General features: G+C 58.1%; 4 protein-coding genes across 6 annotated transcripts in view; 2 read left to right on the top strand and 2 right to left on the bottom strand.

Annotated features, from left to right (window-relative positions):
- Positions 1-828: 828 nt before the first annotated feature.
- On the top strand, positions 829-22,873 carry GTPBP1 (GTP binding protein 1). 2 transcript variants are annotated; one of them, XM_037160804.2, is made up of 12 exons: positions 829-1,148; positions 4,662-4,773; positions 10,229-10,409; positions 10,939-11,287; positions 13,475-13,598; positions 14,887-15,001; positions 16,366-16,510; positions 16,643-16,825; positions 17,569-17,704; positions 18,264-18,442; positions 19,294-19,494; positions 20,339-22,873. In XM_037160804.2, the coding sequence occupies exons 1-12, from the start codon at positions 957-959 to the stop codon at positions 20,429-20,431; spliced, it is 2,010 nt and encodes a 669-aa protein (XP_037016699.1). In that variant the 5' UTR covers positions 829-956; the 3' UTR covers positions 20,432-22,873. The 2 variants fall into 2 exon arrangements, with proteins under 2 accessions (XP_037016699.1, XP_037016700.1); XM_037160805.2 differs by lacking the exon at positions 4,662-4,773 and having other exon boundaries at positions 1,059-1,148.
- Positions 22,874-23,741: 868 nt separating this feature from the next.
- SUN2 (Sad1 and UNC84 domain containing 2) lies at positions 23,742-42,185 on the bottom strand. Its single transcript, XM_037160802.2, has 18 exons — positions 42,101-42,185; positions 39,070-39,216; positions 38,065-38,255; positions 37,562-37,699; positions 36,908-37,003; positions 36,482-36,575; positions 35,500-35,570; positions 33,023-33,150; positions 30,687-30,941; positions 30,189-30,266; positions 29,676-29,719; positions 28,814-28,979; positions 28,319-28,540; positions 27,963-28,047; positions 27,433-27,548; positions 27,124-27,291; positions 26,728-26,820; positions 23,742-25,361 (listed from the first exon to the last, which is right to left on the bottom strand). The coding sequence occupies exons 2-18, from the start codon at positions 39,189-39,191 to the stop codon at positions 25,248-25,250; spliced, it is 2,181 nt and encodes a 726-aa protein (XP_037016697.2). The 5' UTR covers positions 39,192-39,216; positions 42,101-42,185; the 3' UTR covers positions 23,742-25,247.
- Positions 41,813-44,990, top strand: LOC119060593 (uncharacterized). The gene is made up of 3 exons (XM_053661507.1): positions 41,813-42,339; positions 43,211-43,451; positions 44,014-44,990. Exons 1-2 carry the CDS (start codon positions 41,859-41,861, stop codon positions 43,432-43,434), a joined length of 705 nt encoding a protein of 234 aa, XP_053517482.1. The 5' UTR covers positions 41,813-41,858; the 3' UTR covers positions 43,435-43,451; positions 44,014-44,990.
- Positions 44,991-58,285: 13,295 nt separating this feature from the next.
- DNAL4 (dynein axonemal light chain 4) overlaps positions 58,286-61,424 on the bottom strand; it is a 10,982-nt gene continuing 7,843 nt past the window's right edge. For both annotated transcript variants that reach the window (XM_037160781.2, XM_037160782.2), the window contains 2 exons: positions 60,656-60,739; positions 58,286-59,320 (listed from right to left, as the gene is read on the bottom strand). In XM_037160781.2, coding sequence (XP_037016676.1) covers positions 59,156-59,320; positions 60,656-60,739 — 249 coding nt within the window. In that variant the 3' untranslated portion in view covers positions 58,286-59,155. The remainder of the gene's footprint in view (positions 59,321-60,655; positions 60,740-61,424) is intronic.

Raw genomic sequence — 61,424 nt, 5'->3', positions numbered from 1 at the left:
GCTGTCAGCCAGCCATGCTACTTTGGTTTAAGAGGAAAATATCCTAAGTCAGGGTAAACACATCTGGCAAGGAGACATATCTGCCCACGTGGTCAGAACAGATAGGAGACGCGCTTGGCAAGGAGATACACTTAGGATATTTGACCACGTGGGCAGATAAGTCACCTTGCCAGATGTGTTTACCCTGACTTAGGGTATTTTCCTCTTGAACCAAAGTAGCATGGCTGACTGACAGCCATTTTAGCTGGCAGAAATGACTCCACTTTATTTTGTATACTTCATGCTATCTTAATCGGACCGATGCCATTTTATTGGTCCTGCTTTCCACTGACTGCCCTGAGCCATTGAGTTGAGTGGCCTGAGGCTTGTGCTGTTTACTACCTCCGTGGGTGGTGGCCCCAGGCGCAGGACCTATCCAATAACTGGATTGGGCCTTGACCCTGTCCATCATCCGAAGGCTCTGGGCGACGCCAACGGTTTGGCAGTGAGATTCGGAAGCTAAGCACCTCCTCTGGAAAGCTACGACAGTATAGAAAGGTGAGGGCCAATTGTGCTTGTGCGTGCGTGTGTGTGCGTCTATTTTCCTCCTCATTGGATGGCTACCGTGTCAGTCATACTCTGCACTGCGCCCGTTGGCCGGAAGGCTCCAGCTGGTAGCGTGGACTTGGTGCTGCTCCCTCTGGAGCTGCAATCCAGGAGTGTGACGTCTCAGGTATTTGTTGTTGGGGTTTGGGCTCATTAATTATTCATTAGGTACTTCAAAGGGCTGCTGCGATTGGTAGCTGAGCACCCCGTCGATTGTTTCTTAGCTAGAAATACGTGTAGCCCTCTGCCGGAGGCTGGAAAAAGTTCGCATAAATTATTCCGATAAGGCTTGGGGCGGGACTACGCATAAATTAGACAAATGAGCCAAGGAGGGATGGGAGGCCGGTACGAATTAGCCTAAGTTATTAAAGATGGCGGCGGAGCGCAGTCGCTCCCCTATGGACTCGCCGGTCCCGGCCTCTATGTTCGCCCCGGAGCCTAGCTCCCCGGGGGCAGCCAGGGCCGCGGCGGCTGCCGCCCGGCTACACAGTGGTTTCGACTCAGACTGCAGCGAGGATGGCGAGGCGCTTAACGGCGAGTCGGAGCTGGACCTCACCAGCAAGGTAGGCCTAAAAGGAACCTGGAGCTGAGGGGAACAGGGCTGAGGCTGTCCGGGCAACGGCGGGGGCTGGAAGGGGTAAGCCCACCCACTTGCCAGTGTGGTCAGTGTGGGGGGGTCCCAGGCTCCCCTGCGGGCCATTCCCTCCTCCACCGCCTTGCCTGGGGGTGCAGCCGACCCGCCTCCCGCCGTCTGGCTGGGCGGGGGTGGGGGGCATCACAACCCCTCCGCTGCGCCACGTGGAACACGGGTGCCCGACGCTGGCAGCACCCCGCTTGGTGCTGCCTCCTCTGTGACCGCGGTTTGGGCAGGGGGAGCGGAGGCGCGGGAGGATCAGGTCGTCTGGGGGGGGGGGGGCTGGCGGGTGTGGGGAGGCATCCTTTCCTGGTGTTGGGAAAGGAAACAGAAAGTAGTCGTTGAGTCGGGCAGAAGAATGTCTCGGCTGTGTCTTCTTTGCGAATCCACCCAAAACAAAATTAAAAGGTGGACATAACCCATAATCTTGCCATCCTGGGAGTAGAACTACAACTTGTATGAACGGGATAATGAAGGAAGGACATTGCAAATCTTGTGTTCTGAACTCTTTACAAGGTGGGCAGGAGTTAAGGTCTCACCTGCTTGGCGTTGTGAGGGATAAAAAAGTAAGTATAAGATTAACTGGTGTTTTTAAGGTGCTGAACAATTGCTGAAGGAAGAATGCTATCTTGAGCATCAGACAGGGCTTGTTTCTGTTAAATAAAGAGACAAGCCCTAGGTGGGGTCACTTGCTCCCATGTCAGCAAAACAAGACTTAATTGCAGTTTCGGCCCTCCTAGGTGTGGAATATTTGACTGTAGTTTCCTCATAGACACCAGAGAGGTAATCTGCATAAGAGCCCCCTGCCCCCCTCCCCCACCAAAACTGGTGACCTGGCCTGAAACAGTCCTTTTTTTCCCTAATAACTTTCTTATCCTGACCAGTTTCCTCTAAGAATCACATTTTGCACTACTCGGATGCTACAATTCGTGAGTTGTTCAGTAAAGCAATTAGATCTTCAAATTTACTTGGTTGAATTTTGTTTTTTGTTCTTTTTTTTTTTTTTAACAGATTCCTGCCCTGCCACTTATAAGGCTCTGTGACCTTGGGAAAGTTTCTTAACCTCTCAGTTCTCCAGCTACATCATCTTTAGTATAGGTGGTTGTAAAGGCAAGAGGTGTGCATGAGACACCTAGAGTCGTATCTGATACATAGACTCAGTAAATGTTTGAAGAGAACTGATAGCTGGTCATTCCCTGTGTAGATTAATAGCAGCTGATGGAAGATAGAACACTGACACCCCTCCTACTTGTTGTTGGAAAACTGCAGGAGATGTGTGGGGCTTTTCATGGTCTTTGATGGTGAAATGGTGTAGAGCTTGGCCCCAACTAGAGACAGCTTGTCCTTGTAATCTAAGCAACCAGCTTTCAACTGCTCTTTCTCCCTTTAGTGGCAGCTGAGTTCTGAGAAGCCAGTGGTCCAGTCTGGTGCCTCTAATGCCACAGCGAGGATGGCCAAGCTGGGGGAAGGAAGGCCGGGGAGATGTGTGAGGTGGTATGCCAGGGCAGCACTCAGGTTATAAGTACAAGCTCTGACCATTCAACTCGGGAATTGTAAGAGATGTGCTTGACTCAAGCAGACGAACTGGATGTTAGTTCATGGTCAAGGTGCTGAAGACATCTGAAAACAGTGGGGAATTGCAGGGCACATTTGCAAAGAGAATAATACCCTCATTTCCTGACCAACTTATATACTGTTCCAGAACAGGAAAGTGTTCCTTCGTCACATAGCTGGTGAAGCCGCCTCACTATTTTAACGTTGAGAAGCTACTATATACCAGGCCTGTCCAGAAGGTATCCAGTCATGTAGTATGAGAAATAGAGACATTTACTGAAAAAGATACAAGAAGAAGTACATAGGACAGTGATACCTTAGTTCCCTTCAAAGTAGGCACCTTGGGACCTCACATAGTTCTCCCAGTCGGTCAGCTGCCTGGTCATATTTTCCTGAATCTCACTGATGGTCAGAAATCTCTTCCCTTTCAAAGGTGATTTTTAGTCTGAGGAAAAGCCAGAAGTCACAGGGTGCCAAATCGGGCCTGTAGCGGGGCTGAGTCCCCTGGGTGATTTGATGTTTTGCAATAAAACTGCACAGGATGTGATGTGTGAGTGGGGACGTTGTCATGATGAAGCTGCCATCACCAGTTGCCTATAGCTGCAGCCCTTCTGAATCTGAATAGTTTCTGTGGAGGAATGTTCAGGCTTAACGCAAAATTTGATGCAGATTCATTGCTCTGCTCACTCAGTCATTTTGAATGTGACGGCCACACAGTACACATGCTCACTTAAGGGCATCTACTGTCCCCACTGACTAGTACAGTGAAGTCATTGTTTACACATGTGCATTCCAGTCCGCTCTGCCTGGCTGCCAGGTTACATCGTTGTTGCTTAAACTATTTTTGTTATATTAACAGTGGCTGGACTTTTTCTGGACAGACCTTGTATATTGGTGATATTGAAAAGAAAAACTGACCATGTGGAGGGAGAGAAGGGATAGGTTGATAGATTGATTCCTGAGGAAGAGATCACAAGCTATAAGTTTATACGCTTAGTACAATTATATGTGGAGATCTACAGCTCTGAAAGTTTCCAAGGAGAGAAACAGTAATCTGGTGGATAGTTTCATCCGAGAAGGTTGTGTGGGGATAAGTGTGAAGACACTGTACCCAGCACTTAGGGCCTAGAGTGGACTGGATGCTTACATGTTATCTTACTGGTCTCTACAGTGGCCTTACGGTGCAGCTGGTATTATCCGCGTGTTGTAGGTTGAAAAAACGAGGGGTTAAGTTCTTTGTCCAAGGTCACACATGAATGGTTAGAGAATGGGACCTGACATGCCTGCTGGTAAATGGTCTCCCCAAATAAGTAGTTGATACTTTTTAATGTTACTGGCCCAGATTTTTAAAATGATGGCACTAATACCCATCTTAGTGGTAATGGTGTTTTGTGGGTGAAGATAAGTCTCGGCGGCAGTTCTTACCGTCGATTTTTAAAAATATCAAGATAGCCTAGGCAAGGTGGAACCGAATTCTTTTGTTGTTACTGCAACCATTGTCTTGGGCGGAGGGCGTGGCAGTGCCGGGGTTCTCTCTCCTGGAGTGGCAGGCGTGGGCGTGTAGGTGTGAGGCAGCGCTCATCAGTGTCTAACCACCTGGCAGGTTCTCAGTCATTGCGGGTCTTTCCCCTGCCTGTGGTGAGCAGCAGGAAGCGGGCAGCTGTTTCAGACACAGTCATTTCGGAACATTAGAAATCTCAGCTCACGGAAGGCCTCAGGCTCAAAGGCTGTTTAAGGAGTGGCAGAGAGGACGTATGGGGGCTTTGTAGCTAATTTAGATGAGGGTGCCGTGGGGTTCAGTCAGGGTCTGTGGTCAGGCTGTTGATCTGCTTTGGCTGTGGTGCCCTCCTAGAAAGTGTGGTCCTAAGGCTGTTGGTTTCTCTTCTAGCTGGTTCTAGTGAGCCCTACATCAGAGCAGTATGACAGCCTACTTCGGCAGATGTGGGAGAGGATGGACGAGGGATGCGGAGAGACCATATATGTCATTGGGCAGGGATCAGGTGAGCATAGTTTTCCTTTCACTTTATTTTTTAAAAATTATTTAGAGCACATTTTCCATCTTTTACCCACTCTTCTTGTTTGGTGTCTGTGGAACTGTCTGGGAGGACATAAACGTACAATGTGACCATGTTAAGTCCCACCTTCATGGTCCTAACATGCTTGACTCTAAAGACTTGCTTTCCGAGCGGCTTTACAGATGCTTCCTTTCTGCCTCCCACGCTCTCCATTTGTGCAAAGGTCTGGAATCCAGCCTCCCCCGGCAGCTCCAGGTGCCCCCCTCCGGCCCAGTGTACACATCCCATTGCTACTTATTGTCTGCCGAGCAGAAAAGTTCCATGATCCTTCTTGATGTCAGCAAGAAGTGGCCACCCCAGAATTCCCCTCTTCAGCAAGGCTTCCCTGCCCCAGACCACACTGGCCACTCTGAATAGCTGTGGTCACGAGCCCTCGCTTCCCCCTGCGAGATCCACAGATGTGTAGGCTCCTTACCTACTGGGAGGAACCGGTTACTGTGCTCAGCCCGCTTATTCCATTGTAATGGGACTGTTTGTAGAGGAAGGCAGCCTGCGTAACAGAATCCCAGATTGTATCTTAGGCATTTTTCCCCCCACTGGTCAGTCCTAGTTTAAACTTTTAAAACAAGGCCTCCTTAACACTCATCTTCCGTACCACATTATCTTTGCTGAAGTGGCAGCCAGGTATGTTAATGATTGTGATGAATTTAGCCTGAACCAGAACTTGTCTGTCATCTTTGCAGGAAGCCTCAGTGCATCATTAAAAGAACAGTTCTCTTTGTTGAATGCAGGCTTTGTAAAGGCAGATAATAATTCTTTTGTAGACTGTTTAAGATGGAGAAAAATCTCAGAATCATTCTTTATTTGACAAATAACTATTAAGTATCTTCTAAGAGCTTGATACTCTTGTGAAGCATGTTTGAATACTCAAGTCTGGTCTCTGTGCCAAGAAGGAGAAATGGCATATACACAGATAACCTCAGTGGAAAACAGTGTTTGGAAATGCTGTAAGAGTACCATGAGGAAGCAGGGCTTGATCGCCAAATACGGCTGTACCTTACTTTGAAATATGTTTCTTATCTTTCCTTTCCTTTCCATCTTTGCGGCCACCTCCCAAGTTTCAGGTCTTATCACCTTTAGAAGGACTTGGTCTGAGAGATTGCTTGTCAGGGAACGGAGGGAGTTGGTCAGTGTCCTCAAGTGCTTGGAGAGATAGGGCGAGTCGGGTTCTGGAAAAGCCGCTTTGTCTGCTGATGGGGCATCATTGGCAGGCCTCCTGGGCCTCCGAAAGCTCCTGTGCCAGGTGTGCGCCTGGCCTGCTGTACCAGGGTGAACCACTCAGGCCACTTTGCACTTGTAGAATTGAAGGAACCACATCTAGGTCTGTTTTGACACGTGTTGTGACTGTTCTTGGAAGACCCAGTTTCTTAAGACACCCCCCTTCGCCCGGTCTCTTAATGTGGACTCTCAGTGAATTTTATCACACCTTGGCAACTCACCACTAATTAACCCTCTCAGCAAAACACCAGATGTCAAGCATTCATTAACACACCGACACACCCAAGCATTATCGTCGCACCTGCCAGTTGGATGCTCTTAGGTTCACAGTGACTCCTTCCTGCTAGAATTCTTTAGAGGTCGTGACTGGTGGAACAAGTTGGACATCAGACAGGACTGCACCAGACGCGAGGCGCCCAGGGGGCAGCCTCATCACCTGCTTCCTGCGTGTGCCTTGAGCTTCACCTCCGTTTATCACTTCCTTTCCCTGTAAAATGAGGATAATGACATCCTTTCCCACCCGACTTCTGAGAAATTTTGTATGAATAAGTTAGACATTAAAAAGTTCTGGGCAGTACAGAGAACTGTGCTCTTTCAGGATACATGCCTAATTTAAGATTGGTCTTTCAAACGGAGGCAGTCCGGCCTGGTGGTCAGTTCAGGGTTGGAGTGGGCAGGGCTGAGTGTGCCTGCTGGCCCTTAAACTCATCTTAAAATGGGGGTGGTGGCATGTCACAGCGAAGGTTAACACTTAGCATACAGTAAGCATTATGTACATGTTAGCTAGTATTAGTAGGTGCAATAGTAATTTTTTAAGGATTCTGGGTTATAGTTGATTTACCGTGAGATTCCTTTCCAAAGAACCTCGTTAATTCATCAGATACTGTGTTACGACTTTCTGAGAGCCGGGTACCGTATTAAAGTTCAGGCAACAAAGGAGGGGTGTTAAGTCTTTGTGGGGAGTCAGGAAAGGCTTCAAAGAGGAATGCCCCTTGAATTAGGTCTACAGGGTGTAAATGGAGGTAAATGGAGGTGGTAGTGAGCGAGCAGAGGAGGCCACGCGCACAAAGGCACTGACGCACTGGCAGCTGTAGTGTTGGTGGACCAGCGGCGATTCAGAAAGTAGGAGTGTGGTGTGTGAGGTTGGGAGCGTCAGGAGGGCGGCTGGGCCGGTAGGCAGGGCCCGGGTCTCGAGGGTCTCCGAACGCCATGCCACAGAGTTTAGGCTGCTCAGAGAGTGGGACAGTGCACGTAGAACGGTTAGCCAGATGAGAGAGACTCGGGGCTGGGCACGGGGGAGCATGTGGCCTTTGGTGGTGCGATTCGAGGCTTTCCTCCTTGGCCTTTGTCTCCCCTCCTACTGAGCGAGGAGTGCAGTACATGCTGGGGAAGCCTAACAGGACTGGGGGCATTTTCTGGGAGCTCTGGATGGACCTGGTGACAGTGGTGACTGCCCCCTGGTGTGGAATGGGACCTGAAAGCATTGATTTTTTGTTGCGTCAGAATCAGGAAATTGGGGTGTGGCAAGAAGGGCTGGGCCAGCAGGCCTCCTGTGAGGACCACTTCCAGCAAGTTCTTTTCTAACTCTGATGTCCAGAGCTTGGTTGGCCGTGCATCTAGAAACTCCTCAGCCCGGCTGCTCCTTCTTCGTCCACTTGTGCATTTTACAAACACCTGGGACTTTATATGGGAAAGGCAGTCCAGGTGGGGCATCCAGGGAAGGTTCGAGTTTGACCCCTGTCCTGAAGCTGCTGATGCACAGTTGGGGAAAACATGCATTCACAACTGTCCTGCATGGTACGTGGTAGATGCCACGAGGGAGCAGAATGGGCAGGGTTTTGACAGGTAGAGGTGTCACAGCCAAGAGGCAGAGCTGGAGAAGCACAGGGAACATGGGGCGGGGCACGTGTTGGGGGTGGCCCAATGCAGAGCAGGGGGTGCAGAGTAAGTGGAGGGGGCCTTAAAGGAATTGCACCTGAGCTCTGCTGGGCCTGGGGAGCCACTCCCTACAAGGCTTTGACCTAGGACGGGGCAGCATGGAAGCTGTGCTTTGTTTGCGAACTTGGGCTTGTGTCTGTGCTTGCACAAGGGCTGGTGGGGACAGACAGGGTTTGCAGAGGCCACTTAGGGGTCTGTTGTGGTGACCAAGGTGGAACAAGGGCCTGAATCAGACTGGTGGCATTGGGTGGCAAAAAGAGGAGAGCGGGGACACAGAAAGAAGGGCAGGCGCAAAGCTAGAGTCAGTGATGAGTATCGAGCTCGGGCGACTGGATAGGTGTTGCCCGGAACAGGGAAGGCAGGAGGATGAGCTGGTCTGGCCATGAGAAGAGCCCTTGCCAGAGGGAAGAGCTCCAGGTTTGCAGGCAGATGATCCATGCTTTTGTGGCCCCTCTGCTCTCTACCAGCTCTCAGTCCTCTCTGGGTTCTGTTTACCCCACTGTTAGGTGGCAAGAGAAATGCTTACCTTTGCAGATTAGATACATATCGGGCTTCTAGGAGTCATCCAGCCATTTGGAAATTCAGTCTGGAGTTCTGGAGAGAAGACAGTGGTAGAAACTAATGTCTTTTGTAGTTTCTGGAATGACATTTGGAGATAGCCATAGTGTGAGATAGCCAAGGGGAATTTCAGAGGATAGAGAAGGGGCCCACTGGTCACCACTGGGGAAGATGAGCAGGAGGAGCCGGCAGAGCAGACGGAGAAAGAGGAGGACCCAGGCAGCAGGGGCAGACCATACGGGAGTTTCTGGTCACCGGAGTTCCTGCCAGAGGCAAGCAGGCAGGGCGTAAAGTGCTTCAAGGGGCCAGGGTAGGGTGGCTGGCGGTGTCAGATGCTGTTGGGGTTGAGAAAGGGACATCAGGTGAGTGGTTAGAAGGCCTTTGATGACTTGAAGACAAGTTTCTTCTAGAGCTGTAAGAAAGGTACAGAGAGTAGGTGCGTGATAGTCAACAAGTCTCAGTGACACCTTTTTGAGATGGTCGGTGGTAAGAGGAGGCCAGAGGGGACAGTAGCCCAGGGATCCTCTGGGGCAAGGGAAGAGGAGGTGGGTTTCCTTCTCCCAGTTTCGGAGTGACTTGACCTTGTTTGTCAGAGGGCGGGGTGGGCAGCTGAGGGAGAAGAGAGGGTGAGAGAAGGTGCTCCCATCTTTGGGAGGCAGTTAAAGGGAAGTGGTCTGGCCAGCCTGGAGGGAGTAGCCCAGGGACAGAGCGGGGGGTGCTTAGGAGTCATGAGCCACGTGACAGGTACCTGGTGGGAACTGTCACTCCATCTGCTCTCAGCAAGCGATTGGCTGCCTTGTTCCTCCCTTCCTCATCCTGAGCTCAGACTCGTTTTTCCATCTATTTGCTGGACATTTCACCTGAGCTACTTCAGCTAAAAATCTGTTCCGAAAATCATTCTTAAATTCTTTCCCCATTTTCCTTTGTCACCTGTCATTACTGCTTACCTGAACTATTAGAATGACTTCCTTCCTGGGCTGCCCCTTTCTGGTCTCTTGCTCGGCAGTGCGCACTTTCACTGCTGCCTGAGATCTCCCTAACCCCCTTGTCGGCCCCCCCCCCCCCCCCGCAAGGCTTCCCGCTGTGTTTCCCTGCTGACGTCTGTCTGCATAACCGCTTCTCCCTCTTGTGTGGTCTCCTGCCACCTCACATCCTGCTCCCCACTGGTCCCTGAATGTGCTTTGATCTGCGACGCTCCATGCTTAGCTGTGCTGCCTAGGACATCTTTCCTCCTTTTTCTGCGGGCCCATTTTTCACACTCACACTCAGAGACCCAGTGCCCTGCAAAGCTGACTTCACCTTCCCCAGGCCGTGCTGGTCGCTCATGCTTTACATTCTCTTTGTACTGTTCTATATGATGCAGTATTCAAGCTCTGTTGCAGTTAATTAATTTCCTCTCTCCCACTGGGCTGAGGGCACCTGTATTCCCGGGACCCGGCATGAGGCTTGGCCTAAAACCCGGGAGAGGCTCGGTGGTTACTGTCGAATGAACGAGTAAGTGCCCTGCTGAACGGGGCAACCGTGGCGCTCTCGTTTATTCCTGTTCATTGTGTGTGCCCAAGTTTTCAAGTGTCAGGTAGAGAGAGCTGTGCTCTTCTCCAGTGCCGGGGGGCAGAGTGGGCTGTCTGGCTGGTTGGAGCACTGATGTCTGGGCTCTTGTCACCAGATGGGACTGAGTACGGGCTGAGTGAAGCTGACATGGAGGCCTCCTACGCCACAGTGAAAAGCATGGCAGAACAGATAGAGGCCGATGTCATCCTCCTGCGGGAACGGCAAGAAGCTGGGGGCCGTGTGCGTGATTACCTGGTCCGGAAGCGAGTAGGAGACAATGACTTCCTGGAGGTCAGGTGAGGAGGCCTCAGAACAGCTCAGGGGTCCCCTCAGCACGACCTTGGGATCCAGTGCTTCGTAGTGAGTCACCCTGCCTCCCCTGAGGCAGGGAAAGAGTGTCCACAGACTCGATGACGCCTTTCTGCACTTCTGCACTTCCTCACGCCTGAACACTACCACTTGGGGAGAGCTGGGGACACGCCGGCCGTGCGTCCTGTGGGCTGCATCTTCCTTCCTACCGGCCTATGAGGCTGGATACCAGCCTAGTGGAGGAGAGCATTTTGGGGCCCCTGTCTGGCAGCTTTGGGGAAACCAGAGGGAGTTAAGGGAGAAAGCCACTGTGGTGGCGGCCCAGGTCCTGGTGAGTGAGTCTCTCCGCGCCCCAGGTAATACCACCAGGAACATTCCGATGTGCTTGTCCACAAATAGAGGGGCAGTGAGCTGGAGAGGCTCAGGAGCGAGCCTGTCCGTACAGAGTCAGCTAGTGGCTTCCCCTTCGCTCGCCCACTCCCTCTCATGTGGGTGTCCGGCTTCGTGCACGCGCAGGGTCGCAGTGGTGGGCAACGTGGATGCCGGCAAAAGCACGCTTCTGGGTGTCCTGACGCACGGGGAGCTGGACAACGGCCGGGGCTTTGCCCGCCAGAAGCTCTTCCGCCACAAGCACGAGATCGAGTCTGGTCGCACCAGCAGTGTGGGCAACGACATTCTGGGCTTCGACAGTGAAGGCAACGTGGTGAACAAGCCGGACAGCCACGGCGGCAGCCTGGAGTGGACCAAGATCTGTGAGAAGTCCACCAAAGTGATCACCTTCATCGACTTGGCTGGCCACGAGAAGTACTTGAAGACCACGGTCTTCGGCATGACGGGCCACCTGCCCGACTTCTGCATGCTCATGGTGAGTGGGCGCCCAGGGCCACGTGTGCGAGAGTGGGGATCCTTCTGAGGCCGGAGCCGGGCGGTTCGGGGCTCCAACACTGGGCCGGGGGGACAGGCTTTGCCGGAGTGCCCCTCCCTGAGCTCTCCAGTCTTCTCAAAGGACGTCTGTCACCCGATCTCCTAGGCGAGACTCAGAAGGGGTCCCCTGAGAACAAACCAGGCTGTCTGCAGGCCTCTTGTTTTGGGAGAGGTGTAGAGGAGGCTTCTTCCGGACCTTACTCATTACCCCGAGAAATGGTTTCTTTGGGGGTCAGGCTCCTTTGAGGGGCGACACCAGGCGGTCCCCTCAGAGAGGGCGGGCTTCGGGGAGAAACGGAGGCGAGTACAGGCAGCGGTCGAGGGGGCCTGAGCGAAGCGTCTTCCAGAGCCTGGGAGGCGTGCACGCGAGGCAGGGTCTGCGGGCCAGCACCGGGCTGGGCCCAGAGGCAGCCGTCTCGGCGAGCGGCTGCCCGGCTCCCTGAGAGCCCACCGGCCAGTGGGATCGGTTTTCACGCAGCTCGCCCCCGTGGGTGGACTGAAGAGGAAAGGGAGTGGTGGCTGTGTGGGCTCCTGCCACTAAGCTTGTGTGACGTCTGGGTCCCGCCGCTCTGCTTCCGGGCAGAGCACAAGTCAGCGGGCCTCCTCGGGCGCAGCTTCCCGGTTCTCACAGAGGCAGACCAGCACGTTTCCCGAGGGCAGGTCCTTTTCGAAGGCCTTCCCACACCCCATTCCTCCGGCAGCTGGCGTTGGTGAGCGGGGCCACCATGAGCATCTGCTCAGAGCGACCACTGAGTCTGCCCAAACCAGAGGCTCTGTCGGCTCCGTCCAGGGTTCTTGGGACCTCATCTCGGTTTCATCTCCCACCTCTTCGGTCCCTGCAAGGCCATTGCCGACTGGGACCAGGCTGGGAAAACAGAGGTTTTGGTGCTGGCCCACAGGGCACGGGAATATTAAGAAAGGTACAGAAATCCGACAGTTTAAAATGAACATTTTTCTGACTGAGCTACAGTCAGCAAGGCCAGTTGTTGGAAACATGTTCACCCAGAGGAAATGTTATATGTTATTATCTAACTTTTAGGCCATGGTTCAAATATTAAAAATTTTCTGAAGAAAATAATGAAGTATTTCAGCATTATTTCCTGGCAGTCCATTACCAGGAGGAGGGGGAATCTTTAAAACATATAGACCACAGCGGCTCCCTGTGCGGCCGGAGCTCGTCCTACCCCCTCCTTTCCCCAGGGCACGCCCTTGCTCCATCGCAGCGTCCCATCTGGTAATGTCCGCTCTAGAGGGTCACTTGAGGTTTAAATGTCACAACACACGTGAAAGGTCCAGTGCACGCTAGTTGTGTGAATCAGGTGTTCAAGCATCTAAGATGTGTTTTTAAGGGGAAAAAGGCAAGGTGTGTATAACATGCCACCATCAAAACAAAAACAAAAATGGTGAGTGGATCACTGGAAAAAGCAGATGCGAGACGTTTGGGGAGCCCCTGAGAAATGCAGATGCTTAGAGACTGGATAGTGGATGCTGTTAGGAGGCCCTTGTTCATCTTCGCTGCGATAACAGCAGGAGACAGTTCTTTGAGGACCTGTGTGCTGAGCGCTCGGGGGTGAGAGTCACAGTGCCCATGACCTGCTCTCACATGATTCGGCCAAAAAACAGATGCAGACAACCACACCCCCTGTCACATGCACAAATAAGTGTGGCAGAATGTTAGTTGTTGAATCTGAGTGGCGAATGTGTGGCATTCATTATACTATTCTTTCAACTTTTCCAAGGGTTTGAAATTGGAGGGAGAGAATACATACACTTTTGCTGGTGTGCCTACAAGATGTCTCGGGAGGGTGCACGAGACACTGGAATGGCCAGTAGACATAGAAAAGACGCCCAACGCCACAGTCCCTAGAGACGTGCAAATCAGAACCACGATGAGCTGTCCACTCACACCTGTGAGAACGGCTCTCCCCCACCTGCAAGTGTGGGCGAGGATGTGAGACAGGGGAACCCCTCGCGGTGCTGTGGGAACGCAGGTCGGTCGGCGCTGCGTCCCGTTCTGCTGGAGGCCTCAGACGGAGCGCGCTCACCCCGGCCCTCCGAGTCTGCGCCAGCCCAGCAGCAGCCTCGGTCTGTCTCCCGTGCCCTGACAGTTCTTTCCGTGTTGGGGCAGGTGGGCAGCAACGCTGGCATCGTGGGGATGACCAAGGAGCACCTGGGCTTGGCATTGGCACTCAATGTGCCTGTTTTTGTGGTGGTCACCAAGATTGACATGTGTCCTGCTAACATCCTGCAAGGTGAGTGGCGCCCCCAGCCAGCCACAGCCTGTTCAGGGCTGCCGCCCACTGTGGCTCGTGGCCGTGTGCTGCCCGGGCTTCCGCCCAGAATCTTCTGTTTCCTGATTTTGTGCTCAGGCCTGGCCTGGATATTCCATCAGCCCAGGATCACCTTTTTCTCCCCTGCTAATCTCTCGATCTGAGCACAGTCCAGAATTATCCCCTGCGCTTGTTCTTTTTGGTTCCAAATGCAATATTCTTTTTTTTTTTTATAATTGATGAGAGAGAGAGAACAAACATGGATGTGTTGTTCCACTTATTTACACATTCACTGGCTGGTTCTTGTATGTTCCTGACTGGGGATTGAACCCACCACCTTGACATACCGGGACAGTGCTAAATGCAACCAACCAACCTTCCTTCCTTCCTTCCTTCCTTCCTCCCTTCCTCCCTTCCTCCCTTCCTCCCTTCCTCCCTTCCTCCCTTCCTTCCTTCCAATGGAGGCAGAAGGAGAGGGAGACTGGTATGTGAGAGACACATCAATCGGTTGCCTCTTGCCCGCCCCAACCATGCACCCGGCCTGCAGCCCAGGCGTGTGGCCTGGTCATGAATCGAACCAGGGAATTGAACAGGGATCTTTCCGTTTGTGGGACGATGCCCAACCCACTTGATTGCCACACCTGTCAAGGCCAAATGCAAGATTCTTAGGGTCTCTGACCCTGCGCTTCTTTTCAGATGCCGGCCTCAGGCAGGCGGCTTTCGGTTTTACCATCTGAGCTGCATGTGTGTGGCGACGTTGGGGCAGAAGGTCTGCTAACCTGTCACCACCAAAGGCTTCGGAACAGGGTTGCAGAGCCAGGCCTGTGCACGTTCCCCTCAGTGCCACGGCCGGCAGAGGGAGGTGGAGAGGTGTCCTTTGGGGGGGCCTCACAGGGCCTCTGCTGGTGTCCGAGTGTCCTGAGGATCCTTTTCTGAGGCGCATTTTGTTCCGGGAAGCAGAGCATTCTCTGAACATTGTCCTTATGTTAAGACCCCTTAGTCACTTATAAGATGTGGGTCTTCTAGAGACTCCAGAGAAATGCAGTGGGTTTCAGACTCATAACCTTGGCATACGGGCCGTACCTCTGCTCTGTTTCGACTCCAGCAAGCATGCATCCACCGAAGCTTGATCTTCTTTTTTGCTTCTCCAGGCATTGTGGCATTTAACACTGCCTCCTGCTTGCAACAGTAGTGAGGGGACCTGTTTTGCCCTGGAGGCCTGACCAAAGAGAAGGCTGTGGCCCTAATTCTGTTCATTCTGCTCTTTCAGAAACCCTGAAGCTGCTGCAGCGCCTGCTGAAGTCGCCAGGCTGCCGGAAGATCCCTGTGCTGGTGCAGAGCAAGGACGACGTGATCGTCACGGCTTCCAACTTCAGCTCTGAGAGGTAGCGGGCTGGGGGTGCTCCCTTCTGGGCAGGCGCAGACCTGGGTGAATGGACTCTTGTGGTCTCGGCTCAAGGTGCCCCTCGGCCGGCAGTGTGGCCCGGGGGCCCTGTCCAGCTGAGACCTCAGCGTCCTTCCCTGTGAAACAGGGATGATCGACCTTCTCCACAGGGCTCTGGGACGTGCTGGGCACGAGCTGTGGGAAACACCCGCCCCGTGCCTGGCTCCTGTGCGGTGATAGCCATGCACCATTTTTATAACTTCTTACACATTTTTATACTGCTTTTCTCAAAAGCTCCTGAATCTCAAATCACTTCAGGCCTTTATTTATTAAGGTATCCTTTGATTCTATAAATATTTTTTGGATGTCTGCTTTGTGGTGCTCTTCATGCAGACCTTGAGGTTTCAAAGTTGACTCGGCCACTGTCCTTGTCCTCAAGGTCAGCTCTTTGGCCAGAGGCACTCTCTGAAGTTAGATAAGTCTGTTCCTTCTCCCGGAGTCTTGGGGGTTGCCTACAGCCCTCTGCCTCTTGTCTTGGTCTGTAGGACAGCGCCCTGGTGTTCTGGCCAGTGGCTCTGCCCTGACGTTGTTGTCTTCAGTACTGCCATTTGGCCAGCAGAGGGGGTGCATTTTGGCCGCCCCCATTTTTGCCTTTGCCTGTGCTGTTCTATGCAGCGCTATTCTAGCAGATGTGGGGAATATATGATTCCTGATCTTTTGGAGGCTGATTAACCCTGGGTAGGAGGTGTGGAAGCCATTGAGATACAACTGATGGAAAATCAGACATAGTTACCTGTGGCTGAGACACAGAACGTTCAGGAGCTGGAAGGAGTTGAGTGCCCTCGGCGAAGGGGTTCCTGGAAGCAGCAGTGGGGGCGATGTGCCCTGAAGGGCCAGAGGGTTTGGTGGTTGGAGAAGAGGGGAGGAATTCAGGCAGGAAGATCGGAGTGGCCAAATAAATACATGGCGGTGGAAAAGAGCCAAGCTTTTAGGAAAAAGTACAGTTCTCTGGTCTGGCTGGAATAAAGGACTTTAAGAGAAATAAACCTGCAGAAATGTTATGGGGAGGGATGGGGCTGCTCTCTCTGTAATGGGAAGGGGGTAAGGCTTTAAGCAAGCGTGCGTGTGCTCCAGGAAGCAGCAGTTGTGAGCACCTGAAGCAGGGCAGTGGGGAGGGCGGAGAGGAGGGGACAGATTTCAGAGACAAAACTGAGTAGAGGAAAAGGCCTTAGAGTCGGGGTAGTGGGTGGAGCTCTGGGAGGATGCCACCTCAGGGGCCTTCCTGTGCCCCCCACCCGCCCCCCGTCCTGTGTCAGGCAGGAGCCGGCCTCCTGAGCTCCTTCCTCTCTCTTCTCCCTCCACGAGGATGTGCCCCATATTCCAGATCTCCAACGTTACAGGCGAGAACCTGGATCTGCTGAAGATGTTCCTGAACCTCCTCTCCCCCCGCACCAGCTACCGGGAGGAAGAACCTGCAGAGTTTCAGATCGATGACACTTACTCTGTGCCGGTGAGTGGCTTCTGCTGGACAGAGTGGGGTGGGAGGCTCGGTGGGCACTTCCTACAAGGTGTGTTGGATCCAGTCTGTGGTGGAGAGCGGCTGGGTGGGGATAGACTTACTGGGCCAGGGTCTTCTCTGCAGGGTGTGGGGACAGTGGTGTCGGGGACAACACTCAGGGGCCTGATCAAGCTGAATGACACGCTGCTACTGGGCCCAGATCCTCTGGGAAACTTCCTGTCCATTGCTGTCAAATCGATCCATCGCAAGCGCATGCCTGTCAAAGAGGTGCGGGGGGGCCAGACGGCCTCCTTCGCGCTGAAGAAGGTGAGTGTCAGTAACACCAAAACTCCCCTGGGGTCCCCATCTGGTGGGGCCCTGAGCCTCCGCCAGTCCCCAAGGCTGCTCTGCTGGCCACTGGCCTCACTTTCACAGGTGAGGACACCAAGGCTCCGAGAGCCTGCGTGACATGCCCAGGAGGGCACGGGTAGGGAGTGGTAGAGCCAGGACTTGAACCCAGACCTGCCTGCCTCCTAAGCTTGTCCCTCCCTCTAATATCTGAGTAGTGACCTCACCAAGCTCAGTGGTGAGATCACATAAGCATCTCCCTGCTGTGTTGAGGGTCCTTCTATAGGGCCATTGGGGGTCCATGCCAAGCCCTCTTCCCATTCAGCCTTCTGTCACCCAGGGGTTGGGGCGAGTGCTACCTCTAGGACCACCTCCTCTCTGCCAAGCAGGTTAACCAGCAAAGTGGGGCTGCCTTCACTCCCTCCAGCAGTCAGGCCGCACTCACCTGCCTTTGCCCTCGTCACCCACTTGATTCTTACCCGTCCTTCAAGGCCCAGCTGAAATGTCACTTCCTGCAAGAATCCTTTCCTGACCCTGAATAGCAGTGTTTAAGCTTCCCATGGCACGAGAACCTTCCCAGGAGGCCTCTGGTCTGGTGCAGTGAGGGCAAGGCCAAGTTGGGGTGGTCCTCAGCCCCAGAGGGACTCCTAGTCCTCCAGGGCCAGGGGTGAAGCCCTAAGGCTTTAGTGACCCTGAGGTCTGGGATCCCCTCTTTCTTTCAGATTAAGCGCTCGTCCATCCGGAAGGGCATGGTGATGGTTTCCCCACGTTTGAATCCCCAAGCGTCCTGGGAGTTTGAGGCTGAGATCCTTGTCCTCCACCACCCCACCACGATTAGCCCGCGCTACCAGGCCATGGGTAGGTGTCTGGGGGGTTGCAAGCTCAGGAGGCAACCCTTCACTAATTGCTCCAGCAGCCGAAACCCTAGTTTCACCTCCGTTCCAGAGGCAGGTCACCTCCCTGTTTAGTGATGCTGTCTTTTCTGCCTGTGGGCTGCAGCATTTAGTCCTGCAAACACAAACCGAGTGCTAGCTGTGCCTCCTCTGAGCCTGCTGGATGCTGTAGTGTGCCAGGTGTTGCTAGATGCTGCCAAGTGCTGGGGACAAAGACCAGATAGCCAAGAGCCCTGCCCTGAAAAAGCTAACAGTGTAGAGAAGGCACCATACGCAGACACAGCGCCCTGTAGTCAGGAACAAGGAGCATGGGTCCAGGCGCAGGGGGGCCTAACTGGAGGAAGAGGCAGGAGAGTTTGAGGCACAGTCAGATCCCTGTGCACCCCGGCTCCCTGGGCTTCCCTGAGCCCCCCAAGTACTCAGCCTGCTGCAGATCAAACGCGTCCCATGCTTTTACTCGTCGCTTCCCCTGCCCTGAGCCTGACAGGTGGCCCCAGCCTGTCCTGACCGGGCTCCCTTGGCAGTGCACTGTGGGAGCATCAGGCAGACGGCCACCATCCTGAGCATGGACAAGGACTGTCTGCGCACTGGGGACAAGGCCACCGTGCACTTCCGCTTTATCAAGACCCCTGAGTACCTACACATAGACCAGCGGCTGGTGTTCCGGGAAGGCCGCACCAAGGCTGTGGGCACCATCACCAAGGTATGGCCTGGCAGGTCTCACCTGCCTCCCTCCAACACCAGGGGCTTCTTGAGAAGCCCTGGGCATCTGCTGGGCGGCCAGGGGCAGAGGCGCCAGTCCCCATCTAGGGGAGCTGGAGCAGTGTGCGCCTCCTGGGGGGCAATACTTGAGAATTTTTAAGAAGATTTTATTTTTAGAGAGAGAAGAAGGGAGGGAGAAAGAGAAGGAGAGAAACATCGATGTGTGTGCCCCAACGAGGGGCCAGGCCAGTAACTCAGGCATGTGCCCGAGGAGGACTCGAACTGGCGACCCCTTGCTTTGTAGGACAAGGCTTAACCCACGGAGCCATGCCAATAGCCACCCTGTGAATGTTTCCAGCTGCTGAGATACTTGGTTGGTTCCTGGAAGGCCCGAAGTTAAACTTACCCCAGCCTCCTGTTGCAGGGACGGCAGGTCCTAGGGCTGGAGACGCGGTTGCTGTCCCGAGAGGAGTCCCAGTCCACTCAGTAGGGAGAGAACCTCGATTTCAGCTCACAGGGCTCTGGCAGGCTGGGCTGCAGCCTGGGGGCTGTGCTGAGCAGGAGGGGCCAAGGTGCCCTGATGCTTTGCATGAAGAGCAGCTGGAGCAGGGCATAGGGTGGAGCCCTACGAGGCTCGGCTGAGGCAGCCTGGGGCCCTGGGTGGGGAGAGAACAGCTCTCCATTCTTCTGCCCCTGTTTCGGCCCTCCTGCCATGGATCCTGGGCCCTGCTCCAGGAGCAGCCAGGCTGGGGAGTGAGAAGTCCCCAAGAGAGGAGGTGGGGGAGCAGGCAGCTGAGCCGATGTCCCTGCCCGCGGCCCCCGGCCTCACCCCAATCCCCTCGGCTACTACAGCTCCTCCAGACCACCAACAACTCCCCGATGAACTCCAAGCCTCAGCAGATTAAAATGCAGTCAACGAAGAAAGGCCCCCTGAGCAAACGAGAAGATGGGGGCCCGTCTGGAGGGCTGGCGGTAGGGGTGCCCCAACCTGGAGATGAAGCTTGCTCTCTAGGGGCGTCGCAGTCAGCTGTGTCCAGCAGTCTCCAGCCAATGGTGAGCATGCCTCCCAGGCCGGTCCTGGGCTCCAGACCACCTCGGGCGGGCTGATGGCGGGTATGCCTGTCAGTGTCGGTGACGTGACGTGTAATAGGAGAGCTGCCGCTGCGTCCGCACGTAGATGGGTGTTTCCCACAAATCAGGCACACGGGCACTTTCGGGGTGTGAGCACTTTGTCTGAAGGCGGTGTTTTTCAAACTTTGAGGCGTGGCCTACGTAACATCAGTTTAATTGGTCCTGATTAGTGTTTGGTTCCACATGTCAGTTTTCCTTCCTAGTAACAGTGAGTGCGGTTTACAGGTGTGGGTGGCGTCTGCACGTGCCGCAGCCCGTGAGGTTGGAAAATTGTTGCCCTATAGGCTCTCCTGTGCCCTCTCCCTGACATGACACCTCCTGAGGGGTTGGAGGCCTTGAGCCCTGTGTCACTGCACCTGTCACTCAGCATCCCCTGCCAGCACCTCGCCCCTTCCCGAGTCTCTTTCCCTGTCCTACTCTGTGGCGAAGGAAGCCTTCGCTGGGCCCACCTTTCCTGCCGCCTCCCCGCATCGGGCTTTCCTCCGGCTCGTGCCTTCCCCTTCTCTCTCCGCCTGTGTGGCAGGTGTCGGTTCCTGGCACACCCTTGCCACACCACACCTGCTTTCCCTCTGGCAGGTAGGCAGAGCAGCGGCCCTGGCTCCCTCGGACCACAGTGACGGCTGCTCCGGCGGGGCTGGCACCGCACTGCCTGCCCTTGGTCTCAGGCCCCGTCTTCCTGCTGCCCCCGCCCTTCTGCTCCCCTGCGCTGTCCCCTCCGCTGCTTCCGGTGGGTCACTGCTTCTTACGCTCCTCCTTTCTCTTCCAGTCCAAGCCCAGCAGTGGGGGCCGGCGACGAGGGGGCCAGCGTCACAAGGTGAAGAACCAGGGGGCCTGTGCGACTCCTGCCAGTGGCTGCTGAATTTCCTCCGCCTCCCTTCCCCACCCGAGGGGTTCTCAGCCTCTGGGCCGAAGCAGCCCCATGCCCACCCTCGGGCCACAGCCGGGAGCTCACCATTCCCCGCCCCCTGGTTTCCGGGGGCTTTGTAATTTATAAGCTGAGGAAGGCGGCCAGACTTCTGCAGTGCTGACCACCTCCTACCCTCTCACCCACCTTCTTCCTCACTCAGATTTTGTACCTCCGGGCCCTTAGTTTTTATTCTTTTTATTTCCTCTCGTGTGTGCGTGGTGCAGGAGTGGGCGCTCAGACCCTGGCAGTCTTTCTTCTTCCTACCCCTCTCCAGCACCACTGGCTGCCTGTCCATTCATCTGTCTGTCCATGTGTCTCTGTGAGAACCGTTAGGGGCTGGAAGGGGCCGAAGGGTGCCAGGGGCGCCTCCGTGGAGCTGACCGCTGGGCTGGGGTTGCAGGTGTAAGTGCTGCCGCTGCGGCCTCCCAGAACCTCCTTCCGGGATTCGGACTCCCAGCAGGGTGGGCGGTGCTGGCTTCCTCTTCTCCCAGCTCTTCCTTAAACCCTAAGGCAGACAATGCTGAAACCTCTGAAACTGTAACCTGTAGGTGTACAGAGGGAGAGGTGATTGGATTGTGGGCGTGTCCTCCCTGTCCCTAGCCCCGACCCTTGCCACTAACCCAGAGACAGCCGGTGGCTTTTCCTTCCGCTTGGACATGAGCCTGGGTTCGCCTGCCTGCTCGGCCGGTCTGTCTGCTGAGCGGGAGCCGCCGGGAGCCGCCTCCTGCTGGGACTCAGTCTCACTGGCTCTCAGGTCACCTGCTTGGGGTCATGCTGCTTTTGTTGGGCATCAGGTGCTCCTCTGAGCCAGACCGGGCCTGGAACCCCTGCTTCCTGCCACGCCCCTGCCACGCCCCTGCCACACCCCTGCCACACCCCTGCCACATGGCCCCAGCGCAGCAGTGAAGGGCCCAGCCCCCAAGTTTGGGAGGCCTGACTGAGGTGCAGTGAAGGCAGGTAGGGGGCCGTGAATGCGACTCCTCTAGGCCCAACACAGAGCAGTAAGCGTTCCGCAAGGGTTGCCACCTGGCGTGGGGATGGGGCTGCCCAGCCAGAGATGGCAGCACAGGCCCTGGGCCAGCCTGGTCTGAGCTGGGGGCTGAAGCCCCCAGTTTAGGGCGGGCTGATGAATGCATGTGTGCCCTTTCTCTGGCTGAGGCAGACGCCCAGCAGGCTGGGTCCTTCCTCAACCTCACCTCCCTCCTTCCTTCTGTCCCCAGCCTTTCTCCTTCCCTTCCCCTCCCTGACTGCTGGTCCCTTCACCTGCCTCCTCCCAGCTCTACTTAACTGCTGACCTGGGGTCGTCCGTGCAGGGACCAGACCAGCACAGGAAATAGTCTGCTCCCCATCCAGCCCCTCAAGGTGGCAGTGCTGCCACTGGGAACGCTGTTGCTCTGCCTGCCCTGCGCCCCTGTCTCTGGCAGGCGCCCCCAGGCTCCTCCGGGCAGGCAGGCTTGGCTTCAGCACCCAGGCTCTCCCACCAGCTGTGACCCGGGGCGCCTTGCCAACCTTCTCTGAGCTTCAGTTTCGTCCTTCACATTAAGAGGTAAATGCTTTTGAGGGTCATAACGACTCAGGAAGAGGATGGATGTGAGGCCCTGGTGTGTCCGGCATGGGGGAGGCACCTGGTGAGTGGTCAGCACCCTGGTCACCACTCATGCTGGTTTCCAAGTCTGCAGCAGAGGCCACAGGCAGGGGACAGACTTGAAAGGAGAAGTGTGGCAATGACATGTCTCTTGTGGTGTGGCTGGGGCTGGGCCACGTGTCTCACTGACTCCATGGGCTTTGAGGGAAGTGGTGGTTGGTCCATTGTTCTAGATAAGGAAACTGAATCTCAGAGGAGCAGGGCTACCAGCCAGTGGGAGGCTTCCGCCCCCGCCCCCAGCGGATCCCTGCAGGCCGCAGTGTGTCTGGCCTCTGCCTGTTCCTTTGTCTGCTGGCTGCTTCCCCCTTGCTTTTGTCTCTGGTTCTGCTTACAGGGGCTGCTGCCCTCAGACGCCTTCACAACTGCAGGGCTCCAGGGTTAGGCTCCCCCTGCTCTGTCCCCACGGCGGGTGCTGTGGAATTCGTGTTTCCAGGGGGCGGGGCCATGGTGGAGCCCCAGAACAGGTGGGACCCCGTTTTGTGTGAACTCTTTGGCCCCTGTGAGCATAACCACTGTATGTTTGGAAGCTGCAGCCTCCACCCGGCCTCTCCCCTCAGATGCAGGAGGCTGGTCTGGATCTTGGTGGTCCTCAGGCCACGTGGACTAGCAGGGCTGGCTGATGGCAGCCCTTTACTGCCCTCAGTAGGGACTGCGGAGTTCCCTGGGGGGTCTCAGCCCTACCAGCTGTCCATTTGGAACAAAACACCAGCCCTTTTGTAGTTGACAAAAGAATAAACTTGTTAATCTGACGATCTTGAATGGCATTTTGTGACTCAGTTGGCACCACTGCTCTGGCTCCCTGGTCCCCCGGGCCCAGTGTAAGGCTGGGGACAGGAAAGTGGGATCGGGGTTGTGGGCGGCACCAGCAGAGAAGATGGCGTGAGCTGTGCTGTGAGGGCCACAGGCCGGGGTGCCCAGAGGGCAGAGCAGGGGCCCCAGGCCGACCGTGTGGGACGAGTTCCAGGGACTCCTTTACTGCTGCCGCTCAGGGGTGGCTCCTGTGTGAGATATGGTGCCTGAGGCAGAGCAGGACAGGGGTGGCGTGAAGGGGGAAAGCAGTGAGCACTTGGTGGGGGCGAGCACTTGGTGGGGGCGAGCCCTGGGTGGGACTCGCTGCCTTCCGGGACACTGAGCTGTGGCGCCCGGGAACTGGCCCGAAGCCTTTGGGGCTGGATTTGCTCTCCCGTCCCTAGAGCCCCGCCACTGACTTGTCCCTTCCCTGTCAGCTGTGCTCGGGACTGGCTCTGAGCCAGGTACCATGTGGGGACAGGAGGCATGTGTCTGAGAGTCCAATTGGGGGCTGGCGCTGCCCTTCGAGCAACTCATTAGTGATGTTGAATCTGGGGGCATACTTACAGGGAAGGTCCAGGACCTGCTCCCCCGAGCTGGCGGACTCTGGCTCTTCGGGGGACCCCCTCCTTGCCTCACCCCAGCACATATACGAGGGACAAATCTCCAATTCCCACCCCCATCAAAGCTGGGTTCTAGCTGAGGGGTTTGGGTTTCTAAAGCAGGAATTAAGTCTTTGAAAAGGTGTTGTTTTGGCCAAGAATTCACTCTCGTTTTCCCGAGAGCAGATGATCTGTGCAACTGGCCAGGTGGAGACCACACACTCCATCAGTCTGGGCATAATTTATTTTTTGCATAGCCAAAAACTAGAATCTGGAGATACAAAACTAAGAACCCAATAGTGCAGCATTTGTGACAGAAGAGCACAAAACCAAACTTGGTTGTTGGGGGGCAGCGGCTGTGCGGGAGCCAGTGCTGGGGGGACTCAGGGTGGGGCTGGGGCCGCGCCTCACCCCAACTTTGTGCTACCGCCCCGTCAGCTTGGCCTCTCCTAAGGAGGCCTGTGTGCACGGCAGCCCCTCTTGGCGGCAGGGTCACACCCAGGGCCCCTCAGAACGGGGCCAGGATCAAGCCCTTAGCTTTTCAGTTAAAAAACAGACCTTGAAAAATATTTACATACTACAGCAGGGCCTGCTGGGTAAGAAACCCCCTGCTTCAGGCCCCTGCCCTACCCAGCCCCCCTCCCCGCCCCCAGCCCCCCCTAGAAAAAAAATCCAGAAAGGAAACAATTGAGCAAGAGCTGAAAGAGCCCCAAGGGGGTGGCTGACGGTGAGGGCCCCTTACACCAGGGGCCTGACTGCCATGGGGTGGGGCGGGGCCTGCAGGGCAGGCCAACCTCCCACCTGGTACCCTGAATATCACTGCGACCAGGGCATCCCCGGGCCACCAGGAGAGCCCAGGAAGTGCCCTGCTCCCACCCTCATAGCTGACCGCAGGTGCTCACGGCCTCAAAGGACAGGTCCAGGCTCCCTGCACGGCTGGAGGACTTGGCAGACTCGCTCAGGGGTCGGGCAGGCCCCAGTCCCGGTATCAGAAGAGAACAAGTGACTAGTACCCCACCCCACCCAACCCCTGCAGAGGGGACCCTGCAGGGCGGGCCCCTGGGCCCTCGGAGGCTCAATGGAGCCAGACCGCCCCAACCCCGGGCAAGTGTGTGCAGAAGCCCTTAAGAGGCTCGCAGGGCTGGGCTCCCCGGGGCCGTGGCACTGGCTATGGGAGGGCCCCGCAGCCCTCTGGCAGGAGCTTCCCGCCTGCCGCCTGGTCCCCACCTGCACCGAGAGCACCTTGCTCCCATAGGCCTCACTCCCTGGGACCAAGGCCCACGCTCCTGCCCCTGAGGCTTTGGCAGGAGCCTCACCCCAGCCTCCCAGCAGAGCCTCCAGGGGGCCACTCTCCACCACGGGCTGGGCGGGGGCGTCCAGGGGCGTCCAGGGGCGTCCAGGGGCAGCCAGTGCTTACCCTCGGCTGCTGGGACGTGTTCCCTCATCACCTCTCCTGCCTCTCAGTCCCCTGTGATATGCTACATATGTACACCCTCCCAGGAGGGGAGATAGACGCCTGGCAGAAGGAGAACGAAGGATGAAAAGACGCTGAAGCCAGCTGCACCCCTCAAGCTGCCCGGCTGCCAGGAAAGCCCTGTGCATTCTTTCTCGTCTCCACGGAGCCAGCGGTTCTTGTCAAGCACGTGGGGGCGTGGCAGGGGTGCTGCTGTCCCGCTCCCGGGGTGGGGGGCACGGCTGGCCTCCCCGCTGGCTGGCAGCACCTGGGGAAGGCCTAGTGGGCGGGCTCCCCGTGCACCCTGAAGCGGTAGATGCAGGTGTACTCGGGGTGGCCCCAGTTCGTCAGGATCCGCAGCTCCACCACCTGGTATGCGGCCATTTTAGGGTCCTGGCAGAGGAGGAAGGGGCTCGTGTCACAGAGGCCTCGGACCTGACAGCGGGCAGAGACACCGCCTTCAAAGCTCCCGTCTCCAGACCCTGCAGGAGACTCTCCAGCCGGTGGCCCAGGGGCCCCAGTGGCTTCAGAGGTCCTCTAGGGGCCGCCCACCCAGGGCCATGTTCCAACGGCCTCGTAGCTGGGCATCAGCGCTGGTCACCCCAGGCAGCTCACAGGCGCGCTGGACCGTCCAGGTCGCCCGGCAGAGTGACCTCCACGGAATTTGCTGCTCCACGTTGACGTTGGAAAAGAGTCCCTTAACTTTGAATTAAGCAGAACTTCTTTTTAAAGAAGAGATCAGGCCTCGTCCTCAAAAAGCCAGTCCTCGGAGCCAGCCTCGCCTCCCCTGATGCGCCCGTGCAGCTCTCCGGCCCCCCTCCTGTTCCCCGCCCCCACTACTGCAGGCACGGCACACTCATCGCTGAGAAACCCCAGCTACTCCCCCGGCTCCGCTACCACCTGGGAGCTCGTGGCTCAGTCCGTGTGTCCAGGCCCCACGTCTGCTCCACTGGACTGTCCCACGGGGGCCTCAGGTGGGGGGCCAAACCTGCCGGTCTCTGCATCAGCCTCTCTGCTGCCCTCACCTCCACCCTCCACTCCCCTGCCCCTGTTCGGGCCCTCCCAGTGGTGTCCCACCACCTCTCCGTCTTCTGAACCCCCCCTTGTCAATTCTGGTTTGCTCCCCAGCAACTGCTTCCCGACCCACCGCCGTCTCCGGGCTGGTTTCCCCCTTAGACCCACCATTCGCTCAAAGTCACAAGGACCTTACCGTAGCGCTCATCACATTGTCACTTCTCCACCTAAAGCACGGCAGTGCCCACCCTGTCCCCAAGCCAAGCCCCAAGGGCTGGAATTCTCTGGCCTGGTCTCTGACTGGCCCCTGCAGGCCCCTTTCCTGCTGCTGTCCTTCACCTCACCCCCGAGCTTCTCGCTAGTGTATTCCAAGTCCCCACCCTTTGGGGAGGGTGCACGCAGCCTGCATCAGATTCATCTGGGCTCGTTGTTAGAATGCAGGTTCCCGGGTGCCAGTGGCCCCAAGGACCCCACCTCCTGGGACCCTGCATTTCTAAGAAGGGCCTGCAGGACAGGCCCACTCGGGGTGCGTGGCCACACTGCACTGCGTGAGGCCCGGCTGGGCCACGTGCACGCTCCCAACGCCCGGACAGCTGCCCGTTCCATCCCTCGAGCTGCGGGAGCTCGGGGGCTGCGGGTTCCCGCTCTGAACCCCCACCGCCTGGCACGGGTGACTGCTCAGAGTCTGCTGAAGGGGTGGGAAAGCGGGCCTGCCGCCTCCGCTGGCGCAGCAGGGTTCCCGTACCTGAAAATAAAATGTCTGGATGGGCTCCCCGTCCTGGTCGTAGGTGAACTGGCCCAGAAGTGTCCCCTGCTGCTGCAGGTCTTCGTCGAATCCCTGGAAGGACGAAGATGCTGCCCTCAGGCACGTGCCCTGGCCAGCAGGGGCGGAAAGCCCGCCCTCCCTGTTCCCACACCGGTCCCCAGTCCCCTCTCGCCCTGGTGGCCTGCAGGGGACCTGAGCTCTGGACTCAGGGCTGCTAGGGTGTCCGCAGCAGACAAGTCACTTAGCTCCTTGGGTCTCTGCTTCTTCCTCTGCAGCCTGAGACAACTGGAATTGGAGTACCATTTCCCACCCTGGCACCATCTCTTCCAAATCTGCTTCCCTCCCCGGCCGAAGAGTGACCCCAACATTACTCACAAGGACGGCAAAGTCCTTGGGGGCACTGGAGATGGTGCTGTTGGGCGACAGGGACTTGGGCACGTGCTCTAAGGTGACGGCAGTCGGGTGGATGCGGGCCGAAAGGCGAACCACGGCAAAGCCCTGGGGCCCTTGGAAGGCCCAGCAGTTGCCCGGGTGCACGTCTGGCTAGAAGGGAAGGATGTCGGGTCAGTGCAAGGCTGGTGACCGAGCCCGCCGGAGTGCAGCCCTGGCTGACCTGGGACAGTCGCCCACCCACACAGGTGACTCTGCTCGGGGGCCCTGCTGTGGCCCTCGCTGGGTGCCTACCTGGAGGATAACGCGGGGCGACTGGGAGTGGTACCACAGGGGGACGCCAAAGAGGCTGAGGAGGGCCGTCTTGGTCTCGTAGGTCTCAGAACAGCGGGTGCTGATCACACTGGCCCCTGACACAGGAAAGAAAGGAAATGCTGGGGCCTGGGGCCTGGACACGGTCACTGGGCAGGGGGACCAGACAACCGGCTCTGCCTGGCAGCGCAGAGGTCCCCAGGCTTAAAGGGCTGAGGCAGCCCAAGGAGGGACCACTACTGCCCAGTCCTCTCTGGGGACAGAGTGCAGGCGCCCCGGGTCCAGTCTGTACACCTAACCCAGACCTCAGGCAGCTGTAAACAGCCTCGTCCCAGCCAAGGACAGTGCTCAGCACGTCCTGACACCTTGGAGCTGTCGTTCGCCTGTTAGGAGTTCCAGGTGGCGCGACTTCCGATAAGCCCAGCTTGGCTAGCACCGCAGCTGCTCCAGCAGAGGCCAGATGCGGGTGCAGCCACCAGGGCGTGGCGCCAAAAAAAGAGCGGAATGCACACCTCCTGATTCCAGCGCGTAGTCCACCATCCCGATGCGGTCCTCACTGTAACGCTTCAGGGCCTGGTTTACGATGCGGTGCACCTCCTAAAACAGGCAGCCAGAGCCACTGTGACAGGGGCCGGACCCACCCACCCTCGTACCTCCCCTGCCGGGGCTGGGGCCCACAGACTGATTCCCTTCTGTGCTTGCTCCACATGGGTGTGCCTCCGCCCCCCACCCAACAGCCCCAAAGCAAGCACCGGAGCCTCGTGCATGTCATCTGGGGCCCAAAACGCACCAGGGAGCTGGTGGTGTGGGTCTAGGGCTCCCAGGGAGGAAGGCAGTGTGTGCGTGAGTGGGGTCCGGGGGCCCTCACCTCCTCTGTCACCCCGATTGCGCCTTCCTTCTGCAGCCGCAGCCCCAGGCTGGCCACAGCCTCCCTCGCAGACTTGCCCTGCATCTCGGCCACGTGGGCAAGGACCTTGTTCTCCAGCTCCTGTAGCTGTGCCTGCATCTCCTCTCGCTGAAGGAGCCCAGTGCGGCTTCCCCCGCCTCGGAGAAGGAACTGGCTGATCCAGGCGGGGAACTGAGACTCCACCTAGGGCCCGAAGAAAGGTCTCAGTCGGGGATGCTGGCAGCTTGGGCAGAGGGGTGGAGAAGGGGCGCAGGTCTGCTTGGAGGGAAGAGCTACGACCCACTATGTTCTAGACATGAAAGCGGGAAGAACTCCCATCAAAGGGAGCCAACATCTAGGTCAAGTCTAGGGCCAGAGCTCGTGAGCCAGACGGGCTGCAGGGGCAGGAAGCTCTCCAAGGAGAAGTGGTCTCAGAGGGCGGGTGTTCGGCAGGGGGTTTGCACAGTTCCCACGCACATCGTCTCGCACGGCCTGGAGCTGCTGCGGCAGCAGGCCCACTTGGTCCGCCACCGAGTCCTGCTTCAGGGTCACGGCCGCCAGCTCCTGCCGCAGGCCTGCCAGCTGTCCCTCCAGCTGCCCCAGCTCCTTCATGGAGTGCTCGCGGAAGGACTCCTGGGTCATCCTGCTCCCAAAGAGAGAAGAGTGAGCCTTGGGTCTCTGGGGAGGTCCTCCAGTTGGCTCCTGATGTAAGGAGGGCCCACCACACGCAGGTGAACTCGAGGCCTGCTCTTAGATCCTGGCTGTGAACACTGCTCCGGGGCGGGCTTGCCTGTCCCAGGAAGCGGATTTTTATTTATTTACTCACTTTCAGAGGGGAAGGGAGGGAGAAAAAGAGGGAGAGAAACATGGATCTGTTTGCCTCTCGCATGCCCCCCACTGGGGACCTGACCCGAAACCCAGGCCTGTGCCCTGACAGGGAATCGAACTGGTAACCTAGGCTGGCGCTGAATCCGCTGAGCCATACCAGGTGGTCATCAGGGAGTCGATTCTTATCCTGATCCTTCTCTAAGCTCAGATCCATCACCCACTCGGCCTCAGCTGCTCACACCTGCACGCCAGCAGTGTGACGTCTGGGGCAAGGGAAGGCGGTGGCTTCAGGCCGTATGGGAGGCTAGGTTCTTCTCCAGTAGCCACCACCAGCCTCCACGCCCCTCAGGGACAGGATCTACGCCTGGGGTCCCGAGCTGGGCTTCAGCCACCCTGCTCTCTGCTCAGAACACAGCCAGAACTCTGCTTTGGGGGCTCCACTGCCTTTCTGTCAGGGGCGGGGCTGGCCGGGGAGGGGCAGGCCCCAGCCGGAATGTAGGGTCCCCCTTACCTGTGCCACTCGGACTTCAGCTGCTGGAGCCGAGTCTCAGACTCCTGTTAGCAGGAACAAGGGAGAAACGCAGGTGAGGTCAGGCCCAGCGAAGTCGGCCTCCCAGAGCAGCATCTGCTCCCTTTGGGGTCTTTGCCTGACCACACCCCTGCCCCAGGGTCTCCCAACCACTCCAGGGAATGCCAAACTGGCCTCCCCCCAAAGTCCTCGGGAGAGCCTCACCCAGCGCCTGGCACACTGAGGCCTCCGTATGTTCACTCATTCATCCAGCATGTCAGGCCCAACACCATGGGCTGCTTGAAAGTGACCCTCCCCGCCCCCTAGCCTGCGCCCAGGGCATCCCTAGGAGCGTTCCGGCCCAGGGGGCTCAGGTCAAGCAAGTCTGGAGACAACACCCCCGCCCCCTCTATGTCTAAGCAGCCTTCTTCAGGGGGCCGATGTGTCTCTCTCGGCCCAGGAACAGATGTTGAATTGGAGGCCACTGCAGGCCGCAGGTGCCCCAAACCCACCAACCTGGGAGGTCTGGACGATCTTCTTGAAGAGGTCTTCTGCGTCCTGTTGGTGTTCTGTTCTCAGGGTGGCTACTTCTTCCTGTCGGGCAGTGAGAGAGGCGGAGGGTTTCACCAAGCTATGCCCGGGTGGCCACTCGCTAGCACAGGCGGGGTGGCTGGAACGCAAACCAGGCCTCTCTGGGGGCCGCCTTTGGCACCCGGCCCTTCTGCTGCGGTGCTTTGTGGAAACGAGACAGCCTGCCCGAGACCTACCTGGTGCCAGGCACTGCACCAGGCACCCCGCACTCTCGTGCTCGCAAGCAGGAAGTGGGGGCAGGCAGCAGAGTGTCTGGTTCAACGAGGAGGAAACCGAGACTTAGCAAAGGTCAGTGCCAAGTGGCAGAGCCGTGTCTGTCACAGCAGGGTGTGCAGGGTCTCGCCCCCTCTACCCACATGCTCCCAATGTCCCCTGCACGCAACCCCCAGCTCTAGCCCACAGGCCGCAGCTCCTCTCCCCCACCTGGATCCAGGCAGCCGTGTCCCTGCGGAAGTCCTCCTTCAGGGCCGCCTCCCGGCGGCTCACCAGCCCCTCCAGGAGTGCCAGGGTGTCCTCGTGGCTCAGGCCGCCGCCACCTGCCTCGCCAGTGGCCCCTTGCCGCAGCTCCAAGCGTTCCAGGCGCAAGGCCTCCTTCTGCCAGTTGGAGGAAAACTCGGCAGCGAGAGCTTCCAGGCGCCGCTCCAGAGAGTGTACTCGGGACAGAATTCGCTGCTCAGCCTGGCCGGGAGGGGGTGGGGGGAACCGCAGAGGTGAGGGGCTCAAGGACAGAAGGCAGGGAGGATCCCAGACATGCCCCAGTGCAAACAAAAGAGGGTCTGGGGCTCTCAGGACAATCTCTCTGCCCTGCAGATGGGCAAGTCATTTAGCAGGTAAATGAGGTGACAGTGAACCCAGGGTACTGGGACACTCAGCGGGCCAAAAGGGGGGGTCTCATCCCCAAAAAGGGATGCGTGTGGGACAGGGGAGAAAGGACACAGTGCACTCCCAGAAGAGGGTCCCAGTGGAGGGACAGTCCAAGAAGAAGACAGGAAGAAACTGCAGGACAGCCCCAGGGGGCTAGGCGTCCTGTGGGCTGCACCCATCCCCCCTCTACTCTGGGGGTGCATGTGTGTGGGAGTGTGGGGCTGAGGGCTTCAGCTGCTGACTTTAAACAGCTTCCTCTCCTTCCATCAGTAACTAAAGCTAAATGGCCAAATCATTTGAAAAGGCTTTTACTTTCTCCTCTTTAACTTGTGCCCCACGGAGAAGACGGAAGACAAGTCCCTTGGCCATGAGGGTGGCATTTGGTAGTGTGCCGTGAATTCTGAGAACCTTGTTGGCTTCAAAACAGAAATCTTTGCCAAGAGAAAGCGTCAGTCTGTCAAGTATCAAAGGGCAAGAACACTGGCTACGGAGGTGGCTTCTGATTTTTAAAATTCCATTTGTTTCAGTGACTCAAAAAGCAAACAAACAGTAAAATGTCGAGCTCCTAACCCCTGCCAGCCTCCGCCCAGGGCCCCACCCTCCCCCACCAGAACCTGGCAACCGTTTTTATTAGTGTCTTTATGTAAATGCAATCTTTCCTTCTTTCTCTCTCTCCTCTCTCTCTTCACAAAAAGGTGACCCTAGAATTAAATTGTATGTAATACCCTTACTAATGATTGAAAAAGGAGAATGTGTATGCCATTATTTTATGAAATAATAAGATCACGATCAGGAAAGTAACATCCACCAAAATGAATGGTGAAAACTGTGACACCAAATTAACTTCAGCAAGATACAAACAAAGCCCAGTAATTGCAATAAACAGTTCGAAGTTTTCACCGTGGACCTCAGGACGGGTGCTCTGCGCACTGGTCGCCGCCCCGCCCTCCCCGGACTGCAGGCTCTGTGAGCACAGCCTGGGCCTCTTTCATCTGCCCCGGGCAGTTTGCAGCAGTGGCCGTGGCCCTTCCCTCCACCCTGCGCTTGCGCCCTGTGCAGTGTGGCCTTGCAGGTGCTTCCCCTGCTCCTGTCCAGCCTGGCTCTGGGGTTTGCTGAGCCAACGGAATGCGGAGGAAGTGACAGGGTGCTAGTTTCAGATCGAGGCCTTGGAAGGCCTGGCCTGAATCTGCTCTCTTGGAAGCCTGCACGGCTCCTGGGAGAACAGGACCAGGCTAGCCTGCTGGACAAGGAGCTAGCGGGTGGAGCGCAGCCTGCCCTGCTGATGCACCAGCCGGCTGCCCACACACCAGGGAGCCCAGCCAAGACCCGCCTGGCCTTGCTCAGGCTGAGGACCCAGAGACTCATGAGCTAATCAAATGCTTGTACTTTTAAGGCACCGATTTTAGGGGTGGTTTACCTGTGCTGATAGGTAACTGACCGGGATATTACCTTATTCATAGAAGGTGCTCGGCAAATACAAGGCAGGGCAAAAGGAGGTTTACAATTGTGAGTACACGAACACAGTTTATCCTTGTATTGTTGTTTATTAATTGTATTATTTCCCATACAAACAATTGTAAACCTACTTTTGCCCCACCCTGTATTTGTAAAATTATATTGAAAGGAACAAAGCAAATAAGACGACTTGTGTGATTCCTTTTCCTTCTGTTTTCTGGGCTTAGAATGGCGACTCACCTCGGGACAGGTCTGAATCCTGTCTGTGCGAACTGCCTGTGTCCCCATGTGCACACCCCAAGTGGTGAAGAGGGTGCCGGGGACAGGAGGCAGGGCCCCAGCTAGGGTGGCCCCTCTGTCAGCTTTGCGTGTCAGCTGTAAGTGCAGGAAAACCAGTTGTGAACGGGCTGAGGGAGGAGCCTGAAAACTAAGATGCTCACCTGGGAATGTAAGGATGAGTCTCTGGATGCCCACACTTCTTGCTGCTGGCCGCCGCCCCTCGCTGCCCACCAGGAGACCACAGCGGGGTGGAGTGTCTGCAGCCCGTAGGGGTAGAAATACCAAGCACCTGTGCACAGAGGGGGGCGGTTACTCAGGCCAGGGGCTGTACGCAAGGTGCAGACAGTGAGGGCATTGGCCTGACTGGTTTGTTCACACAAGCTAAGCTGGGATTCTGCCTGCAGGTGGCATGGGGGTGGGTGCTCCCCACAGTTCTCTGGGGCAGCAACTCCCACCAGCCCAGAGTGTATGCGTTCTCACATCCCCTCAGGGGTCATCATCTCTCAAACCAGAGAAGACGGCTATACAGGCCAGGGACATCTGGGACAGGAGCCCCGAGGCCCCGCTGGTGGTTCTCAGCCCAGACTTGACATCAGAATCACCCAGGGAGCTTTTAAAACACCTGGTGTTAGAAAACTCACCGTAAATGATACACAGATGAACATATATCACAAAAAGACCATATACATAATCCGAATTGCTAATGTTTGCAGAGAAGGTACAAGGTTTTTTTTCATTAGCTTTTGCGAACCTTCAAGGACACTGGAGAAGGGGAGGGAAGGTCCTAACTGCCCAGCAGGGAGACTTGCTGAGCCGCCTAGTGAGAGCTCAGAGGGCTGTGAATGAGCAGACGGTGGGAGCAAAGACAATGGGGGCCCCAGCGAAAGGAACTGCACGAGTGACGCCCCAAAGAGCTGTCCGAACGTGAGAAAAGGGAAGCCGGTGAAGGAAGATGTGAGGCGACGAGAACGAAGTTGTCAAAATCGCGTAATAAATGCTGGGAGGTGGGGGGAGAGGTGGAAACCGGCTCCCCCAGTGCCCGCCCACCCTCCACAGAGTGAGTTCATTGGCCGAAGGGACCGCGTAGGTGGGATGTGAAAGCCCCCCAGGTGACTGACTCTAATGGCAGGTGAGACTGAGCATCACTGATGCCGAACACACCTGCTGGAGAGGCAGCTTGTGGCTCCAGGACAGGGCACAGGGACACAGCCACACAGATGTGCTCGTATACCGCTCTAGGGGCCGTCTGTCCGTGGTGTGTCTACTGCTGCGCTGTGCACGTGCGTGTGTGCGTGTGTGCGGGGGTGAGGGCACCGGAAAAGGCCACGTTGGCTGAGGAGTCTCCAGCCAGAGAGGAGACAGTGGCAGTCTCCACACCTGCCGCTCATCAGCCAGGAGGCCGGGTGCAGGCACGACAGGAAGCACGTGACCACCAGGCTTTGAGTCGGACCCTCTGGACACAACCTCACTGACCGCACCTCGGGGCAGGCCCTCTGCCCGCCTCTTGCCTTTGAGACTCTCCATAGGCACCTGCTCGTGAGGCTGGCAGGAGGGCATCGCCAGCTCCCCGGGGGAAGGTGAAGCCCACCTCCGACTGCGTTAACTTGGGAAAGTGCTTCCTGACCAACACGCTGTGTGATTGTAAAGGGCATCACCATTTTAAGAGTGATGCCCAGTTCCCAGTGGATGTGAACAAGCTGTTCTAGTAACAGGAAACAAAGAGGAAACCAACACTTGGCAAAATGTCCTACCTTGGTATCAGTAAAAATAAAATAATAATAATACCAGTTGAATAGATACTAAACCTACATAAGCAACACTAATAAATAATAAAGCATGATCTTAAATTATAGATTGGTAGGATTGATAAAATTGAGCTGGGGGTCATGGAGGAAACTCACGTGAAACTGTCAAATGAGAAACGGACAGGAATGTGTGAGTGAGCGCGTGCGCGCGCACACACACACACACACAATGATTTCACCTATGTGGCAAATGCGGAAGCCCCACAGCAGAGAATGGGACAAGGTAGGGCATTTCATGGTGACAGGTGTCTTACTGTAAAAGGCGTCCTCACTTCTCTTTATTACTTCATTGCTTGGATCTTAAAGTTAGCTAAAGGTGGAGCCTGACCTTGTAACAATAATTCACTCGCCCAGACTATGCTCTGATTTGGAATGGAGGGAAAATGACTGCTGATCATAATGGCGTCAGAGGCCCTGATTCCACCCCCAGTACTCCTGTACCAGGGCGGTTTCTGGCCTGGGTGGCTCTAAGGCTCCTTCACATGTGCTGGGCAACCCAGTGCAGCCACCCAAACTGAGGACACGAAGAAGGGGTAGGAGCATCTCCCCTTTCACCCACTGGACACCCTGCGAACACAGCAGCAGCAGTCAGCAGAGGACCTGGGAGAGCCAGACAGGAGGGGCCTAGGGCTCGGGCCTCCGGAGGTGCCCAGGCTCGGTCGGACCCGCCTCGTCCTGCCTCTTTTCTGTTCTGCTAGGTGATTACCATCCCTCTAGTTTTCGGTTCTGCTCAGCACCGCCTCTGCCCACACTCTGCCCTTCCCCGCCGGCTCACCAGGCCCATCTCAGTCGCCCTGGTCCTACCAGTCTCCTGGGACAGCGGGTCCGCTCACCGTAAGTCAGGCCGGTCAGGAGCAGCAGCAGCAAGAGGAACCACAGGAATGTCTTCAAGGACGAGAGGCGCCTGGGTCGTGGGAGGGAGGGGTGAGCAGGGTGGTCGAAGTGCCGGGGGGGCTCCAGGGCCTCTCGGCTCCCTGCCCTGGGGAGTCCCCTGAAATTTTTTCCCTGAGTGACAAAGTAGGGCTGAAGGGGAAACCCTTGCGTGTCTCATCTTGCCAGGGCCAGACTAGACTCTTGAGAGGTCTTGAGTAATAAGAACAATTGTGACCCTGTGAATTTAACTGATGCCACTAAAAGTAAGTACTGGAGCCCTGACTGGTGTGGCTCAGTAGATTGAGCACCAGCCTGCAAACCAAAGGGTCGCTGGTTTGATTCCTAGTCAGGGCACATGCCTGGGTTGTAGGCCAGGTCCCCAGTAGGGGGCGTGCGAGAGACAACCACACCCTGATGTTTCTTTCCCTCTTTCTCCCTCCCTTCCCCTCTCTCTAAAAATAAATAAATAAAATTGTTTAAAAAATAAGTAATGGAATCTTCAAAGAAACTAAAATTTTCATATATAGAGGTCTTCCAAACCAGCAAATACAAAAAAAAAATGGAATTCCCTAAACCACATTTTCTTTTAGAAAAACGAGGAAACTTTTTGTTGTGGGGGGTGCAAATCCATCCTTGCCCCTCTTCTCAGCCCAGCCCGTCGCCTGCTCCAACCAGGGCTGCAGCCCGTGGGGCCCCGACTTCCTGGCTCGGTCTCCTTCCTGCTGCCGAGGGGCCTGTCTCTGCTGGGCCGGGGACTCGGGGCACAGACCCACAGCAGCCTCGGGCAGCTCCTGAACACAGGGCCAAGAGGGGAGCGGAAAGTTCTGGGGACCACCAGTGCTGGGCTAGAGCCTAAGGCCTGACCGGTGGGTGGAGGCCACCTTGTCTGGGTCTTCCACCTGGAACTTTCTGATTCGCTGTCCTGGCAGGAGCCTCGCTCACCTGGTTAAAACAAAGACGTCGAGCAGGGAGGCAGCGGTCGTCAGGCGGTACCAGGAGGTGCCGACCCACCAGTACAGGAGTCTGAAGAGCCGGCCTGAGAGAGGGAGCGTCGGGTTCAAGTGCCACCCTGAGCCGGTGGCGGCCTGCGGGTGGTGGTCTCGGAGCACCGCCTTCTCTCCACCTGGGACCCCCCCCGTCCCTACCAACACCGACCGGGCGGGCACCTCGGTCCTGTCACAGGGCTGCCCAGGTCCTCTACGCCCACCCACCCGCTCAGCCAACTGGCTCCCAGCGATTATTCTCGAATGGCCTTTCCCGGGTGGTCCCACAGTCTCTCTGCGGGCGTTGGATGCCCAGCCGCAGAGATGGGTGAGGAGGGGCTGCAGTAGCGAGAAGACGGTCGTGCACGGAACGGCGGGCACCCACCTGGGAGAGTGACCACCGTCCAGAGAAATGAGCCTGCCCGGGAGACAGTGCTCCTCAGCCGTGAGCCCGAGCTCTGCTGGTCCGTCTCCAAGTATCCTGCAGGGACAGGGTGGACACCAGCTCAGCGTGTCCTCACCTGGAAGAGCTCTGGGACGTGGAGACCGCCTGTCACTTGTCTTCTCCCTTAGATTGTGAGCTGAGACCACGTAGCACTCTCCTGCACATTCCCAGAGAGTCACCGGGCCTGGCACCCAGCAGGTCAGTAACTGTCCGCCGAAGGAACTTTCCAGCGGTTCCTGACATTGTGTCTCTCCCGAGCTCCCCGCCTGCCTCGTGGGCACTCCCTCAACCACAGTGCAGAGCCCCACCCAGGGAGGTGGCGCCTCTGTCGTGTGAGGCCCATGTTCGAATGCCTGCTGAAAGTGAACCAGACAGCGGAGCTGACCGTAGGCCTTGTGAAGCAGGATGGTCATCGTGTTGAGAGATGCCCCAGGCTGGGGGCCAGGGCGCTACGGTGGCACAGCAGGGACGCCTGGACCATCTACGGAGGCGCCTGCCAGACCCCATGCCATCTCAAGCTGTCAGGGACGCCTCCCCCAGCCGTCCTCTCCCCCCTCCCCCAGCAGTCCTGCAACCTGCTGGGGCATTGCCTACCTGCGTAGTCATCCTCAGAGGAGTAGCCTGAGGAGGACCCGAGGAAGTCCTCTGACAGCCTGGTCTCCGCCAGCCCGTTGATCTTGCTGCTCTCAGTGCCCCCGGTGCCTCTCCTCCTCCTCACCCTCAGGTCCTCGCCTGAGAGGGAAGAACATGGTGTCTCCTGGGGCAGAGATGCTGGGGAGGATGTTCCTGGGGGCCTTGTGGGGTCACCCTTATGGACAGATGGAGTCTGCCCTTGGTCTCACCCCGGCTCTCTGGGCCCCGCCCCTCTATCTACAGGACTTGGAGCGGCTACATGGTACTTCATCCTCCAAAGGCGGCTGGAGGTTCAGGCCTCCAGCTCTTCAGACCTCTGGCTGCTCTTCCACGAGTTTCTGAACACGGGGAGCCCCTCCTCTGGCCCAGCAGGGTTAGGGACCTGGCGGGGAGACCCCCGGCATTTGGGCCTTTACATTTCCAGAGGAAGCAGAGTCCCCAGGAGAAAGGCTGCAGACACTTACTCCAATAGGGGTCTCGAAGCAGCTGGTCATCCAGGACGGAACTCCTGGCCAGGGAAGCAGCCCGGGGGCTGCCAAAGTAGGACTCCCGGACCACGGACTCGCTGTAGTAGGAGGTATGGGCGTCGGAGGAGGGGCCCAGCTGTGGAGCTGGGGACAGGCGCTTGGTGTTGCTGGACTTCCTCTTCAGAGTCCTGCGGGTGTCAGCAGGGAGGGAGAGGGGGAACAGGCAGGTAAGCCCAGACAGGAGTAGGAAGCCAGCGGTAGTGCCTTGCTGCAGTGAGTGGGTTGGCCTTGTTGCTAGGCAACTAACAGCTCCCAACTACTGGCTGGCTGTCTGCACAGCACAGGTAGCTCCTCCACTCCCGTTATCTCCAAATCTCACCAGCAGTTAGGGGAGATCTTCAAGGTGATAGAGTCAAGATTCAAATCCGGGTCTCTAACTGCAAAGCCAAGTTTTTTTCCCTCGTGCTTCTTAATGGATTGGTAATTCCTACAACCCACGGAAAACTCACACGAACACGGTCTGGCCTCCAGGAACCTCAGGGGCTGCCATGGGGGCCCTCGTCTGCAAGGGCACAGAGTGAGGTGGGTGCCCATCTTACTCACTGGCTGGTGCCCCTGGGACCCTCTCCTCTCCTCGGCTGTTTGGCTGGCCCTGCCGGGGCCTACACGTCGTGGTGAGGCACACGAGTGTGGGTCCGGGGTGATGACCAGCCGGGCAGAGGGGGTTCTCCTGAACCTGGTTTGCAGTGTCAGGGTTTCCGGCCTCGCTGATTTTTGAGGCTGCCTCTCCCCACTTCCTGTTCTCCGAACACAAGGGCAGCGGCCTGGCTAACAGCAGGGAAGAAGTGGCGCTGGTCCTGGCCTCCCTGGAGGAATGGCTGTCCCCTTGGCTGCACACGGGCAGCTTATCTCTGCCCATAAAGCTCACAAGAGAAAGAGGCCGTGCAAGCCCTCTGCAGTGAGCCTCAGCGCTATCCCCAGGGGCGGGTGGCGGCTCCTTACCTGAAAGGACTGTCTTTAAACAGGGTGCTTTGGCTCCCTGCCACGGAGCTCCCGCCACTGCTGCTGCCACCGTCATCGTCACCCTGGGAGCAGTGCGTGAGGCGCTGGCTTCGACGGGACATGATGAGGCGGGATGGAGATCCTTCCCTGAAGAGTTGGGAGAAAAAGGAGGATAGGTGAGGCTTGGGGCTGCTGGTCGCTCCTCCTTGGGGGCGGAGAGATAAGAGGCACTTTCTGCCAATGAACAGACCCCCCTCTATGCATGCAGTCAAAGCAGCCCCAGCCCTGGCTCAGTGGATGGAGTGCCAGGCCTTTGAACCAAAAGGTCATTGGTCTGACTCCCAGCCAGGGCACAAGCCTGGGTTGTGGGACCGGGTCCCCATTTGGGGATGTGCAAGAGGCAACTGATGGATGTATCTCTCACACATCAATGTTTCTCTCTCTCTCTCCCTTCCTTCCCCTCTCTCTAAACATAAATAAATAAACTCTTATATAAAAAACAACCTGAGATGTGGGTGCCAGCACCACCCACCACCACCCACCCTGCTACAGGCCACCATGTCCTGGGCTCACGCGGTGGCCAGGTAGCCTCTTCCCACAAGGTTCTCCGGTTTTCAGTTTATCTGACGCTGAGCTCTGTGAGAGCCAGAACTGTCCCTTCCACAACCTTTGGCATGTGGCACACACCAGGCACACGAGTAAGGCTAAACGAATCTCAGTCGTTTCCCTGGTGGGACACACTTTCCTTTCCTTGTAGCTCATCTGCCTGTGGACCAGGGTCCCCATCAAACTGAGACACCAGAATTCAAACTGTGACACTGGAACACCTGTCCCTGGCACAGGGCCCCGCACTCTAACAGTGGTCGTGTGCCGGATCCCCTGGGCTGGTGACTGCGCAGCAGCGTCAGGACAGATGTGACGGTGGTGATAAAACCCTCTGTAAATGCACCCTGGGTACCTGGCTCCCTACATAGCCACTTCTGACCCTATAAGCCAGGGAGACGTCATTAGTCCCATTGCACAAGGGAAGAGCCTGGGACACCGAGATGAGAGGCATTCCAGTCCCCAGCCTGTGAGCAGCAGAGCCAGGGGTGGACATGACATCTGACATGTGGTGGGCTCGGGCCTGTCCGCCCCGCCATAAAGTTTTCAAGCTGTTTCAGGAGTGCACCGTGGCCCCACTGGAGTCCCTGATTGCCTCGAATGTGTTCAGAACAGGCTGTAGACAGAACTGTTACACAACAAATATTCGTTAACAAACTAACAGAGCAGGGCAGTGTGGGGTTACGGGGGAGGAAATCAAGGCTCTGGAATTGATAACTAGGACTGGAAGGAGGCCCGGGTGAATGACCTGGTGGAAGGAGCCATTCTACCACCTGCGAAAGATTACTTTGCTCCAGAAACCCAAATTCACAATCTCCGATTATCAATGCAAGGAGCACCAACGTGCCACCTCTGCCAGCCCGTGTTCCAAAGTCATTGTTACTTAGGCCCACTCTAGAGGTCCTCCTACTTATGACTTGCTCTCACTTCTAATATTCCCGGTTGATGCTTAAATTACTAGCTTTCTGGGTTGCGTGGTGGACATAGACTCTAACACTCCCCAACTCAGACGACAGAAACCGGAAGGTCCGGTTAGTCCAGCTGGAGGATTCTAGAAACAAGCAGCCTCATGTCTTGGTCTCATTGGCATCTTCTCAGGTGGGATGTTTACCTGACACCCCTCCGGGTTCTAGCCGGTGCTGGTAGAGGGCTGACTGGTAGTAGCCAAAGCAGGAAGCTGGCTTGGGTTCTTTTCTCTATTCCACTCCTTATAAGGCCATTCCACCCCCACTCAGGCCCTCCCCACCTGAAAGCTGGCTCCTCCTCTTAACCCCTGCCCTGCAGAAGTGCAGGCCTTCCCTCTGGGGAGAAACTATGCAGGGTGTTTACACCATGCCGAAGGCTGGGGCTGGCAAGAATATAAATACTCATACGGCAGGGGGGTGCTGAAAACTGTCAGCGCCTCCACCCTCCTAGGGGTGCTCTTAGTCTTTTCTGGGGCGCGCCGGTATCACAAAAACAGTTTGCAACTGAGTTTGGGTTTCACAAGCTGAAAAAGGTCAAGGCTTCATTCTCCAAAACAAACAGAAGATGAGCCTCTAGACTAGATGCTCAAATAGTTTGCATATGAGAACAGACACCACCCTTCCAACACACAGGATCAGCTGAGAAACCCTCAAACTAGAACACCCCTGGCCCCTCTGGGCTGAACCACATCCTTTTCACATCTTCACCTTCCTCCACCCCTCACAAACTCGTCTGACAGCGCCTGTCCAGTGCTCAGACTCCGCACTGGTCTTGGGCACCTTCCACGGGCCGTTTTCACACCGCATGTCCTCCCGGGGCCTGTAAAGGGCTCCAGGTGCTGTAACTCCCTTCATTCCCTACCCGCCGAATCTGCAGAGATTTTTATCAGCCGCCAGCCGAAGCCTTCCCTGCTTCTCCGCTCCAAGTCACACTCCCGCCCCCTATTTGTTTGGTTTCTTTTTAGAACTGAACAAGAGGGGCCTCCTTCCTATTCCCAGAGTTCTGACAGGCTGAGGCAGAAAACAGCCTGGAAACTGCCTGACTTGCACGAAAACACCGGCACTGCCCTGGGCTGGTTTGGGGCAGCCCTGTCTTCACTTTCCCCCTCCAAGGGGAGGTTCTGCCCAGGGAAGTCCCGCCTGGAGACATCCGCCCTCCGAGGGGTCCAGTAGGGCGGCCAGCCCTGGGGGCGGGGACCGGGCAGAGATGAGTCAGGGCGGATGGCCTTGGCAAGGCGCTGGCTCTTGCTGACCGGCTCAGGGGTGTGCGCCGGGCGGGGCTGGAGCCTGGCCCAGCTTGGCCCCGAGAAGAACCAGGCCTGGGCAGCTGGGCCCTGGCCGGAGCGGCCCGGTGATGACTCCGGGGTCAGGCCGGGCCCAGCGCTGGAGGGGAGGCGGGCGAGGCCGGCCCACCACCTTTGCCACTCGCGTCCGCCCCCCAGAGGCCCGTGGCCAGCTACTACCTGCTGTCGCTGCTTCTTCGTGCGCGTCTGGGGCGTCCGAGGCCCGTCGCGCCACCCAGACGGGCCCCCTTCTCCGGTCCGAATCCCGCGAACGGCGCTCGGCGCGGGGGCCCGGGGCGCCCGGGAAGACACGGCCCGGGACCAGGCCGTTGGGCAGCAGCTGCGAGCGGTGGACAATGCGGCCCGGGCAGAACCGCGCTGCGCGAGTGGGGCCGGGCAGCGCGCGCGTGGCCGAGTGTGTATGTGTGCGCCTGTCAATCAACCCTGACAGGACGCAGCCCATTGGCCACGCCCCGCCCTCTTTACCTCCATCGCCGCCGCCCATTGGGCGGTTTGAACACAAAGGCCCCGGCTCGCCCCGCCTGCCGCGTGGGCCCCGCGGGCAGGGCGCGCCCAATTAGGAGTCCGCGCGTGGGAGCAGTGGGGGAGAGGGCGACGTCTGGGTGACGAGAACTCAGTGGAGCCAGCAGGCCGGGGCTCGACCGGGTCTCTCTGTGCACTTGACTCCCAGTCCAGTGGTTCACAACACCTGAGGGCTGTGCGCTGCACAGGACAAGTAGCCTCGTGGCCGCAGGGTCCCAGCGCTCCGCAAGCTGATTCTACGAGTCCGAGTCCGGGATGCCAGGGCCTTACATTCATTGGGTGGTTGGGGGCACAGTCTCCCCGAGAATGGCCCGAGGAGGTGGGGAGCAGGGGAGGTAGAAGACCCTGGGCCTAGGGTCCACAGGGTCGTGTTTGTCCATCTATAATGGTGCATGTATAATTGTCCTCTTAGCCAGGTCTTTTTACGCCCATTTTACAGATAAGGAAACAGGTTTTAAGTGATTTGCTTCAAGTCACACAGCCAGAAAGAGGCAAAATTGAGATTAGAATATTCTCTGGCCCTGGCTGGCATAGCTCAGTGGATTGAGCACAGGCCTGCAAACCAAAGGATCATGGTCCGATTCCCAGTCAGGGCACATGCCTTAGTTGAAGGCCAGCCCCCAGCAGGGGATGCATGAGAGGCAACCATACACTGATATTTCTCTCTCCTTCCCTTCACCTCTAAAGATAAATCAAATCTTAAAAAAAAAATTTTCTCCGCATCTAATCCCGGATTTTCCATTTTAGGGTTCAGACATGGCGGAGGCTCTGCCACCTCCCAATCTGCCCCCCAGGCCGGCTGGGGCCCCCAAGTTGCACTGCAGAAGCTTTTCTCAGTTTTAAGGAGGGAGCTGGCCACGACTGGTGCTGAGAAGGTGTGGAGCGCACAACCGAATGAAATGGCATCGGTCCAGCCTGGACGAGGCAGGCTCACCGTTTCTCTGCCTCGCTCAGACACGCCTGTGGCATGAGCATCGACAGACAGTCCGTGAGTAAAGTGCCGCCCGATTCCAGGGCCCTGGGCCCTGGCTCCCTCCCAGCACAGCCCGGGAGGGGTCACTTTCTGTGCAAGCTCTTCTAGGAGGGTATGAAACCGCCTGCCGTTATTTCACTTTTCAAGTGCCAAGAGGAAGAGACAAGAAATGACAAAATCACTGAGACGGAACAGGAAGTGGTGGTGAGGAGGGGGGGTCCGGGAGGGGACTGAGGAAATTTGAAGCCTTGTGTTAAGGTGACTCCAGACGAAAAACCACCCCCTCTCCCTGGGCCTCCACTGCCCAGCCTGGAAAGCGGGAGCTTCGGCCGCACTCACGGCATCTTCAAGACAGTGGTGCTGATTGGGTGCTACCTCTGGGGTTAGACAGAGGGCTCCCTGAGGCCAAGGGGAGAACTCAATTCAGATTTAGGGTCTGTGTCCAGGTAGGGCGGGGCTCTCTCGACACCTCCTCCCCACCACGATGCCTACCCTCCCAGTTCGGGCCTTGCCAGCTTCAGTGGAGTCTCCAGATGCCCCCACCTCCACTTCAGAGCGTGTGTGCCTCCCCTCCCAGGGTGCTGGCAGAAGGACCTCCCTCCCGGGATGTGCCGGTTTGCGAAGCAGGAGGTGTTGTGCCTTCCACCAGTCTCAGGAGGAGGCAGGCTCTTCTTACACTGTGTTGCCTCCGAGGGCCTGTAGTAGGTGAAGAATGGGCCCTAAAGACACCAGGTGTGAATCCCTGGACCGTGTGAATGTCGCATACGTGGAAGGGCTTTGCAGATTCACTTAAATGAAGGACTGTGAGACCCGGAGATTATCCTGGTTTCTCTCAATGTAATCAAAGTGTCCTTTCAAGAGAGAGGCAGAGAAGAGGACAATGTGACCACAGAGGCAGAGACTGCAGCATCATGTGGCCACAAGGCGAGGAACCCTGGCAGCCACCAGCGGCGGGAAGAGACGAACAGGTTCACCCCCGGAGCCTGCGAAGAAGCGCGGCCCTGCCGAGAGCCTGCTTTCTGTCCAGTGATTCTGATTTTGGACTTCGGGTCTTCTGAACTGCGAGAGAATGGATTTCTGCCGCTGCAAGTCAGCACGTTTGTGGTAATTTGCTAGGGCAGCATAGGAACGTCATAAGGCCCCAGGGACATTCTTGGTTCGGGCTCCACGGTACACCAGGCCCCTCCCTCATGGACCCGAGCATCAGACTGGAGAGATCACACACACACACACACACACACACACACACACACACACACATCCCCTGTCTCCCCGTCCCTTCTGCGCCTTCCCCTCTGCCATCTGCTTGCGCAGCATCTCTGCCCTCCCAGGCTGTCCCCTCTCTGTCCAGCCCCTGTTTGTTTGGCTGGCCCTCTCCCAGCCCTGCTCTCTTCCTTTGTCCTGCCCTGTCCTTCTCCCTCTTCCCTCACTGCCATTTCATGGACATTGGCAGGTGGGAACGGGGTCTGGGTGGCTGACAGTGTGGCCACTGTGGAAGGGCCACTTTGTGACTTTTGTCATCGCTGGGCACTTTGCCTTAGTGGCCCCTTTCTTCATTAAAAAAATTATACTTTATGACTACATTGGTAGATGATTGTACTCTAGGCTTAACTCATTAGTAAATGTTCACCGTTATGATACTTAATTTTTCCTTCGGATTTTAAAAGAACTGTAAATGCAAACACTTCATGGGCTCCTGAAGCGTCCCGGGCTGATGTGGACTCCATTCTACGGTGTCCTTGGCGTTATGGCTGAGATGAGACAAGTTCACATGGACTACTGAGTCCTGTGGAGGAAAAGAGATGGCTTGGCCACCCTCTCAAGAGGAGAGCGCGCTGACCCTTGCCTGGACCGGCTTTCATTGGCTTTAATTTACACAGGAATACAGGGCGTATATGGAAAGCTCATCAATCATTGTCAGGCAATAATGATAAAAAAATAACATTCAAAGAACTCTGAGGGCCTATTTTGAATCAGGGTCAGATAGCTAAAGGGCCATAAAACTTTGGGGAAACAAACTAATTTTAGGCTTGGACCCTTAGCATTTAAATTGACAGTATTAGCAAAGCAGGTTTCACAGGATTTTATGCATCCTTTCTGAGGCCTGATCGCCCTGGGGAACCTGCCCTTTCCAGCACAGGGCCATACCCGCCTCTGGCATTGTTTCAGGCTTAGGTCGAGCAGGGGAAGTAAAGCAGCCAAGAGATTAGGAGACTTCTCGCAGTCAGAATGAGGACTCAGGCTATGTCAAAGCCCAGGGGCGAGGGTCCATCACCCTCTTTCTCCATAGCCCCCCAAGTCCTTCCCTGAGGGCCTCCTCATGGCCATGCCTGTCTTAGGTCATCCCTCCCTTGAAGAATCTTACCTCAAGGTAAGATTGGCTAACCGGTCATGCACTGGGGGCCAGGCAGGGTGAAGTAAAGTGGGCAGAGGCGGTGCTCCTGCGAGGCAGATAAGCTTTGTCTTCTTAGTGGCTTAGGGTCCCAAGGTCTCTCACTCAGCCTTAGCCCTGGTCGGGGTGCGGGGGCGGTTACAGCTTCTGAAACCAGGCAGGGTGGTGGTTCCCGCCACTGGGCCCTGGGTGCCACACCCAGGAGGTGCTCAGTGAGGGGAACCAACCCAGCGCCCCTGGGCCACAGAACAGCCCTGCTGTTCTCTGGAACAGCAGCAGTTGTAGGACGTCCCATGTCAGGATAAGCTGCGGTGACCAGCGAGGGTGTAACCGAGTGCAGCCAAGAGGGGGGCCCCCCAAAAAAGGGGGTTTGGAATGGGGTCCAGAACTCAAGGTGTCCAGGAAATATTAGAAAGATACATAAGATGTCCTCACCCCTTACCTCCCCCCCACAGTTGTCAGTTGGGGAAAGGACAAATGGAGCAGGGCCATTGAGAGGTGTTTTGCATAGCAACAGTTTTGTAGATAACCTCTAGAACAGTCATTTAACAGATCTATAACCTTTAACTGGTTTCATAGATATGTTAAATAGCTGTGGCCATGCTTTGAGCCCGGGAGAAGAGAGTGATTTCCACCCAGGATGTAATTGGGTGGAAGACCCCCAATTACACCCCCTGGTTGTAAGGGGGCAAGGGGGTAAGTTTGTGGGAGGCAACACCCCCTGGTTACAGCACCTGCATGAGAGCTTGGAGTTGACTGGCTCCATGCCATGGGGCCATGCCTGCCCAGACTCACTATGGCAGCCCAGTAAAGCAGGGAGGATATGGGAGTCCTGGCAGGTGTAGCCGATTGTGGGAGGAGTCGGAAATGGGGCTGCAAAGGAGGACTGGTGCGGGGATTTAAATGCAGACAACGCAACCATTGAAGAAAGAGTCATGCTGTTGTGGTAGAGTGAGGACCCCCGCTTGGCCATGTGAGAAGGAGGGGTACCACCCACCCGCTCTGTGACCCCTGAGCAGCCACTTCACCTCTCTTAGCCGTTTTCCTCATTCGTTCAGTGAATGACAACACTGCGACCTTGGACCTGTCAGTGAGGCTCTCTGGCCTTTTTCCTCATGTGTGTGGGCCTGTGAGAGGAGCTGCTCCAATACAAAGGGCTTTGCCAGCAGAGGTCTTGGCGAGGGGCAGGGAGGGTCTGTCCCGGACTCAGTAGTCAAGTCACGTGTCCTCTGTGTGCGTCCAGAGACCAGGCTGCCCTGTTATTTCCCCACCTGGTGATGGAGTGATCTGCGCATGCGCCTGCCTCCTCCACAGGCCTAGGGCACCGGTGCCCAGGATGCCAGGGACCGGGCTGAAGGAGGTAACGTGGTAGGCCTTTGTCAAACGACCGCATGAGTGAGTCCTGGCCACCTCCCTGCAGCCGAGGCAACTGCCACATGTTCCTCCCTGCTGAGGACACCAGTCAGCAGCCAGGGCACTGGCGTCTGTCATTAAACCATCCCAGGCAGAGCATCCTCGGTGGGGGCGGGGCACTGGACTGTCAAGCATCCCGGCCACAGGAGCACGTTTGACAGCTGTGCAGAGGCAGCGATCTCGAAGGACCTGGTGCCCCAGCCCCGGGGCAGGTTCCCTGCCCTGTGGGGAGCTGAGGTGGGCTCCCCACTCTGCCCCGCCCAGCCTGGCGACGCTCTTTATTCAGAGAGCTCAAAGAGCTCTGTCAGTGGGTTGCGACCGCAGGGAAGCTCATGTTATGGAAGGAGAAGTCCAGGCGGAAGGGGGAAAGGCACCGGGTCCAGGTCACTAGGTGGGCCAGCCAGGCGTCAGGAGCAGACCCTGGACGCTCCCAGTCAGGCTCTCATGGGTGACTGGGCCTCAGTCATCTCTGCCCCCCGACGCCCCCCCACACCTATCACGGTGCCCAGCTCCTAATAAATGGGCACTGACAAACTGCTTCAGTGTGCTCCCCCGTCTTCAAACACCCCCCTGCTCCCCAGCACGGCAGCTGCAGGCCCCTGGGGGACCCCTTCCTCACCCCACCCACACCGTGCCCACTCCCACACGTGGCTGGCCTGCCCTTTTCCATTTCTGGGCCAGACGAAATTCTACTCACCCTTCAAGGATGGGCTCAGGTTTCCCAGCCCCTAAGTATCCAAGGCAGAAGGCACGGCTCCTGCCTGGTGTCCCCACGTTCTGAGCGCCCCTCTGCCCGCACACGTCTGACGCTGTGCTCTGGAGTGGCAGTGCCAGTCACCCACGGCCCCAGGGATTGTGTGGGTGAGCTGGGAGAGTGCCTGGCACTCAGTTAGTGAACGTGACGGTATCGCTCACTGTCCCCCCCCTCAGCCCTGGGGCACAGTGCCCAGCTGCGTGGAGGAACGGCCAGCATGGCTGTGCTGTCAGAAGGAAGGTCGGGTGGCCCTGAGGCCTCCGAGGGCACCGGCCCACGGGTCAGAACTCAAGGGCTGCGTCGAGGGACTGGCCTGACATCTACGTAAGCTTGTCCCTGCTGGAAACTGACTGCCAGCCTCTCGATGCTCCCACCAGCTGCTCCCCTCACGTGGCGACGTGACGAGGCCAGCGGTCCAGGGTGCAGCCTTAATGGTCTCTGCTGGCAGACAGTGGGGGCAAGTCATTTGCCTTTCTCAGCCTTGATGTCCTCATCTGGAAAATGGGGTGACATCGGTGTATCATCAAAGTCCACACACCGATGTCACAGAAGCTTGGCACAGTGCCTGGCCCACAGTGAGTGCTCAACGTCAACTACCTTCTCATTTCTAAGCATTTATGTATTTACCTGGTACCACTGTGAGCGGCTCCGACAGCAGGGCGCACTCCGCTGCAGAAGGCGGCCGAGTGGGCAGATCATTGTCACCACCCAGGAAGCCCCAGAGGGACACTGGCCTCTAAGGGTCCCCCATGGCCAGGGCCTCAGTATGGTTTTCATGGGCCTCTTCCTTGTAAAAATAAAAAAAATTCTATTTTGGGACTTTGTTGGTATAAAGACAAACATAGGCTCCACCCCCCCCCCACTTCTTATGGGAAAAATAGTTACAATGTTTTCATGGGTCCTAACAGTGTCGTGGGCCCCGGCACTGTGCCAGGCCATGACTCCTGACCCAGATTTGGGAGTCAGGGAAGCTGCCAGAGACTGGCCTGAGGGCGCGAGGAGAAGCCAGGGACAAAGCAGGTGAGAGGGCACTGCAGGGACAGTGCTGAGCTAATGGGGACACTGTAGACCTCCCAGGCCCACAGCATGGGGACAGTCCCTGTCCCACCCCAGCCCCCTCACTGCATCCTTCACCCGTGTCCCCAGTGCAGCCACAGTGCGTCTCCGAACCACGCACACCCTCATCACCCGCTGAGCTCGCACCCCCAGGACTGCAGCGCACTCTGTCTCTGTCCCAGCCTCACCGGCTGGGGACAGCAACCGCCATCCTCCCTCCCACCAGGTGGCTGTGGGGGGTGGTGCGATGGCCGATCTCCGGGCCCAGGGAGAAGGCGCCACATGGGGCTCCGCAGAGGCAGCCAGTCCCCAAGCGGTGTTATTGCTGGTGTGGCCAGCATGCCTCTCCCGCCCCGGGACCAGCCTCAGAGGCACTGTCCTCACTCGGCACACCGCTATCGGCGCTGCAGCCTGGGTGGCGAAGAACGCTCCAAAGCAGGCACAGACTGGTGGGCCCTCGGTCGTGGATGAGGGCATTTCAATCCCGGACCGGTTCATTCAGTTCTCCTTCTAGGCCCAACACCGCGCCCCCGCCCCTGTTTCCTGGGAGTCTGTACTTCCTGCCAGCCCAAATCCTTCAGGTGTGGGGGAATCTGGGTGGCCGGCTTTGGTGGCACACACCTGATGTGGGGCCTCAGAGGCTAAATGTGCCTGTCTGCTCAGCTTAGTCCCATTGGCCAGAGAGCTCACCTACCAGCACATTAGAGGGCCTCCGGTCCACGCATCTGGGCACCGTGTCCAGCATGGCCCGCAGTCTCAGGCCCAGGGCCTCCTGGAGCCCAGAGACTCCCACGTGCTGTTGCTTGGGCCACAGGGCCTGGTGGTTGGGAGCTGTGGGCTTGAGCAGGTTGACTGCTTGATGCTGGAGGGGGGGAGGGTGGGGCCAGGTCAGCCAGGGCTCCCTCTTGCAGCTGGGGTATGTGTGCATGTGTGTGTGCATGTGCGTGTGTGCACAGCGCAGACAGCACACTTGGGCCACCCCTTGGGAGTGACTGACCTTGGGCAAGCCTCAGCGGGCTTGTCTGGCCACAACAAGGGGCGAATGTCCTCCTGCCTTTAGGGTCCCCTGGAAAGCCCACCCCGGGCTCAACCTTCCGCTCTGGCAGTGGCTGCTCCCTCCCACGTCTTTGTTCCAGCCGCCCTTCCCCTCCCAGAACTGGTCCGGCCCCAGGACCTGCCCCGCCCCCACACCCAGTCCCCAGTCTGCACCTGTCATTCTGGGACAGCTCCGCAGGCGGGTGTGTGTGTCTCAGGCTTGTCCAACTGTCCCTCCACTGTCTCCTGCTGGCTGGCTGCCCAGGCTCTCCCCTCACAGGCTCAGAGTGTCCTGCAGGTCACCCTCTCTCCCTCTTTTCTATCTGGAGTGTTCCAAACTCTCCTGTTTTCTCCCCCACATCCCTGTCCTGCCCTCTTCCTTTCTGTTACCCCGGCCTCCTCCCAGGGTTGATCCTCAACAGTTTTGCTCTTGGGGTCAAGGTGGCTGGTTATTCCTAACTCAGGCAATTTCTCAGCCTTCCTCTTCCGGCCTCTCTGCAGCCCACACCTCCCACCCCAGACCCTTCAGAGCCAGGCCCTGGCCTCCACCGCACACCCCTCCCCTCCCCTAACCATCAGCCTGCCTCCCGCTCCTAGAATCCTGTGCCCCTCCTGCCTCCCTTCCCACGATCAAACACCCCTTCATAGAGGATGGTCTCCTTCCCGCCAGTTTGTGTGTCCCCTTGGAGCTCTCGTGCTGTGGCCCTCCCAGCAAGCCCTGGAACCGGGCTCTGGGCGGTTTCTGGGAGCGGGTGCGAGAGGGCTTGGGCGGTGATCTGCTGAGGGGATTGCCAGGCCCTGGGTGACTGCCCTGGGCCAGGTCCTCAGCACCTGGGCCTCCACCCTCAAGGCAGCACCGTCAGGTAGAGACTCCCGAGCAGGCCAAGCTGCAGGAAGGAATGTGGGCTCAGAGTGTGAAGTGGGGGCCCTGGGCCAGGTTGGACCACGACTTCATAGAGGGTGGGGACCTGCTTGCTCCAGTACCCACACAGGCAGAGCACACAGTAGGGCCTCAATAAATGTTTGCCGATGAAGAGCAGGAGGAGGTCAGGTCTGACAGACTCAAAGCCACCATACCTTGTCCTGTTTGGGCCCAAGGTACCTGAAGAGGTGACCTGTGGCCTGCTGGGCCTCAGCAAAGAGCAGGGTGCAGGCAGAGCTGGTCCAGACCCATCAGCGCCTTCCCGCTGGTCCTGGCAGAGCCGTGGTGGTGAGTCATGTTATGCCCATGTGTGGCCACAAGAGGTCTCCCTCCACCACTAGCTGCAAGGAGACCAGCCTCCTAGAGCTCTCCCAGCGGCAGAGGAAGGATCCATCGCAGGATGGGCTGCAGCAGGCTGGAGGATGTGTTGAACCAAGAAGGGGGTCCCTTGGGTCACAGAGGAGGAGACCTGCTGGGAGAGGGGTGGCTGGTCTCAGGACAGAGGGCCAGCCCGTGACACAGCTGAGAGACTCCCTGGTAGGTCCTCCCCCAACGGGTTTGAAGGGGTCTTCTCGTTGTCAGGGCCCGTTACAGTTGGCTTTGCTGGGTTCCCCCAGACCCGTGGACGTGAAGTGTTCTCAGCTGGCATGGGTGCCCTGGGCATCTGGACAGGCAGCTGTGCCAATGTGCTTGGCCCTTGCTGACCCTGGGACCCAGGCTCAGGGGTCAGGGCTGGCCCTGGATGCCCAGGCAGCGGGGCCTTGCTGAGGGGCAGGGAGGATGGGGATCGAGAGGGATGGAGGAGAGAGGAAAGAGCGGGTCTGGGACAGAGGGGCCCAGCGGAGACGGAGGAAGCAGCCCCCCCCAGGAGCCACTGAATGCTTGAGCTCTACAGGCCTCGGAGAGCCCCCCCCCCCCAGTATTGTCCATCCAGGCAGGTGGGGAGGCTCTGTCTCTGGCCGGACCCGCAGCAGCGTCCAGGAGTCCAGCCCGCCAGACCTTTGCCGTTGGGCACTCCTGCTGTGTGTGAGTTCCCTCTGCAGTGGCGCAGGGGGACCGTCCTTATTCCTGTGCGGGCGCAGGCCTCCCACCGTGTGGGCAGGGAGCTGGCCAGCAGTGCTGTGGCCCGCAGGGCCCCTCCATGGAGTCCCAGCCACTGCTGAAGTCCTGCCGCTTGGCTCCTGGCTAAGTGACCATGGGCTGCCCTGGTTTTGACAAGGCCACCTAAAGGGGCCCAAGTGTAGCAGCAGGGCCACTGAGATGAGTCCGGGAGCTGCAGAGCCTGGAGCTGGGTAGGGCTGGCAGCAAGAAGTCAGAGAGAGGCAGTGTCTGCCGGAGCCAGCCAGCTGGGGGGTGGGGGCCCAGAGATGGAGCCCAGGGGGTACCCGTGGCCCTGGGGATGTGGTGGGGGCCTGGGTGAGGCAAGTGCCCTCGCAGGTGTGGGGGCGTTGTCAGTGCTGATAAAGGAGAAGGGGCCGCACGCAGGTTAAGGGGTCAAGGCGAAGGCAGAGCTGGGCTCCAGGCTATTCAGTGATACAGCATCCCTTTCCTGGTCCTGAACAAACCTCCCAAGGGCCGGTGCGTAACCAAGTAGCTCCACAGGGGCTCTGAGCTGGGCGTGGGGGACAGCAAGGGCCACCCGGCCCCAGGCCTGAGCTGCCCTGCCCCCGCGTCGAGGCCCTCTTCCACACCAGCATCCCAACACTCGATGGGCCTCCCACGCGGCCCCCCGTTTAGCGCCCTCTCACCCTGGTGCGCACCTACGCCTCACCCCAGCCTGCCCTCCATATGGCAGCTGGACCCTGCCGTGTGGACGCTGTCACCTCACTCATTTCCACCTGCTTCCACACCTCACCTCAGTGAAGGAGGCCCACACAGCTTGGGACCCTGCCTGCTGCCCCCGCCCACCACACCAGACGGCCTTGTTTTCTGGAAACACTGGGCTCTTTGGCTGCAAGGCTCATGCACAGACTCGGAGCTCTGCCCTGACTTCTCCCTCTCGTGTTGAACTCCAAGTCCAGTGGGCTCAGATGTCCCTGCTCTGGTCTTAGTGCCCACATGATGGCGCGGTGTGTGTGGAACTGTCCCTGTTGGCTCCTCACAGTGGCACACGAGTCACCCTGTGCTGTGTTCCCCAGTCCCAGCAGAATCCGGCACAAAGAATGTGCTGAAAGTTTTGGCAAATAAACAAAAGGTTGACAATGGCATTCGCTTACTACATCTATTGAGTACCAGCTGTGCACACGGCCTCTGCTAAGCCCCGTTGCAGGCACATAAGGCAAGGCCCCCTGGGCTCCTGGAAGGGCCTCAGACCGGGAATGTTGGGGGAGGCTCCGTCCCCGCCAGTGCTATCAGGGGCTCCTGCTCGGGACTCGCATCTCCTGAGCGTTTGCTGGCCCAGCTGCAGCTCTGCCTGCACAGTGCTCTCCGGGACGCCCCTTCCGAGTGTGTGTCCTCTTGACTCCGTGCCCTGAGGGCAGGGGCCACAGTGGTACCTATTTTCCCTGCCCAAGGACCTGGCACCTTGGCAGAGCACATTAACTGTTTGCTGAGTGACAGCTGGGAAGACCAGCAGGACAGCAGGAGGGACTGAGAGGGGCTGTCCCAGGCCCACCTGGGTGTGGGGGCCGAGCTGATGTCTCACCGCCAATGGCAGCACTTGGCAGAGGCTCCAACAACGGGAGCTAACCTCGACCCACCTTACCACGCCACACCCTGGCCCCCGAGGACCTCTGGGGAGAGAGTACAAGGGTGTCTCCCCATCCTACCCACGAGGAGGGGGCTCAGGAGATGGAGGAACTCGCTCAGGGTCATGTGGCTGACCAGTGGAGCTGGTGTTGGAGTTCAGGGCTAACTGCAAGCCTGGGCTCTTCCTGCCTCACTGCCCTCCAGCGAAGCTCTCACTCCCAGGAATCCCCTCCTGCCGCTTCTGGACTCTCGCCTTTTCTTAGGGACCAGGTCAAAGTGAAATGACTTCGCGAGTCCCAGACAAACCTGAGGTCTTCTGTGAGTGGCCTGGAAAAGTGGCCGAATGCTTCAGAATTCAAGGGACAAGGTTGATTCCCTGACCCAGTCGCTGCTGATGCTCCTGCCTCGCATGCCCTGTTGCTCAAAGCTTCCTGAAGACTTTTCCACTCCTCCATCATCCATCCTCCCATCCACCCACTCATCATCCGTCTGCTTTCCACCCAGCATCCGCCCATCATCTGTCTATTCATCTGACCATTAGCCATCCGTTTGACCATCCCCAAGGCTGGCGGATGGCTGCCCAGACTGACCCTGACCCAGATCCTTCCAACTTTAAAACATGTCCACATTTGCGGCCACCGTCTCCCCAGTGCCCTACAGCAACCCTGGGAAGCAGGCAGGGCAGGAGCTTCGAACCCGGTTTTGCAGTGAGGACACTGAGAAGGTGAGGAAGCGGAGTGGCCTGGCCCACAAAGCATCCTGGCTCCGCCGCTTAATTGCTGTGTGGCCTGGACCTCGGCCTCTCTGGGCTCCAGTGACCTCCTCACAGAGCGGATGTAGGATTAAATGAGCTAGAACGTGGAAAATGCTCAGTGAAGTGCCTGGTGCACTTGGGACTCCCAATAGTTAGGAAATATCATTACTATTAAAACTTTTTAATTTGTTGATTTTAGAGAGAAACTTCGATTTGTTGTTCCGCTTATCGATGCATTCGGTGGCTGACCCGTGTACGCGCCCCGACAGGGATGGAACCACGACCGCGGCCTATCAGGGCGACGCTCTAGCCAACTGAGCCGCCCAGCCAGTCTGAAAATGTTACTAATACCAATTCAGAGCTTCTGCCTCCTGTTCTCTTCCCAACCCGCCCGCCCCCGCCTTTCTAAGGATGAAAGACAGCAGCTGGCAGTGGGAAGCAGTCGCTCTAAATATGCAATGAGAAGAACAAAAGGGAAACAGAGCAAGGGTCGGCTGGGGCGGAACTTTGAACAGTCCCCTCCCAGACCTGGGGAGGGGTCTGAAGGGCAGAAGCAGGTGCTGTCTGCTGCTGCTGCTTCTCTATTTTAAAGAGTTTATTTACTTACTTTACAGAGAGGAGAAGGGAGCGGGAAAGGGAGAAAAACATCGATCTGCGAGAGATACATGGTCAGTTGCTTCTCACACAGCCCCGACTGGGGCCCTGGCCTGCAACCCGGCAGGCGCCCTGCCTGGGAATCAAACCCGAGCTCAGTCCCCTGAGCCACTCTGGCCAGGGTGCTGCTTCCTGTTCCCGAGGAGCCTGGCTTCACCGCACAGTCACTTCTGCTGGGGGCAGGGCGTCCCGGTTTGGGCCAGGACCCTACAACCCAAGGAGACACGCCCCCACCAGCCCGTAGGCTGTTCCCTGGAGGAGGAGGCAGGAGCAGTGGGACCGGAGCTTCCCTGCATCACTCCCAGGACGACATGAAATATTCACCAGCAGGTTTCTCCAGGCCCCGCCCCACCAAAGCTTCCGCGGCATCCACCCCCTTGGCAGCACGCTCACAGGCCCGGTTGCCAGGCGCCCAGTACTGGTCCTCGCTCTTCACCTTCCCGCTCTGACGGCCTTGCTGCCTGCCTCTGGTGAGGCCTGGGTTCTGGAGTCTGCAACCCCCTTGGGCAGGGGTCTCTCTGGCCTGGCTGGGGCTCGCTGCTGTTCCAGCGGAGCGACAGGGAGCTGTGGGTTGGGGGCAATGACCTGGCCTCCGGATGTGCTTGGAAAGGCTGCCAGTTCCCCCTATGGACTCTGGCTGGGCCCAGGAGGAAGGGCCGAGGAGTCAGTGGGCGAGCCGCTCCCCACACGCAGGTGGCAGCGGAGCAGGGGCTGTGTCCCTGCCTCTGCCTAGGAAATGCCCAGGGCTGCTGAGCTGTGAGCGGAGGGCATGGTGCAGGCCTGAGGAAGACCCTACAAGCCAGAAGGACTGAGGCACTGGGGACAGGCCACAGGAACCCCAGCTTACGGCGGGGGTGTGGGTAAACAGAGGACCTACAGAGGCAGTTGTGCCAGGAAAGCCCAGGGCGCTGGAGGATGGCAAGGCCGGGATTCAGGGCCTGGCCCTGGTAGCTGCCTAGATGGACCCTGGGCATGATGCCTTGTCCTCCAGCCTGGGCCTCTTTATTTGTAAATGGGGAAAGTGGTCACCACCTTGGAGGTCCATCACAAACAGAGGACATCGTGGCCACAGGGAGGGAGCCCAGTGCCTGCTAAAGGCATCTCTTCCTCCTCAACCCCAGCGATCCCTTCGCCTTTGGCCCGTCTCGCACCCTCTGAACTTCACTCCCGACCCCTCCCCTCGCTGAGCATTGCCCCGGCTTCCCCTGCACCCCCCACCCCACCCCTCCTCTGTGCCCTGCGCAGTGAGGGTGGCTCTCCTCCGTGAACCCCCCCCCTTCTCCTGAATCCCACCCTCTCTCGTCTCTGGGCAGACGGTTTAAATGCATCCTGCTTTACTGTTCCCTGGTCTGTCTCCCTCAATAGACCGCAGGCTCTGTGGCGTCAAGATGGTGCCGCCTTCGTTGCTTGGTCCCCTTGCCTTTTCAGGCCTCTGTCAGCAGGCTCGTTGAATCACGGGCCGTGAGCTGGGTGGCCCGGAGGAAGGTCAGGGTGCTTTTGGTTGGCACAGGCCTCGGGGGACAGGAGGGAAGTAAAGACACTGAGATCAGGAAGGAAACCCCTGGGAAGCATGGCTGCCAGGGTCCTGGTCCCCGGGTTGGGCCGACAGCGAGCACACCGCCCTTTGACCCCCGGGAGCGTGGGTGGGCAGGGGAAGGTGGGGACAGGGCCTGTCCTGCGTGTTGGCTAGGGCACGTCTGCTCGCCCGCCCTTCACCAGCCTAACCGTGCTGGATTTCCACCCGGTGCTGAGGGAGCTGGGGGTCGCCCCCCCCTTCCCCAGCCCCATGCAGCAGAAAGCAAAGCAGCGTGCCCAGGAGTGCGCGGTAAGATCGACGCACCAGGGCCTCCCAACAGCCCCAGGAGGCCGGCGCTTTCCATCCTCATTCCACAGACAGGCAGCCGAGGCACCGAGAGTGAGGAAGTGCAGGGCTGGGCCCCAGCCAGATTTCCAGACTTCGGAGCCCACTCTCCCCACTGCCCAGCCTCGCTTTCTGGCACCACACTCGGCAGATCAGAGGCGAGAAGAGCCACAAAGCAGGCGGTTAATCACCGGTTCAGCTGGAATAGCTGTTCCAGGCCTTGCCCCTGTCCCCTCTCATTCCCACCTGCACCTTGTCAGCTTCTTGGGGAGTACCTGGCGGGGTGCAGCGCTTGGCCAGCGCAGGCACCAGGTCATGGAGCTGGCCACCTTGCCTCCCCATCTCCTGGCCTCAAGTCCCAGAGGGCTTCGGTCAGCTGTGAGGCAGTGACAGGGACTTCTTGGCTCCTCGTCTGGTCTGCCCGGCTGCCCTCGGTTCGCACGGCAGCAGCAACTCCAGCGAGCACTTGGTTCTCAGCAAACCCGTGGGCTCCTCCCTCTGCCCGGCCACACTAGTCTCTGTCCGTCCGGGCAAGCTTTAGCAGGCCAGCAGGTCTCGTTACGATGGGACTCAGCCTCACGACAGCATCACCGGGCCAGGGGCCAGGACTCCCGGGCCACCCTGCGCAGGCCATCTAAGGAGAGGGACCGCGGGTGGGAGGAAGGTGGGCTGGGGAGAAGGACAGGTGCCCAGCTCTGCCTGTGTCCAGTGGTCTCAGGCCTGAGACTGTGACTCAGAGGCCAGGCCCGGGCCCTGCCACGTGGCCCCCTCACCAGCAAGTCACTCTCGCCCCTGCATTTACTCCCCCATGCCTCGGCCTGGAACACCCTCCCCCCCCGGCCGAAGCCCACTCTCCCTTCAAGAGCTGGCTTTGAGGCCTCACCCTGCCAGAGGCCGTCCTTTACTCCCTCGGCTGTGCCTGGAGCCCTTCCCTCCTCCCTCCAGAACACCTGGTCCTAGCGTTGTATCACATCCATTGCCACTTCCCGTCATGGGTGTCCCCCCAGTCTGCCGACAGCTCACTGAGGGCAGGTCTGCGGCTCTCCCACCCTCGGTAGCTGTTGGAAAAGTGTCTTTTAACTGAACTAAATTACGTGAGACTGAAAACGTCTTTAGAGTAGCCCGGTCTGGCCACCGAGGCTGCCCCAGTGAATGAGTGTCCACAGGGCCCCGTGCTGGGCGGGGCCAAGCGCTGTGCTTGGGCCCAGGGTTTCCAGCAGCCTCGCTCTCTGGCCAGGCGTCTCTCTGGGACCCCGGGGACACCACAGGCTGGGGGTCCCGATCACGTCTTCCCCCAACCTCCAGAGGCTACAGACCAAGTCAGTTTCTGGCCATTTTAATTGTAAAAACCAAGACATTTATATAAATAAGAACGCTATGTAAAATAGGCTTCACCCTTCTACTAAAACGCTTCCCCCACGCAGAAAGAACATAGAAAACCCAGCGGAACAGGAGTACAAAGCGCATGCGGTCCCTGATGAGAAGTGCTGGCAGGCCAGGTTCCCTGCTCAAACAGGCCTCTCGGTGAGCACGCCCCTGGCCCGGCGGCTCACCGAGGCTCCGTGGCACCTTGAGAGACTGCTCGGCGGCAGTCCCCACGCCCTCGGCCACTGGACACCAACTGCGAAGGTGGAGGCAGCGGAGAAGGTTCACGAAGCCTGGCGTCGGGGGTGGGGATGGGGCTCTGGGGAGTCACCACTTCTCCAGAGGACAGGAGAGAAGCTGCCAGTGCCCCTGGGGAGGAGAAGCTCTTTCTTGGGGCCATTGCATATGGTCGGTCAGGACGAGGACAGTGGACACCTGCCAGCAGTGCTGGGGTGGGAGAGCAGGGGGCTCCCAGGTGCGAGGGGACTCGGCCCATGAGACAGGAGGGGCTGGCATGTCCTTGGGAGAAAAGTTCCACCTCCCCGCCCTCCTGCTACCCTGTCGCGTCTCCCTGCCCTCCCTGCACGGAGACCACTGCCTGCTGCCCCCGCACACCCTGGACTCGGAGGGAGGTGGCTGGGGGCCTGGGGTAGAGATGTCAGTATGTTCACACACTGGGCACGGCTCAGGACATGGGCACACAGGACAAAAGAAAGACACCACGCTCTCCTTCGTGAGCCGAGGGCCTGCCTGGGGCTGGCCCCATGCCAGGTGACAGGCAAGAACAGGCCCTGCAGGGTCGGGGGCAGGGGGAGGGGGGCCGTGTCAGGAGCACTTCCAGACACACACGGCCAGGGTCCCCCCGAAGTACAGGTAGAGGAGGTTCTTCACCTCATGAGTGATCTCGAAGCCGAAGCCTTCGCCGATCACCACGTGCCAGGAGGAGCCGAACTTCTTGTCCATGGTCTCTTTGATCATCTTGGCGGCACTCTGGAACAGAAGGGACGCTCGCTGGGGCGTGGGGGGGTGCACGAGTCAGCCCCCCCACGGGAAGCAGCAGTCTCGGTGAGAGCAAGGCCTGCTGGCCTGTCGACGCTGTTCTCCTGCTCCCGGACCATCAAGGGGTCTCCACGCGGCTGCCCCCGTCAGGGGCTGCCACGCAGGGACGGGGAAGCAGACACTGCCTCACTGGTCAGGCAGACACCGTCTCGGGGGGCGGAGCAGGCGTGGGGTCAGGGCACGGGGCCCTGGGTTCGAGCTCCGGCCCGCCACTCGGCGTGTTTCTGGTGTCAGTCCCGGGCTGTTTCCAGGACTAAAGAAAGTCACACCTCCGAAAGCCCTTTGCAGACGGTACAGGACTGTCACTGTGGCTGCGGGTGTCAGGTTTATCCTCAGGGAACAGAAAGGCTGTTTCCTGAGGGTTCCGTAAGCTCCCGGGAGAGAAGCTGGACCGCTTCCCGGGTCAGGGCGACAGCCCCACCCCTTCCTGCACACGCTCCCTCAGGAAGCTTCTTTCAAGAAGAGGTCGGGGGAAGGGCAGAGGCCCTGGTCCCCGTGGGACAGGTCCCAGGCTCAGGCACCTGCCGAGCACCAGCAGCGCCACCCTGGCCCGGTGCCAGGTGCCCCGAGTACTTGGTCCACATGCCCTCTGCACACACGCCCTCACCGCCGCCCACCGAGGGCGCAGCACCCTCCCCCCCCCCAACTAGGAAACGGGCTCAGAGATGAGACACGGCTTAACGAAGGTTAAAGAGCTGGGAAGGGCTGGGGGTGGGATTGGAACTCGGGCCTGGCTGGCCTGGTCTCTCATGGGCCAGGGTCTTCCTCCCCGCTGGCTGCTGTGACGCTGACCACCTCCTCACTCGCCACCAGCCCGACGGCTGGGATCCCCACGCTGATGCCCAACGGCCCCATCACCAGCTCCCAGGCCGGTGCCTGGCGCAGAGATGGTGTCCGACCTTTTCCGATGGATGAATGGATGCATGCATGAGTGCCGGGAGGGGGGGGGGCTGTTCTCCGCTGGCATGGAGCCAAGGGAAAGGCGCCCTGTTCAGCAGCCAACCCAAGACAGGGCACAGGGGTAGGGACATCACCAAGACCCCTCTGGCTTTTGTGCCTCTAGGGCTGGGTGTGGGCACCAGATCGGTGCCCGCAGACAGCACCAGCCTCTTCCCTCACCGGCCTTCCCTAGGCTACAGATGCTCCCAGGGAAGGCGCTGGCCTGGCCCCAGCAGGACTCTCTACGCTGGCTGTGGGGACTGGGGTGCTTGATTCACCCACGGGGGTCACCACAGGCCCGAGGGGCTGCCTGACCAGTGGCAATACCTCGTTGTTGTTGGAGAATTTCTCACAGGCCGTGACACACAGCTCCATGGTCTCCACTCGCATCTCCTCTGGCATGTCCGAGTGCTAGGGACAGGGCGGGGGTGACAAACAGAGAGAGGCTTAGCCCACGGCCTGGTCTCCGGGCTGGCCTCTCTGTGTCAAGCTTAAGGCCTGGACACTGGGCAAATGCCCCGGCACGGCCCTGGGCACAGCCCACAGAGGTAACCCATCTCCTTGCTCAGGGAGTGCGGCTGGGAACTGTGGCTCGGGCTCAAGCGGAGCCACGTGGGCTCTAACGCCCAGGCCCTTCCTTGAGGGCAAGCAGCTTCACCAGCACCATGTGCCAGCCCGCAGACCTGGGGAAGGGGGCCGGCCCGGGCAGGAAGAGTGCCGGCTGCAGAGATGGTTGACTGGCAGCCTCAGAGCACAGCCGGGCCTCAGCCCAGAAGCCCGAAGAGACAGCCCGGCCGCTTGAGATGGCTCACGGTTTTCTCCCTGCCTCTCTGGCCTCTGCTTCTCAGTCCACTTTGCTGGATCCCCTCCCTGCCCCAGGGCTGCAGTGCCCTGGGCTCGTTCGTCCCCGCCCTTCCCTCCCCTCCAGCCACCTGCTCTCTGGGAGGTCCCAGCCTGTTCTCTATGGATTTACTTATTTGTGGGGAGGGAGGTCCCAGCCTGTTCTCTATGGATTTACTTATTTGTGGGGAGGGGTCCCACAATTTCATCCCCGTTTTATCAGTTCTGGGCTCCAGACTGCTACATCCAACTGCCT

Source organism: Artibeus jamaicensis, unplaced genomic scaffold (genome assembly GCF_021234435.1).
Source record: "Artibeus jamaicensis isolate MK-2021 breed Jamaican fruit bat unplaced genomic scaffold, CSHL_Jam_final contig_233, whole genome shotgun sequence".
NCBI lineage: Eukaryota > Metazoa > Chordata > Mammalia > Chiroptera > Phyllostomidae > Artibeus > Artibeus jamaicensis.
Note: the sequence above shows the minus strand (reverse complement) of the source record. Positions and strands in the feature narration are given on the sequence as shown.

What these genes read in the sequence shown, in the direction of transcription:
- GTPBP1 (XM_037160804.2), top strand. Translation starts at nt 957, where the DNA reads ATGGCGGCGGAGCGCAGTCGCTCCCCTATGGACTCGCCGGTCCCGGCC. An exon ending in TCCAACTTCAGCTCTGAGAG is followed by an intron (nt 15,002 to 16,365) that starts GTAGCGGGCTGG and finishes TCCCTCCACGAG; the next exon opens with GATGTGCCCCATATTCCAGA. An exon ending in ATGACACTTACTCTGTGCCG is followed by an intron (nt 16,511 to 16,642) that starts GTGAGTGGCTTC and finishes TCTTCTCTGCAG; the next exon opens with GGTGTGGGGACAGTGGTGTC.
- SUN2 (XM_037160802.2), bottom strand. Translation starts at nt 39,191, where the DNA reads ATGTCCCGTCGAAGCCAGCGCCTCACGCACTGCTCCCAGGGTGACGAT. An exon ending in GACGGTGGTCACTCTCCCAG is followed by an intron (nt 36,576 to 36,907) that starts GTGGGTGCCCGC and finishes TCCCTCTCTCAG; the next exon opens with GCCGGCTCTTCAGACTCCTG. An exon ending in CCAAGGACTTTGCCGTCCTT is followed by an intron (nt 26,821 to 27,123) that starts GTGAGTAATGTT and finishes TCGTCCTTCCAG; the next exon opens with GGATTCGACGAAGACCTGCA.
- LOC119060593 (XM_053661507.1), top strand. Translation starts at nt 41,859, where the DNA reads ATGGCCTTGGCAAGGCGCTGGCTCTTGCTGACCGGCTCAGGGGTGTGC. An exon ending in GCGCGCGCGTGGCCGAGTGT is followed by an intron (nt 42,340 to 43,210) that starts GTATGTGTGCGC and finishes TTTCCATTTTAG; the next exon opens with GGTTCAGACATGGCGGAGGC.